Source organism: Rattus norvegicus, chromosome 3 (genome assembly GCF_036323735.1).
Source record: "Rattus norvegicus strain BN/NHsdMcwi chromosome 3, GRCr8, whole genome shotgun sequence".
In the NCBI taxonomy this organism is placed as follows: Eukaryota; Metazoa; Chordata; class Mammalia; order Rodentia; family Muridae; genus Rattus; species Rattus norvegicus.
The window spans coordinates 95,496,001-95,568,089 of NC_086021.1; the positions used below are offsets into that span (position 1 = coordinate 95,496,001).

At 35.4% G+C, this 72,089-nt stretch overlaps 4 protein-coding genes and 1 pseudogene across 4 annotated transcripts; 1 reads left to right on the forward strand and 4 right to left on the reverse strand.

Annotated features, from left to right (window-relative positions):
• Positions 1 to 9,386: 9,386 nt before the first annotated feature.
• Or4c115 (olfactory receptor family 4 subfamily C member 115) lies at positions 9,387 to 10,319 on the reverse strand. The gene has a single exon (NM_001001062.1). It carries the CDS (start codon positions 10,317 to 10,319, stop codon positions 9,387 to 9,389), a length of 933 nt encoding a protein of 310 aa, NP_001001062.1.
• Positions 10,320 to 19,963: 9,644 nt separating this feature from the next.
• Positions 19,964 to 20,899, reverse strand: Or4c116 (olfactory receptor family 4 subfamily C member 116). The gene has a single exon (NM_001000353.1). The coding sequence runs from the start codon at positions 20,897 to 20,899 to the stop codon at positions 19,964 to 19,966; it is 936 nt and encodes a 311-aa protein (NP_001000353.1).
• A 16,978-nt stretch (positions 20,900 to 37,877) lies between these two features.
• Positions 37,878 to 38,813, reverse strand: Or4c117 (olfactory receptor family 4 subfamily C member 117). Its single transcript, NM_001000354.1, has one exon. The coding sequence runs from the start codon at positions 38,811 to 38,813 to the stop codon at positions 37,878 to 37,880; it is 936 nt and encodes a 311-aa protein (NP_001000354.1).
• Or4c128-ps1 (olfactory receptor family 4 subfamily C member 128, pseudogene 1) lies at positions 48,957 to 49,808 on the forward strand (annotated as a pseudogene).
• Positions 54,545 to 55,480, reverse strand: Or4c117b (olfactory receptor family 4 subfamily C member 117B). The gene has a single exon (NM_001000631.1). The coding sequence runs from the start codon at positions 55,478 to 55,480 to the stop codon at positions 54,545 to 54,547; it is 936 nt and encodes a 311-aa protein (NP_001000631.1).
• Between the last annotated feature and the right edge of the window lie 16,609 nt (positions 55,481 to 72,089).

Genomic DNA, 72,089 nt, shown 5'->3' on the forward strand with positions numbered 1-72,089 from the left:
TCAGAGCCTGCCCCACATGTGGCCCATACATATACAGCCACCCAATTAGACAAGAGGGATGAAGCATAGGAGTACAGTCTGACAGGAACCGGATATAGATCTCTTCTGACAGACACAGCCAGATTACAGCAAATACCACTGAACTGAGAACCGGACCCCCATTGAAGCAATCTTAGAAAGGACTAAAAGAGCTTGAAGGGGCTTGAGACCCCAAATGAACAACAATGCCAACCTACCAGAGCTTCCAGGGTCTAATCCACTACCCAAAGTCTATAAATGGACTGACCCTGGGCTCCTACCTTATTTATAGGTAGCAATGTATAGCCTAGTAAGAGCACCAGTGGAAGGGGTAGCCCTTGGTCCTGCCAAGACTGAACCCCCAGTGAACATGATTGTTGGGGGGAGGGCGGTAATGGGGGGAGGATGGATGCGGGAACACCCATAGAGAAGAGGCAGGGGCGGGGTTAGGGGGATGTTGGCTTAGAAACTGGGAAAGGGAATAACAATTAAAATGTAAATAAGAAATACCCAACTTAATAAAGATGAAAAAAAAACAGGTACAAATATTATAAAATACCTTAGGGTGACTCTAACAAAACAAGTAAAATATCTGTGTGATGAGACTTTCAAGCTCTGAAGAAAGAAATTGAAGAAAATCTCACAACGTGGAAAGAGCTCCCATGCTTATGGATTTGCAGTATTAATATTGGAAAAATGGTCATCTAGCCGAAAACAATCTACATATTCAATATAATTACCATCAACATCCCAAGTCAATAACTCACAGAGTTAGAAAGAGCATTTGCAAATTCACTTGGAATAAGGAAAGGCCCAGGATAGTGAAAACTATTCTCAAAAATAAAAAAAAAATTGCTGGGAGAATCACCTTCCCTAACCTTCAGCTGTATTACAGAGCAATGGTGATAAAAGCTGTAGGTATTGGTACAGAGCCAGTCAGGTAGATCATTGGAATAGAATTGAAGACCCAAAAATGAACCAATACACTTATGGTCACTTGATCTTTGACAAAGGAGCTAAAACCATCCACTGGAAAAAAGATAGCATTTTCAACAAATGATGCTGGTTCAACTGGAGGTCAGCAAGTAGAAGAATGAAAACAAATCCATTCTTATTACACTGTACAAAGATTTAGTCCAAGTAGACCAAGAATATCCACCTAAAACCAGATACAACCAAACTAATAGAAGGGAAAGTAGGGAAGACCCTCAAACACGTGGGCACTGAGGAAAAGTTTCTGAACAAAACATCAATGACTTATACTCTAAGGTCAAGAATAGTCAAATAGGACATCATAAAATTGCAACGCTTTCTTATGGCAAAGGACATTTTCAATAGGACAAACTGGCAACCCACATATTGGGAAAAGGTCTTAACCAATTCTACAACATATAGACGGCTAATATCCAACATATACAAAGAAATTAAGAAGTTAAACTCCAGAGAATCAAATAATCCTTTTAAAAAATAGGCTAGAGAGCTAAACACAGAATTCTCAACTGAGGAATATTGAATGGCAGAGAAGTACCTAAAAAAAATGATTAATATTCTTAGTCATCAGGGAAATGGAAATCAAAACAACCCTGAGATTCCACCTTATACCAGTCAGAATGGCTAAGATCAAAAACATAGGTGACAGCTAATGCTGACAAGGATGTGGAAAAGAACACTCCTCCATTTTTGGTTGGATTGCAATCTGGTACAACTGCTCTGGAAGTCAGTCTGGTGGTTCCTCAAAAAACTGGACATACTACTACCTGAGGACCCAGATATACTACTCCTGGGCATATACCAGAAAGATCCTCCAACATTAAACAAGAACACATGCTCCACTCTGTTCATAGCAGCCTTATTTATAATAGCCAGAAGCTGGAAAAAATGAAGATGTCCATCGACAGAGAAATGGATACAGAAAATGTAGTACATTTATACAATGAAATACTACTCATTTACTAAAACAATCACTTCATGAAATTCATAGACAAATGGATGGAACTAGAAAATATCATCCTGAATGAAGTAACCCAATCACAAAAGAACACACATAATATGTACTCACCACAAGTGGATATTAGCTCAAAAGCTTGGAATATCCATGACATAATTCACAAAACACAGGAAGCTCAGGAAGAAGGAAGACCAAAATGTGGATACTTCAGAACATCTTAGAAGGAGGAAAAATATGCTGAGGAGGAAATATGGAGATCATATTGCGACTGAAGGAAAGGCCAGCCATAGACTGCTCCACCTGGGGGATCCACCTCATATACAGCTACCAATCCTAGACAATACTGCAGATGCCAAAAAGTTCATCCTGACAGGAGCCTGATAAAGTTTTCTCCTGAAAGACTCTGCCAGAGCCTGAGAAATACATAGGTAGATGCTGGCAGCTGACCATTGAACTGAGAACAGGGTCCCCAATGGAGAAGTTAGAAAAAAGACTGAAGTAGCTGAAGGGGTTTGCAGCCCCGTAAGAAAAACAACAGTATCAACTAAACTGACCAGCCAGAGCTCCCCGAGACTAAACCACCATCCCAAGAGTATACAGGGATAGATCTATGGCTCCAGATGCATATGTAGCAGAGGATAGCCCTTTGGGGTATCAATGGGAAGAGTGGTCCTTTGCCCTGTCAAGGCTTGATGCCTCAGTGTAGGGGAATGTCTGTGCAAAGAGTTAGAAATGGATATGGGGATAAGTGAGGGAGCACCCTCATAGAAGCCATGGCTTGGAGGATGGGATAGTGGGTTTCTGGAAGGGAAACAGGGAAAGGGAATAACATTCAAATGTAAATAAAAAATATCCATTAAAAAAAGGAAGAGAAAAAAAGAAAATTAATTTATAGTTAAATATTTCACCATGAAGAAAACTCCAGGCATAGATGCTTGACTAATTCTATCAAAGGTTATCACAAATGCAATGCTCGTTTAATTCAAGTCACTGTTAAAAGGACTGTGCATGGCAGGACCAGGACAATTGTTACCTAGAGCAAAGGCATCACAAGAAAACAAAACACATTCCATAATGCTTAGAAACAAGGATGAGATCACTTTACACAAATGATCAGCATGCTATGCCTAACTATATTAAAAATAGTATAAGTCATGAACACAGGGATTTTGTGTCAGGAATAAAGTTTCAAGAATGGTAAGTGGTACAATTTACCATATTGACAAACTTAAAAATGAAAGATCTGAGCTATTCAATCATTTTAAAGACAGAAAACACATTTGGCAAAATCCAACATCCATTCTTGATAAAAAACAAAAATGTTCATGAAATCAGGGATATAAAGAACCTTCCTTGTTTTGGTCAGTGATATCTCCATAAAGCTCTCAGCTGGCACACAGCCAGTCATAGAAACTGCAGTGCCTTCCTACATACACAGAAACAACACAGGCATCCACCTTTACCCACTCTATTTATTATATCATAAACTCACGTTGTTTTAAGCAATTTTAACATAATTTTACATTTCTACATAATTTATTCTCATTATGATCTTAAGATAATTTCCCTTTCAATGTTTACCTTGATTTTACATGAGTATTATTTTCTCTAACATTTAAAATAAACGTGTAAAACAAAAAAGAATGTATTTTCTGAAACACATTATTTATTTATTCATTTATTCATTTACTTATTTATTTATATTCCAATCACTGCCCAACTTCATGGTCCCCACTCACAATGTCCATCCCCTATCCTCCTTCTCCCCTGGATAGTCCTCTACCCTGGTACATCAAGTCACTGCATACATAGTTTCCCACTAGGGCCAGACAAAGCAGTCTTCTTAGGAAATGGATTCCACAAGGGACAGACCCCATTCCAGTTGTTGGGGGACTCAGATGGAAAATGAGTTATATTGTTGCTACATATGTGCCTGGGGCCTTGGTACAACTAGCATATGCTCTTTGCTTGGTCGCTTAGTCTCTGAAAGCACCCAGAGGTTCTACTGTTAATCTTCCTGTGGAGTTCCTATCCTCTTTGAGGCCTTCAATCCTTCCCACAACTCTTCCATAAGAGTCTCCAACCTTCATCCAATGTTTGGCTGTGTCTATCTGCTTCTGTTCCAGTCAGCTACAGAGTAGAGCGTCTCAGAGGTCAGTTATGCTAGGCTCCTTTCTGTGGCCATAAGAGAATATAGTTAATAGTGTCAGGGATTGATTGATTGGGTCTTACTTCAAAACCAATACTCCAAAAAACTGGGAAATCTAAAGTGGATGATTTTCTAGACAGATACCACTTAACAAAGTTAAATCAAAATCTAGTAAACTATCTAAGCAACCTCATAACCTGTAAGAAAATAGAAGCAGCCATCAGAAGTCTCTAAACCAGCTTGCAATCCCACCAACAATAGAGGAGTGTTCCTCTTTCTCCACACCTTTGCCAGCATCTGCTGACACCTGAGATTTATTTTCTTAATTTTCTTAGCCATTCTGGTCTGAGGTGGAATCTATGTTTTTTTTTTTTTTTTGGTTTGTTTGTTTGTTTGTTTTGTTTTGTTTTTTTTTTTTTTGATTTGCAGTCTAGAGGTTCCTCAGAAAATTGGACATTGTACTACCTACCCAGCTATACTATTCCTGGGCATATACCAAAATGGTGCTCCAACATACAACAAAGTCACATGCTCCACTATGTTCATAGCAGCCTTATTTATAATAGCCAGAAACTGGAAAGAACCCAGATGCCCTTCAACAGAGGAATGGATAGAGAAAATGTGGTACATTTACACAGTTATCAAAACCAATGACTTCATGAAATTCATAGGCAAATGAATGGAACTAGAAAATATCATCCTGAGTGAGGTAACCTAATCACAAAAAAAGCACACATGGTATGCACTCACTGATAAGTGGGTATAAGCTGAAAAGCTTGAATTACCCAATATACAATCCACAGACCATATGAAGCTCAAGAAGAAGGATGAACAAAGTGGGGATGTTTCAGTCCTTCTTAAAAGGGGGAACAAAAATATTCATGGGTGGGGATATGCAGACAAAGTTTGGAGTAGAGACTGAAGGAATGGTCATTCAGAGCCTGCCCCACCTGGGGATCCAGCCCAAATATATGTAGGTACCAAAATTAAACAATATTGATAAAGCCAAAGAGTACATGCTGACAGGAGCCTAGTATGGCTGTTTCCTGGGATGCTCAGCCAGAGTGTGACAAATACAGAGGCAGATGCTAGCTGCAAACCATTGTACTGAGAACAGTGTCTCTATTGGAGGAATTAGAGAAAGAATTGAAGGAGCTGAAAGGGCTTGTTGTCCCATATGAACAACAATACCAAGCAACCAGAACTCCCAGGGACTAAACCACTCCCCAAAAGTACACATGGACAGAACCATGGCTCCAGCTGTGTCTGTAGCAGAGGATGGCTTTGTTGGGCACCAATGTGAGGAGAAGCCCTTGGTCCTGCCTATCCTGGACCAGCCCAGTGTAGGGGAATGTCAGGGCGGTGAGGCGGGAAGTAGGGGGTGGTTGGGGAGGGGAATACCCTTATAGAAGAAGGCGAGGTGATGGAACAGGGGACTTATGGATGGAAAATCAGGAAAGGGAATAACATTTGCAATGTAAATAAAAAATATCCAATGCAAAATGGGGGGGGTCACCATACTTAATTTAAAAGTTAATTTGCAAGGATTGATTCAGTAAGTAGGAGTGCTTCCTAAACAGAATGAAGACCTGAGGTCAAATCCTTAGCATCCAGTGAAGATCTAGCATGGTCATGTGACTCTACTCCCCCATCCCACCTCCACCCCTCCTGGGCTGAAGTGGACAGAGATAGTGGGGTGCTCGTTTGGGTTTGCTCCTCTCAGTCTTACTACAGATTTCATGAGAGACTCCATTTCAAAAGATACGGCAGAGAGTGAAAGCGGGACACTTCACAACCTCTTCTAACTTCCACCGTCTGTTGGACACCTAAACGTGGTATGTACTATGTACTTCCACTACACATACACTTGTAAAATAAATGAATTAAAAAAACAAAATAAACTTATTCTGAAAAGAAAAAAGAAGTCTCTGAACCAAAAAAGAGTCAAGGGTCAAGCGGTTTTAGTGCAGACTTCTACTAGAGCTAATATCAATACTCCTTAAACAATTCTACAAAATAGAAACAGAAGGAACACTACCCAGATCGTTCTGAGGCCAGAGTCACCCTGATACCTAAACCACACAAAGACTTAATAAAGAGAAAACCTTCATACCAATTTCACTTATGAATATTGATGCAAAAATATATCAAATGAGAAACAAAACTACTAAATGGACACCGTGGCATATACAAATTGTTGTTTCACATCTGATCTCATATGATTTATTTGCACTGTTCCAATTTTGCTTTTTTACTCAAATTTTAATTCTTCAAACATTTTCCAATGATAAAATCAATACAGACTAACAAAGATTCTGCATGCTAGGAATCTTTGGCAAAATCACCCATTATTTAGTATTTTTGACCATAGAACTCAATTAACCTGCGGCGCTGTTAGTTATGAAAGGAAAAGTATATTATATAAAGTTAATTTCCTGCAAAACTACAATCAACAGTCTGAAATGAAATGGACTTTAACTGTCAAGATGTGCGGTAAAAATATAAAAGTAGCAGAACTGGTTTCCACTCTGGCAATTATGCTTAAATGTTACTTCTGACTCTGGCAGGCCATTTGAACTAGCACTAATTTATGTCAGATTAGTCTCTCTCCCTCTGGCTCTCTGCTAGCCACAAACTCTCTTGTTCCAGCTACTGGTTGGCGACAGAGGAGATGCCAGATGGTCTAGGTCGATTTTATCTTGTCTAGGTGGACATTTTCTCTCTTTATTAACTGGCAGTGAATTTATTCTGTAGATGTACTGTAGATTGAGAATTTAACATGTAAATCTGATTGTTGGGTTACAGTTTGTTGAGTCTTGATTTTAACTGGTGGCTGGAACCATCGAGTTCACAGGTAGCAGAGAGCCACCGGGAGAGATACTAATCCGAGATAAATTAGTGCTAGTTCAAGTGGCCAGCCAGAGCCAGAACTAGCATTTAAGTACAAGAGCCAGGGTAAGCATGGAAACCAGTTCCACCACTTTTCTATTTTTACCACAACATCAAGAGATATAAAATGAATAACTTTCAATTTTCTCTCTTGATAAATATTTGAATGCTAAGTACTTGAAGGTGGGCATACAAAGTTGATAATATTAAAATCATGAAATATTGAAATAAATTAATCTTAGAAAAATAATTTTATTTTTCTCCTATATTTTTTATTATTTAAAACAAATTTTAAATTGTAATCATATTCTTTCCAGCCTCGAATCTAAAATCCACCCCCTCTCCCTACTCAACCAACTTTGTGTTCTTTCTCAAAAAACAAAACAAAACAAAACCAAAAGAAAAAAAGCCTAAACAAACAACCAAAAAACGATAAGATATGCCCAACCAAGAAAAGAAAATAAACCACTACACAAATAAGCAAAACAAACAAAGAAAAAAATCAAACTGCAAACAAGTAAATGCACAGGCACACAAAAACTCTAGAGTTCTTTATGCATTCATCAGCTACTGCTGAACATGAGAGACCTGCAAAGAAGCTGTTGATATACACACGGTCACTCCATTGTGGATTCATTCTTCCTCCCCACAAGAGATAAATGATATTAGCTTTGCCCATAGAGGATTGGTTTTCATCTATCCATCCATCCATCCATCCATCCATCCTTCCATCCATCCATCCATTCATTCGTTCATTCACTTAATCTTAAGAAGCATAATAAAGTAGATTTAAAACCATCACTTCAAAGTTTGGACTGGGCAAATCAACAGAAGAAAAAGAGTCCAGGAGAGGGTTCAAGATTCAGAGATCATTTGTTAATACACTCACCAATCCCATAAAAGCACTAAACTGGAACTCATAATAAATGTAAACATGACCTGATGCAGGCCCTGTGTTTGCTTCTTTGCTTTCCATGAATTCATATGAGTGTTACTCGTTTTTAAAGGGCCTTGTTTTCTTGTTGTCTCCCATCTTCTCTGCTTCTACACTCTTTCCTCCTCCTCTTCTTCAGGATTTCCTGAGAACTAATAAGGATTTGAAAGGATCATCCCATTTAGAGTTTTGTGTTCCAAGAACTCTCATATCTCATTTAATGCTATGTGTTTCAAGGACTCTCTCTCTCTCTCTCTCTCTCTCTCTCTCTCTCTCTTTCTCTCCCAACCACCCACCACCCTACCATATGTATGGGGGGGTGCGGGGGGGGGGACTCTGTATGCTCCCATATGCTGAAGGAGGAAGCTTCTTAGATGATACCTGAATAAGGCCCCTGATCTATTAGAAGAACAGAATATCATTAAGAGTCATCTTATTCCTATTTTTAAATTTATTTATTGAAAACAGTGGCACTTGGTTTTACCCTAGGTCTTTAGGTTAAAAACTGTTGCCTCTGGATTATTTTCCCTCTGAAATGATAGGAAACATATGCTCAAGATATCACTTGTTTATACAGGGTATTGATGAAAAATAATGGCCAAATACCCCTTTCTTTGTTTTTGAACAGGGGATGCCATGGGTAACAGAGGACATTGAATTAGATGATTCAATGACATCTAGAGGTGAGATTTTGTTTTTGCTTCTCTCTCTGCATTTTAAGGATCTCACGTACCCATTTTCTCTTAGAAATATTTCTCTCTTCTTCTCATAATTTCAAATGTACTTTATTTTGTCAGGAAACTTTTTAAATGAAAATAGTGAGAATGTGAAGAATTCTACAAGTTCCAAATGTAAGATTCTTTTGGCTTCAGGGAAGTTTAAAATTAAACTGGCTTTAATTATCGCGTAAAAGTATTGAATAGCAAAATCAGTGTAAAAGCTTGAATAGAGAAAAACAGTTTTCTCAAATCAAAATTATTGTACAATATAAAAACTGATGTTTCATCTTCAGAATGACTTAATAAATGCCATACCTGTACAAATCAATATTGATATTTTGTTCAATATTGGTTTTCTAAGTATAAGTTTTTATGCGTGTCTATATATGTTTACATATCTATTATTTGGTGCGAGACATAATATATACATGTTTGTATATGAGGGGTAGACAGTATTTTTCCTATACAAATGAAGTTAGAGCCAAAACTTATTATGACTATCTATGACAACAAATCTCATTCCTTTGTGCCAAAGTCTTCACTAATTCTTGAATTTGTTGTTGTTCGGATAGATTAGCAGTTTGGTCTCAATTTCACAATAATTGGGTTAAATGTGGAGTGATATGGCTTGCTTCTAACATGGTTTCTGAGCACCCCAACTCGTATCATAATCAGCAACTGCTCTTATCCACTGGCCAATCTCATTAGCACTGTAAGTTTAATATTTTACTAATTGTCAGAAACCACTTTAGATCTTCTGCACATTTTCCTGATGGCATTCTTGATTTCCTTATTCCTGAATGTGTAAACCATAGGATTGAGCAGTGGTGTCAAGACATTGACAAATATAACCACATATTTCTCGTATGGGAATGGCGATGTAGTTCGTGCATATATTAATATGCATGGGACAAAGAACAAGACAACAACTGTAATGTGGGATCCACAGGTGGAGAGAGCTTTAAGTCGTCCTTCAGTACTGTGTGCTCTCAGAGAGAACAAGATGACACCATAGGAGACAAGCAGCAAGGAGAAGATAATGATGCAGATAGAACCACTATTTGCAAAGACTAAAATGACAAAAATGTGTGTATCAGTACACGCAAGCTTGAGTAATGGAAATAAGTCACAAATATAATTATCAATAACATTGGGTCCACAGAACGGTAGCTGCAATGTAAAGATAATTTGTGTAATAGAATGTAAGAATCCCCCTGCCCAGGCTACCCCCACCAAAACACCACAGAGTCTCCAGGTCATGATGGCCGAGTAGTGAAGGGGTTTGCAAATGGCCACATAGCGGTCATAGGCCATGGCTGCCAGGACAATGACCTCCACACCAGTGAAAAAGTGAAAAGCAAACAGTTGTGTCATGCAGCCTTTGAAGGAGATGGACTTCCTCTCATAGAAGAAATCTAAAATAAGCTTGGGTGTGACAACAGTCGAAGTGCAAGTATCCAGTAAGGACAGGAATATCAAGAAGAAGTACATGGGAGAACCAAGCAATGCAGGGCTGTAGATGATGGTTGCTATAATAACAATGTTGCCTCCAACTGTTGCTAAGTACACCAACAGAAATACAGCAAATAATATCTTCTCAATTCTGGGATTCTGAGAAAGGCCCAGGAGTATGAACTCATTGACAATGCTATGGTTTTCCATGAATCTCAAAAGAAAGCTGGAAGCAAAATATGTTCATGTAAATCTGTAATAATGATAAAATGTCATATAAGTTTGTGATATTTCAATCAACAATTATTGATTGATTTTATTATCATGCAAGCAGAATATTAAAAAATTAAAGATATAGTTTTGAGATAAGTAGGATTAAGATATAAAATTATTGATTACTAAAAGTTAATTACATTTTATATTAAGAATAAAAAAATCTAAAAGTATATCCTCTAACTTGCATTAGATAATAGAAATAGTTTACCTTTGAAGTTGCCATTTTTGTCATTTGCTGAGTTTTTGATATGAAATATTAAAAGATAACTTAAAACTATACTGTACATGTGAACAAAATACTATAACTTGTTAATTGTATCATACATTCAAATGAGATGATGCAGCAGTGTGGATCCTGCTGTGACTGATTGAAGCATTGCCTAATCAGCCAATAGGAAATAAAAGGCAATTTGCTATAAGGTGCTCTTAACATTATGTTCATATTTTAAATTTCTTTAAAAGTACAACATAGATTGGAACTTCAGATAAATTAATTTATTCTTTGTCATAATGAAATAGCTGTGGTGCTGGTGACTATCACAAATCAAGTTATACATATGTTAAAAGAGGTAAACATTTCCCTCTTAACTCATCATTTAAAAACATGATCAAAAGTTTATGAAGATTATGCTGTTGTCATGGGATCGGAGTGAGATTACTGAAAAAGTAAATGACTGCTGCTCAAGACTCAGCCTTATTGTCAATGTAAGAGGCAGGGTGGTAGTTACTTTTTCTGTAAAAGTTACAATAAATAATTAAGGCACAGGAAACAATTAAAACAATTCAGGAATTTAAGAGACAGAGGCCTCCATACTGACAGGTCTTCCTAGAATCAGAAAAGTATGAAGGTTTCTTCCCTTAGTGACAATTTTATTTCATCGTTGTCTATCTAGTCTACTTTCTATAAACATTAAGGCAACCTTTTATGTTGTCTGTGTTTGAATGGAGTATATTCATGAAGTGAAGAGAGTTAATGCTTATTCAGAAGATGATAGACCAGTCACATATGGAAATTTCTGGCAACACATATCTGAAGAGAAATAACTTATTCAGTATAATTTAGATTCTTAAGACTCAATTAATTGGCATTCACTTATACAGTGTTAACTTGTTTAAGAAAATATTATTCTATATGTCATGATTTAAATTTATATTAAGTTACCATAAAGGATGTTCATAAATACCTTATATGCTCATCTCTAAGTGTTTTGTAGAAGGTCAAATGAAAATGTTAAAATGTCATTCATAGAAAATTTCCTTATTAAGAGCAATTTATTAGTTTGAAAACTCAGCTGCCTTACCTATAGACAGCTGTTCCATAGACATTGCATAAGTACTACTAATAGAGGATGGTGAGTATGAACCCTGTATCCATCCACAAACTAAAGCCAAGGAAAGAACAGTATAAACATATTCTATGAGCAACTAAATCAGACAGTGATCAAAAACAATTGACAAAGAGGTTGATTTACATGTTATCATTCGGAGACAAAGCAAAAAGACAGAGATGTGCAATGAATAAGAAAAAGACAAGGCATGCTATGTATACATGCTTGAAAACATCATAATGAAACATGGCATTTCTTCCAATGATGATACCTGGAAATAAAAGGAGAAACTGCTCTGAACTTCTGATATTTATATTCAGATACAATTCCTTGCCATTTTTATACAATAGATCAGGTTATGTTATAAACCTAAAAATCTGTAAGCCTTAGGCTTCGACTACAAATGTTGATTGCAGCAATAGTGTTGTGGTTTGGTGTCTACAAATGGGATCCCTAGGTGGTAGAGTCTCTGGATAACTTTTCCTTCAGTCTCTGTTCCATCCAAGAAGTGCTTGCAGACAGAACTCTGATTTCATTATCCCCTGAGAGGCTCTGCCAGCACCTAATCAGAACAGATGCAGATACAGCTAACCCATAGCCCCGGAACCTCAGTGGAAGAATTAGGAGAAGGATTGAAGGAACTGAGGCAGATTGCAACCCATAGGAAGAACAATAGTATCAACTAACCTGACCTCCCAGAACTCCCAGAGACTAAACCACCAACCAAAGTGTACACAGGGCAGGACCCATGACTCTAGCTATATTTGTAGCAGGGGATTTCCTTATTTAACATCAATGAGAGGGGAAGCCCTTGGACCTGTGGAGACTTGATATCCCAGTGTAAAGGAATGCTAGAATGGTGAGGCAGGAATGTGGGCTGGAGATCATCCTCATAGAGGCAAAAGGAGAGGGGGAATTAAATGAGGGGTTTGCCGAAGGAAAACCAGGAAGGGGGACAAAATTTAAAATGTAAATAAATAAAATAACCAGTTTTTTAAAAGGTGATTTAATGGGAAGCTCTTTTGTAAAAATCACATAAAAATAATGATAACAGTTTCATGGTGGTGGCACATGCCTTTACTCCTAGCACTTAAGGAGGAAGAGGCACATAGATCTCTAAGAGTTTGAGATGAGCCTGGTCTACAGAGCAAGTTCTAGGACCGGCAAGAGTACATAGTGAAACCATGTCACAATCCCCTCCCCCAAATAATCAAACACTAAATGAAGAGAAATTATGTATTAAAAATAAGAAGCCTAATGAAATGACACAAGGCTTAGAGGATAATAATAGTTTCAACTCTTGTATTTGTATAGCAAAAGTTCATAAGTGATTTTATTTATACACACAATGTTTAATTTCATTGATTGTAGTAGGAAAAGATGTCTTCAATTCTCAATAGATTCTAACAATCTCAATAATCCATACCACAGTGCATTTGCTCCCATATCCAACCACAGGCATTTCTGTTAAGATTTTTAAATACCAAATTTTTAGTGAGTGCTTCTAATATATGAAGAGAAGTGAATATGCTTACTATAAATTATGTATATGTATGTAATTAACTTTTATGTTCTATTAAAGATGCTCAGTAGTTCTTAAATAATGATGTGATCATTTCTTTATTAAAGTGTTTCTAAAATGTAAGTTACGGCATCCAGAATGGAAGGTACTATGTATTCATATTTATGATCATAAAGTTTATGACATTATCATTTAGAAGTTAACTGGTTTAAAGTAATGAGTAAGCTGAATTGAGTTACACAACATATACAAGGATAATAGTTGAAATTCAGTCTAAACAAGTAAAATTTTCTGTGTTGAGGCAATTGTGTACCTGTATACTTCACTGTGTTTTCATATGCATACATGGCAAACAGTGTAACTATATGCAATGAAACTGAGGGAATGATATCTGAGAAACTTCTATACATTTTTGTATGTGCTATTCAAAATAGGACTACATAAAACTGTTAGAGACGTTTCTAAATATCTATTTTCTCTATGGGTGCTTCTAAGGGAAGGAGTAAATATGTTAACATAAATTGTGGACAAATGTGAAATTTTCTAAAAATGAGCTAAATATAATTTTATAGGTATTCCACAATTTGGCATGTAATAGCCATGTGCAATTGAGTCATCCATGAAACCTCAAAGAGTTTGGGCAAAGAATATCAAATGATTGTTCTATATTTTAGAAGAACTCACAAGGTCAGATATAGCACAGCCTGGAAACTAAGTCATCATGTAACTTCTCATGATATTGAACTACTGATCTTAAGCTTCACCTCCAAGTACTGAGATTACAAGCTCCTGCTGCCTCATGCAGACCAATCAATAATATTTGTAAGCATATTGTATCAAAAAGAACATGTGACTATTCATATCAGCATTTATTTAATCAGTGCCTATATATCCAAAGTGTAATGAAATATTAATCCATCAAAAGAAAAAGTCTTTTTATAATCAAATTTTAAAATGTATTCAATTACTGTGACACCACATCATTCATGTGGACATTTAGAACACATATGACAATAATTGGATCCCCTAAGCATGTTTTCAAATAGGATCCACACCCAAAATTATATTCTAAAATTTAGATGAGAAACTTTTACAATAGAACTTAATGTTTTCTAAAATACTGAAAGATGAAAAAAGGCCAACAATCAGAAGAGTTAAGATATGCAAATAAGACTATTACAGATTACTATCACATGAGTATAAATAAAACTAATTATAGGACAGTAAAGATGAAGAATTTTATAAGTTTAAGAGAGAAAATAAAATGAAAATGAAATGTTCATTTATAGATGCATGACATATATTCTATAAGATATATTTAAGGTACCATAAGTGGTAGATTTTACATGTAGTAAATATTTTAATCAAAATATTTAAAATTAAACATTACGGTTTCACCCATAAAATTAAACTACAATTTGAAGCTTGAAGATTACTCACAAGATTCATCAAAAGAGGACCAAATGAGCTAACTAACAGACTATCTTGTAATAACCATTTTATTCTATTGTCACCTCCCCATGAATGACCATACTATGGATTAATACTTTCCCACTTATAACAGTCTTTGATATCAAATCCATACTGTCATGTAGGGATCAATTTATTTTCTGCATAATTCTCATATACTTCAGGACTTTCTTTCCTCTAAGAGTCCTGCACTTTAGGATTCTCTATTTCTGATCTGGTTCAGAGGTTCATCACAGCAGAAACTCCAGCCATCAAGCCATTTCCTGAGAAGTGAACAGGGGGGAGTGTGTCTCCCTGGTTCTACCACTCATGTCATGTCCTATTTCCTTTCCATTCAAAGTTATAGAACCAATTTATCCCCATATAGTAGAGTGCCTTTGCTGTCTATATAGTACATTTATCATACAAAATCATCAGAGGAATGAGAAAGGTTATCATTAGAAAATGTTAATTTAAAATGTATGCTAACAGAATACTGTTATTAAGAATGAAGAAATCCCATATCAAATTGTCCCATATCTTTAATTCTGTGAATACATCTTAATTCTTATCTGAGAGGGTTATCATTCAGTAAATGATGCATTTCCTGTGTGTGTTTGTGGCTAAGCAAATTATTTTCTATGACTCTCTAGGAAAGCTGTTCTCTTCACATTCCTTATCATTTTGGTTTCTTCTCAATAGTGCTTTTTAATTTCCTTAAATGTATAAATTTACTTCCCTTACTAGTGCTGAAGTGTAAGGGAACGTATTTTTCACATTTCTCTTAATGTATTTCTGAAGCTGTCTTTGATGTCTTGGTGAGGCATTTCATTTTAAGAGCAAGATGAAGCCACAAGTACCAGCACTGAAGCAGTTCATAACTTTAACTATTTAGATTTCCTGATCAGCTCTGAGGTTAAACCTAATGCTTATGAGAAATTAAGTGGAAATAGTTAAACCAGAAGCCTTCATTGTGGGACTTTTCACAATCTCTATTAGTGGCATCCCCTGTAACATGTTAGGTGCATTTATGGAAATAGAATACTTTGAATTTACTATCAGCACATCTGTGAGACAGGAGGGCACTTCAGTTCATCACACCCCTGTGCCACACATTTATCACACAAGTTCAAAGCTTCAATCCAATCATTAAATGCAGTTATCTCAGCTCCATGGGCAGCCGATCAGTTATCTGATGTGAAGGATCCTTCTTACATTTCCTCATGTATTATCTATTAACTTATACCATTGATCACAGGATCATTATTAAGGAAAGAATCTAAGTACTTAAGTTTATGTTTCTTTCTCAAAAACAAATAGTTATGGTGCAAATAGACCCTGATTTTATTTAGTACACCTCACTGCCCACAATGCCCAATTATTAAACCATTATATCACAAATTAAAGTTCATTTCCGAAAATTTATAATATACCTGCTGTACTTCACCAAGTATCTATCACTTCTGTGAAAAATTTGAGGATATCATATTTTCTGGTCAGTCTTGACAAAGATTCTCTGCTTGTTTCCATCCATTCCTTTCACATTTGAGGGAAATTGGAGGGCAGCTCTGGCAGTAAGGGTGGAGGATGTCATCTCTCCTTCTCAAGTGCTCAGTTCATCATGGTTGTTGAATAAAACATAAACTCCTCCCTTACTGCATCAGAAATTTAAAGAAGTTTCCCTGAGACATCCTGAACCTATGAGATGAACTTTTAGTCTTCTAAGATTTGTAAAATGCCCCCTCCCACACGAATTACCAAGATACAGTTCTATGCATTTTTTAACTTTCTTACATCTATGTTTGTAGAGGGCAAAACAAGCCATGATTTAGTGAAATCTTGAAGGCATGTGTATTTTTTGACATAGATATGACCATACAGAGTACTCTAAGGCATACTATCTGTGGTATTCTGGCAAAGCTTTCCCACAAAAGTACAGTCTAAGACTGTTCATCTACAGAGAACTCCTACAGAGATTAGCTAAGTCACCTTCACCTTGCACTGTATATAATAAACGCTCTGAGGGTCGAGGTTGTGGTGTTAGTACGTTCAGCTTCATCAGAGTTCACATCCCACCTGGCCTTAGCTTTGCTGGATGTACATGCAGTTCTGTCTTTTCTTTATTCCTTTGCTGTCCTTCAGTTCTAGACAGGGTTCTAGAACTGAAGCCACATGTGATATGTGCATCAAAATTATGTTATTTATTCTCTATGAGCATATTTTATTTGTTAATATATTCTTATATCATTAGTTTGAAAGATGGTAAACTATTTGACATTGCAAGAAATTCAATTTTCTATGATAAATTAGTACAGGCTGCTTTTGTCAGAAATTATATACCAATTAATCTGTAAGGGAAATACACATCATTTATGAAACACTGTGGAAAGGCTATTCATTAAAGAAGTAGGTTATATATAAATATATGTGGTATATGTTAATAGGATTGCCAATTTTCTCTAAGAATATTTTTACATTTTACTTAGTTTATAATTTTATGTTTTTGTATAATGTATTATGATCACATTATCTACTCATTTTCTTCTCCTTGTAATCTTCAGGGTCTTAGTATTATTAGCACTTGTCTTTCTACTATATGCCTGTCTTTTTATTGACCACTGAACTTAAAGGCAGTTGCTTGCATAAGCACAGAAAAGGGGGGATTTTCCTGGACTACAGGCAACTTACCTTTACCCAGACTTATCTCCAATAGGTAAAGATTCGCAAAGGAAAAATTAGTTTTCTCCAGTGGAGTTTCATTAGTAGATAACCCATACTTAAGTACAGGATGCTGTCCCAGCAGTATGTGTCCAACGCAAATGAACTGAAAGGTGTTTTGGAGGTTCTATTTATAGGATTGATGGTTATTCAAACATGTGCCTGTGTGTGTGTGTGTGTGTGTGTGTGTGTGTGTGTGTGTGTGTGTATCTGTGTCTATATGAGTTTCTTGAGCATTTTCGTTGGCTCTTTTTATCTTTTTGCTTATTTGATTTGTCCTATTCTGTTTTGCTTTTATAATATTATTTTCTTATTCATTAATTTTAGGATGCCTTACTAATGAAAGAATATGATAGGGATGTTGCGTAAGTGGGAAGGTGAAGAGGATCTTGAAGAAGTTAGGGCAGGAGAAAGAATGATCAAAATATATTGGTGAAAAAGGTTTATTTTTAATATAAAAAATGAGCTAAAGCAGTAATTGTTAGGAGAATATTATGACATTCTAATCTTTAAACTATTATAAACGAAAATAAGCAGAGACCACTCAGTGTTATTTTGTGTCTATAATTTGTATTTATTTTCTCCTGGCATATTCTTAACAGAGTCCACAATTGGATATTGGATATAAATTGAATAATCAAGATAATGTTTGAAGGGGCTGGGGATTTAGCTCAGTGGTAGAGCGCTTACCTAGGAAGCGCAAGGCCCTGGGTTCGGTCCCCAGCTCCGGAAAAAAATAAGAACCAAAAAAAGATAATGCTTGAAATTGACATATAAAATATCTGTTTTGCTTATTAGATTATGATTGGAATAGTTTATTTCATATTTTCAATTAAAATCACAATCAAAATGTCATAAAGCAATTGAACAAACCAAGAAAATATCTGCATTTTCTAAACCAATGCATAACAAATATATGATTTAACACTAAGGACCTCTATGTTTTCAGTGAGGACATTAAGTAGTCACATCTAACATGAGTCAGACACACGACAGTAACAGAGATTAGGTGAGCAAATCATCTGAACATATACATGCTTTTGTTATTCATTTGGTCTCTTCAATACACTTTATTCAGTTATTGTTCTACCAAAACCTTAATTCTTAAAACATTCTAAAATGGGAAATCAATACAATATCACACATCCTCTACAAGATCTTGTATTTTGACTCCGGTAAATAAAGGGAAAAAAGAAACAAGAGTTTTGAGTTATCTTGAACATAAAATTCTACTGGCCTGTTAGTGCTTTTGGTTATAAAGGAAATTATGCTATTAAATTAGTTTTCTGAACATTCTAATTGACAGTTTGGCTTTGAAGTAATGAAGTAACATAGCACATGTGTTAATTTTAGTAATCTCTATTGAAAGTTATTTGAATGTAATGATTTTCATATGTATACATAAAGTAAAAATCCTAAAATCATCAAATTCAATTTATTAATCTTTTTAATACTAATTTTAAATATAGGTCTTCTGGATTCTGTTCCTTATGTAAATAATAAAGAAGAATTGTGCTCACTAAGTGAGAATGTTAGTCTTAGTCCAACAGTAAATGGAGCCCAACACATCCCTCTATTTGACCTAGAAGACAGGGTGCCTTGCAGGTATTTCTATATGAAACAGGTGATTAAATTTATTAGCACAGGACAGTGACACCATAGAAGAAAAAAAAGTACTCATGATTTCTACTAGACAGAAAGTACCCAACTTAAAAATCAAGCCAAATGATGCCAGAAGACCTAAACTTATGACTCTGCTTTTGCTCCATTCTCTGCATTTCAAGGTTATCAGTTCTCAAAATATCACTAAGAAACCCACTAAGAAAGTTTTGGGGTAGTTTTGTGTGTTGCTTTCCTAGTTTCAGGTACACTAATACTTCTTTTCAGCCATTTTTATATAAAATATATGATAATGATACACATTGTAATTGTTAATTTTCTTCAAATATTCTTTGACATGGAAGATAAGATGAAATAGAACTTTTTTACGGAATAATACTAGGTAGTCAATTGACAGAGAACATGTCATCTCTGAAAGAGCTTTCTCAACTACAATATTGATGTGCTTTCTACTGAATGATGTCAAGATGTCATGCTTTTATCTATGTGTAAGTTGTGGAATGGTTTTGTGAATGAACACTGACTACTTTCTTCTTTACATTAACTGTTCTAAGTGTAGTTACAGTATTTTTGTCTCCTTGTACATGGTGGCTGTTGTGTTTACGTATACATATTTTTACACATGATGGGAAGGAGATGGTATTTGTGCCTCTGCATGTGAACGTAGAGATCTGAAAGGACAATATATATGTCCATCCATTGTTCTCTATTTTCTTGAGTCAAAGACTGGACTGACCATTGAACTTGCCATTTTTCAGATAAAATATCTGCTTAGCAAGCCTGTAGGATTCACTTATCTCTACCTCAACACTGTTGGTTTAAACATGAGTTACCACATCCAACGTTTTGCATGTGTGCTTGCACTGAGCTCAGGTCCTCTTGGCTGCACCCCAAATGCTCATACTTACTGGTTCATCTCTCCAGCACTGTAAAAGTATTCTTTACTGCTTATCTGAAACGACTATCAATCTCTTCCACATTTTCCTGATTGCGTTCTTCATTTCCTTATTCCTGAATGTGTAAACCATAGGATTGAGCAATGGTGTCAGGATATTGGCAAATATAAGTGTGTTTTTTTCAAAGGAGAATGCAGATGAAGGCCGTGCATATATTAATATGCATGGAACAAAGAATAGAACAACAACTGTAATATGGGATCCACAGGTGGAGAGAGCTTTATGTCGACCTTCAGAACTGTGGGTTCTCAAAGAGAACAAGATGACCCCATAGGAGACAAGCAGCAAGGAGAAGATAATGATGCAGATAGAACCACTGTTGGCAAACACTAAAATAACAAAAATGTGTGTGTCAGTGCAGGCAAGCTTCAATAATGGGAACAAGTCACACATATAGTGATCAATAACATTGGGTCCACAGAAAGGTAACTGCAAGGTAAATATGATTTGTATGATAGAATGCAATAATCCCCCAAACCATGCTATGCCTACCAAAACACCACAGAGCCTCCTGCTCATAATGGAAGAGTAGTGCAAGGGCTTGCAAATGGCCACATAGCGGTCATAGGCCATGGCTGACAGGACAATCACCTCGACTGCAGTAAAGAAGTGTATGGCAAACAGTTGGGTCATGCAGCCTTCAAAGGAGATGGTCTTCATTTCATAGAAGAAGCCTATGATCATCTTCGGTGTTACAACAGTAGAAGTGCATGCATCCAGTAAGGACAAGAATACCAAAAAGAAGTACATGGGGGAACCAAGCAATGCAGGGCTGTAGATGATGGTCGCCACAATTATCATATTGCCACCAATAGTTGCAAGGTAGATCAACAAAAATAGAAGAAACAATATTTTCTCAACTTTTGTGTTCTGAGAAAGACCCAGGAGTATGAACTCACTGACAAGGCTTTGATTTTGCATGATTCTCAGGAAGTTGAAAGCAAAATATGTTCAAGTAAATCTGCAATAATAAGGGGGAAATGTGTCATATTATTTAAAAAATTACCATCTGAACTGAGAATAGGTCCCCTATTGAAGGAATCAGAGAAAGAACTGGAAGAGCTTGAAGGGGCTCGAGACCCCAAAAGTACAACAATGCCAAGCAACCAGAGCTTCCAGGGACTAAGCCACTACCTAAAGAGTATACATGGACTGACCCTGGACTCTGACCCCATAGGTAGCAATGAATATCCTAGTAAGAGCACCAGTGGAAGGGGAAGCCCTGGGTCCTGCTAAGACTGAACTCCCAGTGAACTAGACTATGGTGGGAGGGCGGCAATGTGGGGAGGGTTGGGAGGGGAACACCCATAAGGAAGGGGAGGGGGGAGGGGGATGTTTGCCTGGAAACCGGGAAAGGGAATAACACTCGAAATGTATATAAGAAATACTCAAGTTAATAAAAAAAGAAAAGAAAAAAAAAATAGGGACAAGAGAAAAAAAAATTACCATCGAGTTGTTTTATCTTTATGCTGTTATAATAATTGACTTTGTTACCATTGACAATAAGATATTAGAAATAATCAAATGAATCAAATCAATGATACAATTTTGATTTGTATCGTTGTATAGAATGTTAAATGGAAATTGAGACAAATTATGTAATATTTTAAAACAGTCACATTTTATTTTTGAAAGGTCAGCTTTTATCAACTTCTAGAAGTAAAAGATTAGCATGTCTTTTGACATTAAACCTAGATATGAGCAAAACAACAGAATTCATGAAGTATGCCTTCCATCACCATAGGGCGGAGCAGCCTTCAGTGAGTGGCCGGCAATGGCCCTGCCTCTTCTGTTATTACTAGAAAAGACAAAAGTCCTGTAAGGACATGTAAAACCATTGCTACATCTTCAATGTGTTGACAAGCAAAACATGTATTTAAATCTCAAATAAATTAATCTTTTTTAAATAGGAAATTTGGTGGAGGAAGTGTTTAGCTCTGTACATGGTACATGTGATGGGTCTTATGTGTTCAAATTTCACTGCTAAGTGATCAACTGAAAACATCAGTAGAAATTTATTAAAATCATGCTGATATCAGGTGATAAAACACAATACTTCCAAAAAAAACCCTACTTTCCATTTTTCGAGGTTCCATTCACTAGTACATTGCAGGGGTTATTGTTGATATTTTTATATAAAGGAAAGGAGCTTAAACTGAATTCCCCAAGATGTAAAAACAGAAATGGTGGGATTTTTTTATCTGAAGAACTTTAGTGTGTGGGCTATCTTTCTGTGTCCTACTTTTGGACATCAAAGCATCTTACATTGTTACTGCTTGAATGACATATCTTGAAAAGGGCAACAAAGTAAAAGGCTGATGGTTTAGAGACCATGGACCAATCAGCTATGTTATTTTGTGAAAATGGGAAGCTAAAGAAGGGAAACAACTCATTGAATAAAGATGCCAGTCTTGACACTTCTTTATTTGCTGCTTATTATACAGTGTTAACATATACAATGCTAAAAGAAAATTAATTCTACAAAATGTACTATCTGAAATTTATATTAATTAATAAAACTATAAAAATATATTTGTAAACAGTTTACCCACTCATCTACAAGAATTCTAGGAGAGTCCATTTGAAAATATCCAAATGTTATTAGTGTTAAGGAAACCTTAAAACTCTAGAAGTATGTCATTTACTTGTAAATGGAAGATGCTCACAGGGACATTTGACTCAGACACCTTTCATTTACAAAGAAAACCAAACAGAGGGAGAAGTTTCAAGGGAAACAAGACCCAATGTTAATTTTAAAATTGAGTAAATCTTAGCTTTATTCTCTATATTCTACTTCAGATGCTCAGTACTGCCAAAAACATTGGCACTGCCATATCTCCATTAAAACAGTATCTTAATATTTTGCTTAGATATTTACAATGGATAGTAGGGTAATTGTGGTTTATGATTACAAGGATGATGATCTTTTTTAAAAGATGATTGAACCAAATACAAGGTATAGTCTAAATTGAGCCCTATATCATAAAAAAGAGCAACAGTTGAAATTTAGGGTAAATATCAGTAAACATTGTTATTTCGATAAGGCAAATATATCCATGTTTTCTTCATAATCTTGGTACATGGATGCACAATAAAAAAGTCTGGCAGTATCAAACAAGCTTCTTCTGTGTGATTTCCTGGAGTCTTCTCTCCTCTGTAATCTATGCTAATCTAAAATTATAGGACAAGGTGCTGAGAGTAAAACAGCAAACGGATAGTCATACATGATGTATATTTGTCAATTTTCTTTACAACACACACATATACACACACACATATATGTACATCCATGTGAATACATACATATACATACTTGTGTGCACACACACACACACACACACACACACACATGCACAAACAATCCAAAATAGAAAAATAGTGAAAAGATCTTTACATGTAGTAGGAGCTAGCAGACTTCAAGGCTTTGGTCCCTAAAGATCAAATTAATTATTCGTCATTTTTGTGGAGGCCTAACCAGTTCTGATATAGTTCAGGTTAGACTCACACTCATTGTTTAGCCTTGGAAAAATTTAAAGTCCAAATCTCATTTTCTCCACCTCCAAACTTGTGTCTCTATACCTGGCCAAATCTAAAATTTATTTCAAGATATGCCGCATAACCAACAAAAGAAGGATACATATATTAATGTCAGTATTTTTAAAATAGCATCTACACAAACATTAATGTAAAAATAATTACGAAATATTTTAAAGTCTTATTTGAAAATTAATACATGCTTTAATTGTATTATTTAAAACTTACTAGAAAATAATCTCCAAATATAGGCACATTTAAATTCTTGTACTGATCTCAGGGTTCAGATTATATTCTAAAAATAAAATAAAGTTTTATATTAGAAGGTTATGTAGTTCAGAGTATTGAAAAATGCTCTAAGACATTCATAGTATGTATGATTTGTAAATGAAACTCTTAACAAATTACAATCACATGATACTATAATTTAAACACTAACAGAAAGACCTGAACCATGATGCAGGTTTCCAGTGTGTTAAGTGACAAATTGATAGGAAAATTAAGTCCTCATTAATATCATACCTATAACATTATATAAAATAGAAGATAGCACATGACCAAAAGTGAGAATTAGCTGGGTATAGTGGCACACATCTTTAATCCTAACACTCAGGAGGTGGATCTTTGTGATTTTGAAGATAGTCTGGTCTACAGAGTATGTTCAAGGACAGCTAGGGCTATAAACATAGTTACATGGTGATATTCTGTCTAAAAATTTAGAATTTATTTGCAATATGTGCTATAACTATGATCAAAATATTTAAAATCAAACATCAAAATAAAACTCACAAAATGAGATTAACTTTAAAGGTCTAGTAAAGTTTGTGAAGCTGTCAATCATTCATTAGGATAGTAAGTCAGATACCAACAGCATAATAACTTCCTTCAACATTTTTTCACTAATTGCTATGTAGTAAAGATCTGACCCTCATTTGACCATCACCTTGAGGACTTGGGATGTATATTGCCTTGTGTCCAACTATTCCTATTTCCCATTATTTTCCATCAATCTTAGCAATAAAACTAATTGTAACACTGTGTAAACTGTGTGTAACATTTAAAACAATCAGGGATGAACAGAGGGGTTGACATTCTAAGCAATTAATTTTAAATTAATTTCAAATAAATATTTAAATATTATTGCAATGAGAATCATCGGTTATAAATCTTATTTGAAACTGTCTTTATGTTAAATTTAATAGGTCTATCATATTTTATTTAAGATTATTACCTACCAATGAAATATTATTGCATTGCAATGAAAATCCCTTTCCATTACTCTATAAGAAATGCATTCCCCTCAGATTATTAATCCTTTGTCTCTCTGTATGTTCTCTTGAGTCCTTTAATATCTCAAATTTACCCATATTCCTATTTTGAAATGTATGGAAGAGGACTTTCTTCTTGTGTAATTCTCTTTACATGTCTTGATGATTCAGCTCATTTTAAGAAAGAAATAAGACAAGATATAAAATTAGCTGAACTGGAGCAGTTCAAAGCTTCAATTTAGTTTTTTTCTGAAGAATTCAGAGGCAGAAATCTAATGCTTAGGGAAATAGAGGTGGATATGAATCAGCACAATTCACTTTGTAAATTAAGTCACTCAGAAAACAAAGTGTTTCTTCTGTGTACTATGAGTTAGGGTGGAAATAGACCATTTTATAATAGTCATTATTAATACTATATAGTTTGGCAACATTTTAATATACTGTGACCCTACAACAGCCTCAAGGTTATGCAAGCATAAGAATATTTTGGATACTAGTATGTAAATTACAATGTTTTAGAGAACATAAACCAAAATAAACATATTATTTGAGGGATAATAGAAGAAAAAAGCTTATGGCTTTAATGATTTGCTTTAGGTATAAAGTTGAAAATATGTTTATTTTAATTAAAGAAAAGAAACAAATAACCAGAGGGAAGGAAGAGAACTAAAGAAAGAGATCATTGGAATAAAAGGGAGTAAAGAAGAAAGGAAGGAAAGAAGGAAGGAAAGAAGGAAATAGAAAAGGGGAGCATTTACATTCCAACAATTGTTATTTATTGGACTTAAACAGTTCTGACTTTGAGGTTCTATTTCTGGACTCCTTGAGTATCTTATTATTCACTGCTCTTTGCCCTGTTTTTGCCCAAAAAATTCCCACTGAAAGCACCAGACTTTAAATAACAGCATACAGCAGTAAAATGAAAACTAAGTATTTGTATGAAATGTAATAAAATGACCACAAACCCAAAATTTGAGGAACTTCATCACAATGTAAAAATCATTTCTGAAAATATAATATATGACTTAGAAAACTCACCACGTGTCAGTGTGTTTATAATCTGAGAAAAGCCATCTCTTGTACTCTAGAGACCAGTTCATTAAATGTTATCCAAAATGATATGATTGTAGTCAATTCTTCATTCTACATTTAAAAGAGAAAAATCCCTGGCAGTGAAAGTAGAAGATTTTAAAGTATTAAAGGGTAAAGTGTTTCTCTTGTGCTGTCTTCAAGATTGAGAATAAAGGAAAAGTAAAGGAGCCAAAATTCTTTTGTAATCACAAGTGGAATTTAATATAGGTTAGGCCATCTACCTATGAGACTTATTCTTAGCTCCCCAAAGGTTTGGGCAATTTTTGGCCCCAGGAGTTTCAAAGACATAAGTTTGTGTGCTTTTGCAATCGCCAGAGTGTTTGTAATACTTCAACCCAAAGTTAATTCTCAAATTGGGTAATAAAAACTAGAAACTTCCCTGTAGCTACTTGCCTAAAGAAAATGATACCTCTTTCAAGTAAACCTTATTTTGTCAAAATCTCTTCAGTGAAACAGTGGTACTCCCCCATCCATAAAGCAAGGTTGTGTCTCCCCCATCCATAAAGCAAGGTTGAAAGGAAAGGTTTTATATCATTGCTGTGCAATTATCTCCTATTGCTGTTTGTTCATAATCACAATGGCTTGGTCAGATACAAAAGACAACACTTCATAACATTCCTTCCCATACCCCAACTCCGACAGTTTTTCTGCTCTCTCTTTCACAGTATTCCCTCAATTAAGAGGGAATAATATAGCTGTTCCGTTTAGAAATGAACATTTAAGGGGTTGGGGATTTAGCTCAGTGGTAGAGCGCTTGCCTAGCAAGTGCAAGGCCCTGGGTTCAGTCCCCAGCTCCAAACAAAAACAAAAACAAAAAAAAAAGAGAGCATTTAATGCATTTAATGGGTACTTAAGTTCAGAATGTCAGAGTTGTAAGCCCCTACCCACTGTGAAAAGAAGCTACTTCAACAATATGTAAGAAGTACACTGGACAATGGGTACACACAATTTTTAGTCAAAATGTCCTTTTAGAAAAACTACAGTGGGTGCTCTTCAAGGACTTGTAATCCTTTCCATAGACCTATGACCAAATTTACAGTACCAGCTAAGTAATACCCTTTATTGAATACATCTAAAATCTATTCTGAAACATTTTGGTTAACCTCAAAATATCCATGCTACCATTGTACCAGTGAATATATCTTCCATTTTGGGTCAGTATTCTAGTATGCCATATCCACAGCTGGTAAGACCATTAATTTTTCTCCCAAAGCAAATTGTATAACATGTTTTGGAACTCTGAAAACTGCCCTGGATGGTAGAATGATCTCAACAGGTTCTTATTTGTGAGTGAACTCATATGGAACAATAAGTAGTTTATCTACTTCCTACATAAAATTCCACACAGTAACTATTTCTACTTCATTAAAAAAAAAAAGGTATGGAATCCTACTAAGTGATAACAAAACAGAAGCAAGAACAACAGATCCAACTCCAAAGTCTTCAACTTCCTACACTGTGGCATTTGAGACTTAGAATCATTTGAGATATAAAAGCACAAGAAAGCTCTTCCAGTTTAGCTCTTCTGCCTATCATATAAGCATCCTCTCTCCTCAGTTGTTTATACTCCTGCTTGGAAACTACTTCTGTCCATGTCCCATGCCCTGGCGCCATAAGAACCCTGATGTCTCCTTTGTACCTTAGGTTTCACATTATTTGGTTACTCAGTGTCCTTTCAGAAGCTGCTGGAAGAATGTCAAAAGCCCTCTATATATTGCAAACCTTCAGTATCTTTATAAAACAATTGATCAAGATCACATGACCCTCAATTCTTACATTTTTCCAAGCCCACAAGGCTAGTACCAATGTGCAATATTCTAAGACTGCATAATATGGAAATGCCCACCACTGTTCAGCAGCAATGTGAGCTTCTGTACACTGACAGTGTAGTCCAGAGAAGTCACTTTCTTTGGCAGTTGTTTCAAGAGAATTGGACTTAACGCAACTCCATTTTTATATCAAGCTTTCTACTTTCAAATGTATTTGTTTTTCTATAAGTTGGAAACAGTAATGGATGAGACATGGTTAAATAGCGTGTTTCCTATCATTCTAGTGAATGGTAAGAGGAATGTCTTTGTAGCTTAAAACCTCTTTTCAGAGACATGTAGTCTGTCAAAATTAATTTGTTTGAATTATTTCTTTTCCAATAAGTCCCACACTTAAAAATATATTGGTCTATCTCTCTCCCATTTTTCTCTGCATACTTGAGTATGTGCTACAGCCTAAATGTTCTTTCTGCTTAAAATTTATCTACCAAATAAACTACATCATTATTTTTAAAATCACTTTTACCCACACACTCAGGACATAAGCAGAATACAGCCAGATTCTTGGCTCAAAAATTACAGTTTCTAATAGAGTCTTTGAATCACTCTGAGACTTACTGAGTTGGGCCTCTAATGTTTATATTCCAGTATTTTGCCATCCAAACTTCCAACAAAATGGTCTAGGACTCTCTGTATTCTTTATACTAGAGATTTTGTAGCTCAGTGGAACAAACTTACATTCATTGAAGCCACAAAACTGTTAAAAGCATAAAAATAATGTATTTCTTTTTATAAGAGAAGCAATTCATAAAACCAGAAATTTAAAATGTCAGGATTTTAGTTTTTCATACAGTCTATTATGGTGTGGTGGTTTAAATAGGTTTAGCACAAGGTCTGACACTATTAGGAGATAGGACCTTGTGGGAGGAAATGTGTCACTGTAGGGATGGGCTTGGAGACCTGAATACAGTGGTCTTCTGGCTTCCTTTTGATGAAAATATAGAACTATTGGCTCCTCTGGCAACTTGCATGCCTAGACACTGTCATGCTCCTGCCATGATAATGGGATAGGCCTCTGAACCTGTAAGCAAGTTCCAATTAAATGCTGTCCTTTATAAGAGTTGCCTTGGTCATGGTGTCTTCTCTTAGCAATGGATATTCTAACTAAGACAGATGGTGGAGGAATTATTGCCACAGTAGATTGAAGCAAATGTTATATGGTATCAACTATAAAAAGCGAGTTATGACCATCTGTGCTCATGTATCATTTTCATGGGATCTGAAAAAATTGTGTGTGAGATGTTTAATACTATAGAATACAGTCATGAGACTAGGACATAAGCAAAATCATTGAAGTTGATTTTTCTACCATACTTCAAAAACTTCACCTAATATTTTGTTGTATTATACAATTAAAAACATTCATCCTAACGCATTTTAGAACCTATGAATTTTGATAACCAGAAATGCCATGACTTTTAAAGATAATAAATTCAAGATACAAGGATCATTTTTATTTTATATGGAAATTTACTCTTTGTCCCAACACAGGAAAAATCCCTAACATGAATTATATCTTATATAAATTGAGTTGACATTTGTTAAATAATTGTCACAGTTTGATCCTCACAATATCTCTATCCCTAACCCTCACATTCAAGTATTCTGAATATATTTATATTCATTGCACTGCTTTCTTTAATTATATATTAATACTATCTTTAGAATTATAGTGAAATAACATAATTAATATTATGAAAATGCATTGTGATACATATTATGAGGAATATATGTTATGAATGAATTTTATTGTAAATAATGTAATCATATAATATATTCTAATCGTGATTTCTCATCCTCTGATTCTTACCATCCCTTCCCACCTCCCAACCCATAATTCCCTCACATCTTCCTTCTTTCTCTTTAGAAAACAAACAGATGAACAATAAATGCAAACAAACCATAATTTAAAGATAGTAAACAAAATGCACAAGAAAAACACACAAACACAAACACACACACACACACACAGAGAGAGAGAGAGAGGGAGAGAGAGAGAGAGAGAGAGAGAGAGAGAGAGAAAGTGCAACTGAAAGAATTCACAGAAAACAGAAATCATAATACATAATACATAAGCAATAGAACAGTAATGTAGAGGTTTGATCTGTTGCTATGTATTATAATGCTAAGGGCATGCCCCCGAGGCCTGGTTGCCCCAGAGATGAGTTTGGAAGATTCAAGTGAGGTTATGTGAACTTGTCCCCAAGTTATTTGTGATTGTTGAACAAAGATGTTTACAGCATACAGCTGGACAGAATTGAGGTAGGCAGGGCTTGGTGTTCCCTGACTTGGGTTTGGAAAACACTATGCAAAGAGAAAGAAGAAGCTGGGAAGAGGAGAGAAGCCCTGTGGGTTAAGAGTCACAGTAATGAGGGCTGATCAACTGGAGTTAAGAACATCCTAGATAAAACATGATAAGTTATTACTTGGAGATATGAATAGAAAATAGATTTTAGCAGCATAGAGGGTACATATCTGTCTAGCTTTAGAGCTGAGGTATATCGTAAATAATAAAGTTGTGTATCTTGAAAGGTCAAAAGCAGGGTAGAAACCTTGTGTTGGGTAAATATTTTTTTTCAACACAGTAAAACAAAAAATTACCAAAGCAATATAAGGATTCAATGCAATCCCCATCAAAATTCCAATTCAATTTTTCTTAGCATTAGAAAAAGCAAATTGCAAATTCGTTTAGAATAGCAAAAAACCCAGGATAGTGAAAACTATCCTGAACAATAAAAGAACTTCTCGGGAAATCACCATCCCTGAACTCAAGCTGTATTGCAGAGCAATAGGGATAAAAACTGTATGGTATTGGTACAGAGACTGGCAGGTAAATCAGTGGGATAGAATTGGAGACCCAGAAATGGTCCCACACACCTATACTCACTTGATCTTTGATGGAAGGAGCTTAAACTATCCCTTGGAAAAAGAGAGCATTTTCAATAAATGATGCCTGTTAAACTGGAGGTCAGCATGTAGAAGAACAAAAATCGATTCATTCTCATCATCCTGTATAAACTTCAAGTCCAAGTGGGTAAAGGACCTCCACATAAAACCAGATAAACTCAAACTAGAAGAAGAAAAATTGGGGAAGAATCTCAATCACATTGGCACTGGAGAAAATTTTCTAAACATAACAGCAATGGCTTATGCTCTAAGATCAAGAATTGACAACAGTGACCTCATAAAATTGCAAAGCTTCTACAAGGCAAGGACACTGTCATTTGGACAAAATGGCAACCAACAGATCTGGAAAAGATTTTACATCCTGTAGAGGGCTAATATCCAAAATATAGAAAGAGAACCCAAGAAGTTAGACTCCAGAGAATCAAATAACCCTGTTAAAAATGGGCTACAGAGCTAAACAAAGAATTCTCAACTGAGGAATATTGAATGACCAATAAGCACCTAAAAAATTATTAACATCATCAGGAAAATGGAAATCAAAACAACCCTGAGATTCCACCTCACACCAGTCATAATGGCTAAGATCAAACTCAGGTGACAAAAAATACTGGCCGGGATATGAGAAAGAAGAATACTCCTCCATTTTTCGTGGGATTGCAAGGTAGTACAGCCTCTCTGGGAATCAGTCTGGAGGTTCCTCAGAAAACTGGAGATAGTACTTCCTGAGGACCCAGCTATAACACTCCTGGGCATGTGTCCATAAGATGCACCGACAGATGACAAGGGCACATGCTCCATTATGTTCACAGCAGCCTCATTTATAATAGCCAGAGGCTGAAAAGAACTCAGATGTCCTTAAACAGAGGAATGGATACAGAAAATGTGGTACATTTACCCAGTGGAGTACTACTCAGCTATCAAAAACAGTGAATTCATGATATTCATAAGCAAATCGATGGAACTAGAAAATATCATCTTGAGTGAGGTAACCCAACCACAAAATAACACATGTGGTATGAACACACTGATAAGTGGATATTCCCCCAAAACTCTGATTACCCAAGATACAATTCACAGACCACATGAAGTTCAAGAAGTACGACCAAAGTGCAGATGCTTCAGTCTTTCTTAGAAGGGGGAACAAAGATATTCATAGAAGGAAATACAGAAACAAAGTCTGGAGCAGAGACTGAAGGGAAGGTCATTCAGAGGCTGCCACAGCTGGGGATCCAGTCCATATACGTATAGTCACCAAACCCAGACAATATATAGTGATGCCAAGAAAAGCATGCTGACAGGAGCCTAATATAACCGTCTCCTAGAGATTCTACCAGAGCAAATACAGAGACGAATGCACACAGCCAACCATTGAACTGAGAAGGGTGTCCCCATTGGAGGAGTTAGAAAAAGGATTAAAGGAGCTGAATGGGTTTGCAACCCCATCAGTACAATAATACCAACCAACCAGAGCTCCAAGGGACTAAACCACCATTCAAAGAGTACACAAGGAGACTATACTGCTCCAGTTGCATATGTCACAGAGGATGGCTTTGTCGGGCAACAATGTGAGAAGACCTTGGTCCTGCCAAGACTAAACCCCACAGTGTAGGGGAACGTCAGGGCAGGGAGGCAAGAAACGGTGGGTGGTTGGGTGAAGGAACACCCTCATAGAAACAGGGGTATGGGTAGGGGAATGCAGTTTATGGATGGAAAACCAGGAAAGGGGATAACATTTGAAATATAATTTTAAAAAATCCAATAAAAGTAAAATAAGGAATTCCCATGAGTTCCTTTTTTATTTTTCTCTTTTCTGTTATTTATTTATTTATTTATTTATTTATTTATTTATTTATTTTTCCATCTTTATTAACTTGGGTATTTCTTATTTACATTTCAATTGTTACTCCCTTTCCCGGTTTCCGGGCCAACATCCCCATAACCCCCCTCCCCTTCTATATGGGTGTTCCCATCCCCATCCTCCACCATTACCGCCCTCTCCCCAACAATCACATTCATTGGGGGTTCAGTCTTGGCAAGACCAAGGGCTTCCCCTTCCACTGGTGCTCTTAATAGGCTATTCATTGCTACCTATGAGGTTGTTACCCAGGGTCAGTCCATGTATAATCTTTGGGTAGTTGCTTAGTCCCTGGAAACTCTGGTTGGTTGGCATTGTTGTTCATATGGGGTCTCGAGCCCCTTCAAGCACTTTCAGTCCTTTCTCTGATTCCTTCAACGGGAGTCCCGTTCTCAGTTCAGTGGTTTGCTGCTGGCATTCACCTATGTATTTGCTGTATTCTGACTGTGTCTCTGTATATGGCTTTTACTATGTTTAGGTATGGGCCTTGAATTCCTATTCTTTCCAGGACTTTTATCATGAAGGGGTGTTGAATTTTGTCAAATGCTTTCTCAGCGTCTAATGAAATGATCATATGGTTTTGTTCTTTCAGTTTGTTAACATAATGGATCACGTTGATGGTTTTCCGTATATTAAACCATCCCTGCATGCCTGGGATGAAGCCTACATGATCAAGGTGGATGAATGTTTTGATGTGCTCTTGGATTCGGTTTGCCAGAATTTTATTGAGTATTTTTGCATCGATATTCATAAGGGAAATTGGTCTGAAGTTCTCTTTCTTACTTTGGTCCTTGTGTGGTTTAAGTATAAGAGTAATTGTGGCTTTATAGAAGGAATTCGGTCATGCTCCATCTGTTTCAATTTTGTGGAATAGTTTGGATAGTATTGGTATGAGGTCTTCTATGAAGGTCTGATAGAATTCTGCACTAAACCCATCTGAACCTGGGCTCTTTTTGGTTGGGAGACCTTTAATGACTGCTTCTATGTCGTTAGGAGTTATGGGGTTGTTTGAATCGTTTATTTGTTCCTGATTTAAGTTCAGTAACTGTTATTTGTCTAGGAAATTGTCCATTTCCTCCAGATTTTCAAGATTTGTTGTATTTAGTAGAATCTGCGTTTTTAGTAGAATCTGATGATTTTTTTAATTTCCTCTGGCTCTGTTGTTATGTCTCCCTTTTCATTTCTGATTTTGTTAGTTTGGACACACTCTCTGTGTCCTCTCGTTAGTCTAGCTAAGGGTTTATCTATCTTGTTGATTTTCTCAAACAACCAACTTTTGCTTCTGTTGATTCTTTGTATAGACCTTTTTGTTTCTACTTGGTTTATTTCAGCTCTGAGTTTGATTGTTTCCTGTTTTCTACTCCTCCTGGCTGTGTTTGCTTCTTTTTGTTCTAGAGCTTTTAGGTATGCTGTCAAGCTGCTGATACATGCTCTCCCCTGATTCTTTCTGCAGACACTCAGAGCTATGAGTGGAATAATTTCCATCTTCTAATTGAAAAATAATTCTCTATTACCTGCTTCCAGGTATGAAAATACACTTTCTTTATTTCCTTTACTACTAACAATATTTTTACAAAAATTATTCAAATATGGCCAGTTATGATGAGGAATATGTTCAGTCTCTACAATGCAGAGGCCAAGCCTGGCAGATATCTGAGTCAAAGGCCAGCTAGATAGTCAGACCCTCTGTCAAAGTATTAAACTACAAAAAGCTAACTAAAACAAATAAATTGTATTTAAATTTTACAGTAGCTAAAATAAGTCAACAAAGTATTAATATAGTTTACAGTGCCTCAAAACTAAAATATTTTGATGAATTTTAACTTGCCTAAACAAAATCAACACAGAAAACAGAACAAAAAGATGAGCAACATCTGTTAAGACAACCTCAGCGAATTCTTAAAGTTAGTGTGAATAAAAGTGTCTTCATTTGGTACATCTACACAATGGAGTACTACTCAGCTATCAAAAACAATGACTTCATGAAATTCATAGGGAGATGGGATGAACTAGGAAATATCATCCGGAGTGAGGTTACTCGGTCACAGAAAAATACACTTGGTATGTACTCATTGATAAGTGGATATTAGCCAAAAAGCTCAAATTACCGAAGATGAATTCTACAGACCACAGGAAGCTCAAGAAGAAGGATGACCAAAATGCAGATGCTTCCACTCCTTCTTAAAAAGGGGGAAATATTCATAGGAGGGGATATGGAAGCAAAGTTTAGAGCAGCAACTCAAGGAATGGCCATTCAGAGCCTGACACACATGTGCCCCATATATATACAGCCACCAAAACTAGATAAGATTGACGAAGCTAAAAAATGCGTGCGTAAAGGGACTGGATATAGATCTCTCCTGAAAGACACATCAAGAGCATGTCTAATACAGAGGTCAATGCTAGCAGCAAACCCCCTGACCTGAGAACAGGACCCCCTTGAGGGGAATTAGAGGAAGTATTGAAAGAGTTGAAGGAGCTTGGAACCCCATAAGAACAACAATTCCAACCAACCAGAGCTTCTAGTGACTAAACCACTACTGAAAGACTATTCATGGACTGACCCAGGGCTCCAACAGCATATGTAGCAGAGAATAGCCTTGTTGGGGCACCAGTGGAAGGGAAAGCCTTTGGTCTTGCCAAGGTTGTACCCCCAGTAAAGGGGAATATGGGGGAGAGCAGTAAGGGAGATATATAGGTGGAATACCCGTATGGGGGAGGGGAAGGGGAGGGAATGGGGGCTTATGGACAGGAAACCGGGAAGGGGAATAACCTTCGAAATGTAAGTAAAGAAATATATAATAAAAAAATTTAAAAAAAAAAGAAAGAAAACAATACGCCAGCCAGGATAGGTGAGTGGAAACACAGCATGCTTGACAAGCTGAGCTCAGTTTTCAAGACCAACATGACAAAAAGAGAAAAAACCCATCAGTTGTTCTCTCCCCTCCACATGGGAGCTGAGGAATGTGCCTTTATGCACAGATATACATACAGTCACACAATACACAAATATAAATAAACCATATCTCTTGCTGTGGTTGAAGCCAAAGAGTCAGAGTTGTGGCAACAAATGTTACAAAGAACATGGTAAATGTTACAAAGAACAGATCACACTGACCAGTAAGTTTTCTCAATGGTTGATTGAAGATACGATGTCCAAAGTTAGTTTGCATTGCAGCCCTATCTAAAATCAGAACCAGCCTTCCTTAATTAGGATCTTCAAAGAATTGTGCCAGTAAATTCCCAGGGAACTCTTAGATGCCTTAAACCTCACTTTTTAACTCCCTACAGTGTCTATTTCGATAAAACTTTCATCCTGGGGCTGGAGAGATGGCTCAGTGGTTCAGAGCACTGGCTACTCCTCCAAAAGTTCAATTCCCAGCAACCACAGGGTGGTTCACAACCATCTGTAGTGGGATCTGATGCCCTTTTCTGGTGGGTCAAGGACAGTGATGGACATATACATAAGATAAATAAATTTAAAAAAAACAAGAAAAAAAAGAAAGAAAATTGAATTTTATTTTCCTACTGTTACCTCACCTGTAAAGTTCCCAATTGGTCATTGGGTATTAAAGTAATATAAATTATATTTGAATTAAATGTAATGAAACAAAAATAAGTCTATTTTGGTTATGACATTGTAGTCAGAATAACATTTTATTAAATGACTTCTTCTGAAACACCAGATTCACAGCTTGATAAAGCTATTGATAGAACAAAGTGTGTTAGAGCTCCATGTTTTCAGCTAATTCCTGGGGGGCAAAAGAACAACTCAGCATCAGAAACTTCTGTGTATAGGGAAGGGTCATCAAGAAATCAGGACAGGCACAGAGAAGTGGACAAATATCCTTAGCACATCTATGCTTTAGACAGGTTGTCCAGATACTGTGGTAAACCCTGTCCTAATTCTTCATTCACTTTCCAATGGGAAATAATACAATCTCATGTATCTTTTGTAGGCTCCTGTACATTTGCTCTGTCAGCTAAAATTAAGGAGTAACAAACATAGTTATGCTTGCAGACTGGAGCCTAGCAGAACTGTCTGCTGAAGGTTTTATCTAGCAGTTAACTAAAACAGATGCAGAGACTCAACCAAACATTGGGAGGAGCTCAGAGAGTCCTGTGTCAATATTTTAGTCCTACTCATATCACCAGGACTAATTCTATTAGCACATGCCTAATACCTGTCATTGGTGTTGCTGTGTCAGAAAGTGCTTATGAGTATTTTCCTATTGAACTGGGTCACAGGGCTCATTAGATTGCGGTAGTCAATTTACCTCCCAAAAAATCTGGCTCATCTTGTAATACTTTGTCATCAAATTTAAGAACAAACTCAAAATTTCTCCCAGAAATGAGTGAACCCACATTATAGTAATATAACACAGGCATAAAGTTTAGGTTCTATTTGTCAAAATATTTCTGCATTTACAGCATTTAATGTCTCACAATTTCCCTTAGAAATCTTTATTCCTTAAAATTATTTCAGTAGTTTTCTAAAGTCAAATGCACATTTATAATTGCCAACTATTTTTAAAGTATGTGTGGCTGTTTTACTTGCACGTGCATTTGTATACCACAGGGGTGACTGCAGCCTTTGGGAGCCAGAAAAGAATGGTAGATCCCCTGAAACTGGAGTACAAACATTTAAAAACCATCATGTGGGTAAAGAAAATTGAATCAACGTCCTATAGAATACCAAAAATTCCTTTTAATTTCCAAGCCTTCTCTCCCACTCCTTCAAAATTTTAGAAATAAAACATAGAGTAAAGGAAGGGCAAGCATTTTAAAGCTTGAGCCTATTCTAATATACCATTACATTTACATGAACATAAAATGCACAATCTTTAATTTTCTTATGACAATATTTATTGGTCAATTGAAATATGTTATATTAAATGGTATCATTCTTTTCTGTAAATGAATAATCACAATGTTTATTTAAAAATAATGACTGCTTAATTTTTACATTATTTTCCAACTGTACTTTTCTGTTCATTTGTGATTGTGTCTCTGTGTCTAGGTGTGGATAGTATAAATATGAATGTACGCAGATTAGGAAGAAGGTTTTATGCCTGTGTACATGAATATAGAGAAAGGAAAGGGCTTTACACTATAAAGGGTATACACTATACCTAAATTCTTTGGGACCAGTTATCACTGGACCTTGAACACTGTTTCTCTACTAGATGAGCAATCCTTTGAGCCTTTGTAATGCACCTGTTTCTTCTTCATTAGCACTGTGTTAAAGCTACTCTGCTGTACCTGGATTCACATATGGTTTCAGGACCTCCTGTTTATATAGTAAGTAATCTTCATACCACCTGGCTTCTGACATGGGATCTGGAACTAAGGACCTAATGCTTGTATAGAGAGTTCTCTTCCACACTGATCCTTAATCCAGCATGGAAAGAAATATTTTAAAATGTATTAGAAACCACTATTAATTTCCTACTCATTTTCCTGATGGCATTCTTCATTTCTTTATTTCTGAAAGTGTAAACCATAGGATTGAGCAATGGTGTCAGGACAGAGGCAAATATAAGTGTGTTTTTCTCAAAGGAAAAGGCAGATGAAGGCCGTGCATATATTAGCATGCATGGGACAAAGAACAAAATCATAACAGTAATGTGGGATCCACAGGTTGAGAGAGCTTTCCTTCGTCCTTCTGAGCTGTGACCTCTTAGAGAGAAGAGGATGACGCCATAGGAGATAATCAACAAAGAGAAGATAATGATGCAGAAAGAGCCACTGTTAGCAAACACCAAAATGACAAAAATGTGTGTGTCAGTGCAGGCAAGCTGCAGTAATGGGAACAAGTCACATATGAAATGATCAATAAAATTGGGTCCACAGAATGGTAGCTGCAACGTAAAGATAACTTGTGTGATAGAATGTAAGAATCCTCCTGTCCAGGCCACCCCTACAAGAGTGCCACAGAGCCTCCGGGTCATGATTGAAGAATAGTGAAGAGGCTTGCAGATAGCCACATAGCGGTCATAAGCCATAGATGTCAAGATAATCACCTCAACTCCTGCAAAGAAGTGGCTGGTAAACAATTGTGTGATGCAACATTCAAAGGAGATGGTCTTCCTCTCATAGAAGAAGTCTACAATCATCTTGGGGGTGACAGTAGAAGAAGTACATGCATCCAGTAAGGACAAGAATATCAAGAAGAAATACATGGGGGAGCCCAGCAGTGCAGGGCTGTAGATGATGGTCACCACAATCATTATATTGCCCCCAATAGTTGCAATATAGACCAATAAAAATACAACAAATAGTATTTTCTCAACTTTTGGGTTCTGAGAAAGCCCCAAGAGTATGAACTCATTGACAAAACTCTGATTCTGCATGGTTCTCAAAAAGAATATAAATTTAAAATATGTTCATGAAAATCTGCAGTAATGAGAAAAAAGACTATTACAATTGAGAACAGAATGTTATAAATTCTAGAAAATGTAGAATTATGTTAAAAGTAGAAACGTTTTTAAACAGCTACAGTTTGAACATTGGTGATTTAAACAACTCTGTATGATAGAAGAGAAATGTTTTATTATAAATGTATTGAGAATTTTTGGATTGAAACATTAAAGTTCATTTTGAAACCATAATCTAGATATTATGAAAAAGTCAGGATTACCAGTCATGTGTGCCAACTCTATTGTAAGGAGTTTGTGATAACTAATTCACACACTACCTCTATCTAAAGAGGCAAAAGGTACTTGGTGTGCATTTGAAAATCTTGGCTACAAGATAAAATTGTTTAAGTCACCAAATCATAATGGCACTTATTCATCCTGGAACAGGGAACTCTGTGAGAAATACTCAGCACTTTTCAAGACACATCAGTTGAAAGTGTTGAAAATTAACATTTAATTCAGCATTTTAAATGAGAGTAGAATTTCTAAATGATTCCATGCAAACTAAATGAAATTAGTGTAAAAAATAGCAATAATAGTAAGCAAAAATAAGTACTCTAATGGCTCAGTTTTCTAGTCAACACTATGAGGCAAAGTCATTGATTTGATTTTATTATACTAAAATTATAACTAAACAGGTTGAGGTTTAAAAAAAGACAACCTTGGGTTTAAAAAAAAGACAATCTTGTGTTTTTTTGTTTTGTTTTTTGTTTTTTTTTTTCGGAGATACTGGACTGAATGCACATGAGATCTCCTACGAGGGTCTCATCAGTATGGGATTGGAATTTTTTTACTCAGTGAGAACTTCAGAATAGTTGCTATCTCCCACTCTTCTTAAAGTTTAAAGAATCTTATCAAGTGGTTCATGAATTAATGACTCATTTTATAAAGAGAAGAGAGAAAATGATCAAGAATCAGAAGCAGTGATGATAAAACTAGTAGCACCACATAACTGATGATGAAAAATTATTTGTTGAACATAATTTAGACTCTTGAGACTCAATTATTTGCCATTTGTTTATACAATACAACTGTTCTCAGAAAACATAATTCTTTGAAATGTATGGTTTGCAATTCACATAAACTTTCTATAAAACATGTTTATAAACAGCTTACTTGCCAATTCTCCAATAAGATTAAACTTGAACATACCGAAATATTACTCATGGTAATTGTCAGTACAAATATCGGGAGAAAATGGTTCATTTTTAAAGCCAGATGTTTTACCCACAGAAATCTTCATGAACCATCTGGGTAAATATTCCAGCTCTCAAATTAATTTTCTCCACATAATGTCAGCCTCATGGCATATCTATAGTTTTCTGCAAAGGTCTTTGTCTATAACAGGAAGACATTTCTCTGATGAGTGATAATACTTAATTATGGATATAAGGAAAAATAATAAGAATGTAGTTAGGAGAGTGCTGGTTGTGGATTTTCCTCCAAGATCCATTACTTTACTAGTCCTAAATAGTTGGTTTGTTTCTGGTATCTGGCATGACTTCTCTCTTTCTGAGTAGGCCTAAGGGGACAAAAAATTTTAAGATTTTATAGAACTGTAGTTTTCTGTCAAATTTATGTCCAAGTAAGATCACAGAAGCTACACCCAAGACATCTCAGTGGCATGGCTGCCAGAACAAGACCTGAACAAGGATTACACTAATGGACATGCCAATGGAGAAGGAAAAAATATCATGGGCCTCAACCCAAGACAAAACTATAAACAAATAAGCAATGCTGAGAATGGGAAAAATATTTGTCCCCAGGGAAAGAGCCTCCAATTGGTTTTCTAATATCAAGTGAATAAGCTTGAAACCATAAACATAAAAATAACATTGTATGGGCTGATCAAGGTGTATTTATATATTTAGGAAAGTGTGTGTTTGTGTATGAAACAAAAATTAAATAAATAGAAACAATAAATTTAAGAAAGAACTAAGGGCTATATGGAAGAACCTGAAGTGAGAAAAGGGAAAGGGAAGATTATATATCTATATTTTCATTCAAAAATAATTTAAAAGATTTCTGTTGTATCATGTATTAACAGCACAAAAGTATAATAAAATTTTATGCATGAATATTTACTTTCATACACATATACACTGATACACACATACACACACATGAACACATGTACATGTATACAAATATACTTATGCATGTATATATACATATGCATGAATACGTATATGTAATGGTTGCAGAGAGGGAAGTGACATTTTCTTCAGTGGTATAACCACTGCTAAGGTGTTCATGCTCCTGTAAAAAAGCCAAATGAAACTCACTGGGTTGGGGCTAGGACTGTAACTTAGTTGGTAGGGACTGCCAGACTCTAGCATTCATTTCATGAATGTATATTATGAATATATCCATATGTATATGTATCTAGCAGTGTATGTATACATATATTGTTATATTACATGTATGTATGTGAAAATATTTATACACATATATTGTAATAATTGTATGTAATGCATGCATGAAGCATCAGAATGAAGCCTGGTATTTCTTATATTGCTGAAAATAGAAAATAGAGTCAAACTATTTCCGAATCTTGACATAGCACTCAGACCAAAACCCACACAGTTATCGATAGCATGACTCAAGCTACTTTTTAATTCTTAACAATTCTATAAGCCTTGGGTTTCATTTGTGCAAATGATATACTAGGGAGGATTTTCAAAATTCTTTTGTTAAAAATAATATAAAAATTATCAAGAAAACTGGAATGTAGAAGGAGATGTCAAATATTAATAATAGTTTGTCTCAAAGAATCAATGACACAGAGCAGAAAAGTTAATTTTAGATTTTATCCTTACTTTTATATAGTACATTGCTAAGTCCTTTTCATTACATTTATTTACAAAGTAATATACTTTATTTTATAGGCTGTATTAAGACATGATTTCTTCAGTACATAGTGTATCCTAATGTTCTTAACAATCAATGTTAATGTATTAAGGCCTTCAAAAACACTAACAGTTCTGTTTCAGATAACCTTGTTGGCCAAAGAAAAACAATATGAGTGCGTGGATCCAAGGAAACCAAACTCTATGTATACTCTTTTTCTATAGTCCAGTTACACCAAACAAAGCAATATAATCATTTTTATAGCAAGGTAAATTCTAAAATTTGTGTTAAAATATCAATAATTGGGACTACATTCTAATAATTTTTGATTAGAAGGTTATGATTTTATATAATGTAGAAGATAACTGACCAAAACATAAGCAGTAACCTAAATTGAATTATTAAACAAGGATAACATTGGAAAATTAATCTGCAAATTTTGGAACTAAAAAAATATATTTATATATAATAAATGTCTACAAATGTTCTTAATTATTTTGAAACTAAAATCATGTATATGATTTTATATATGTTCTTTATTATCTTGTCAAATGCATTCTCAGTGAATCAGTGTGGTATTACCAAGTCAATCTATGCCAGTGATATTCAGGAATATCTGCTTCCATTTTGTTTTTCTTAATCTAATTTTAGAGTAAATAATTATTAAACAGAAAATGTTTTCTTATTTTTTTCTGCTAGGAGAGACTTGTGGAAGAGGGTAAGAGGGTAGATATGCTGATAAAATATTGTTTAAGAGAATTAAATTTTCAAAAATAAATAAAAATACATTGTACAGTGCGTAACAAAACACATTTATGTAAAATATTGATTTTATAATAGAATGGACTAACATACCTCAGGCCATCGGGTCCATGAAAAGCAAGTGGTTGATTTTATTTTAGTGTGAGTTGACAAAATTTAATGTAGCTTAGAATAGATTCATACTCACCATATAGGATAGCATGACATTGAACTCTTGGTATTTCTGCCTTTACCTCCATATTCTGGAATTTTAAACTTATGCTAGTACATTCAGCCAAATCCATAGTTTCTATCATCATATTCTGTAAACAATATTTCAAAAGGAACTGTTGAATAGTGAGGCCCATGTTATTTGAACAATGTCTGCACATCTAAACCGTGATAATAAGTAGAATAAGTCAAAAGAAAAAATCCTTTATGATTACATTTTAAAATGTTTCAATTAAAATGAAACTTCTTCAGTCATGCAATGCATTCAGAGCACAGTTTAAACAATCATTGCAGAAGTCTAAGTATGTTAAATGTATTGAGGTAGCACTCTAGCTCCAAAACGTATCCTAAAAATAAAATAAGATGACGGAAATTTACAACAGAATATAATATAGAATCTAAAATATTGAAAAATGAGAAATATCTAACTCATTCATAAAGGGTATGATATATATATATATGACCATTACAACTTACTATCATATGACACTTATATAAATAAAGCTAATAATATGAATATATCAGCAGTGAAATACTTTAACTTTCTGTTAAGCAGAAAGAAGGTAAAGGTTCATTTATAATGTTTGAAATATATTTTATAGCATACAAATAAACATATAAATTATTTGTAACTGACGTGTTTTTATTTTGGCAAGTTACTTAAAATTAAACACTGAGATAAAAACCCACAGAATCAAATTGCATTTAAATTTCTGAAAACAGCATGTGACTTGCAGATCATTCACCTGGTTACCAAAAGGTGGAAGCAACAAGCCCACTTAACATAGCACCTCATGTGAACTATTTTGATTCGTTATCATCTTTTCATGAATGGTCTTCTGATGAGTTCAACTCATTCCTATTCTTAGTGCCTTTGATTTAAAGGCTGTTTTCTCATATAGGAATCAGTTCAGTGTCTCTATATTTCTCTTTAAATATTCTTTGATCAAACACCCATGAATTTAAAAATTATAGAACTATTCCTTATCCGGCTCAGAGTTCTCACAGAAAAAACTGTGTGCACTGAAACATCTCCTGAGCAGTGACCTTGAGTCATGCATAACCTTGGGAAGATGCTCCCATTACCATGTGCATTGTCCACTAACTCTTTACTTTACTAAAAAGTTATTTATAGCAATAATTTACCTGCAAATAGGATGCCTTTGTTAACTGTGATATAATACTCGAAGTTGTCAGAGGGCAGAGTAGCATGGTATCAATATAAGCAATTGCTTTAAAGTACATTGCATACAAGTAAATAATGTCTTACAAATAACAGGAAATTATAATCTCACTTAAAATTGTTCTATACATTAAACTCCAAAAGACCATCATAGTTTTAATTTAACAGTCCTATTTTCAGTATTTATGGCTATGAAAACTCCTTTCTAAGATTCTGTGGAAAAGACTTCTTCAAATTAGTTTCTTTTTCCCTCTCCCAACTGTTGTTCTCCAGATTTCCCAAAATGTCTCAATTTGTCTTGTCATAGAGTTTCTGAAATGAGAACAAAAGGATTCTCTTCTTTTTTTTAAATGTCTTATTTAATGGATGACAACTTGGTGATGGAGTTTACATTCAAAGAGAAAGATACTAGCACTGAAGCAGTTCAGAGTTTCAAGCACGTTTCTTCAACCTGTCTGAATTGGAAACTAAAGATTAGGAGAAATAAAGTAGACCAGATTAAATCAAAAGAAATCACTCTGTGATGTAAGTCACACTTTTTGAGCATTAGTGTCCTCTTCTGTGTTACATGTTAGGTCTGTATTTGTGAAAACAGCCTGTTTATTTGCTATCGATAACTATAAAATATATAAAAGCATTTTTATTTTAATTACCATGTGTCAATACCTGAATTCTTTAAACAACCTCAAATTATACCAGCTTTAAATATAAATGTAATATTTTTGAGTCTATGAAGACATAAATCAAAATTATTTAGAAAAACAAAAGTTTTGAACAGATAAAAGTAAAACTTGTATCATATTTCTGAGTTGTTTGGTTCCAACTTGAAGACGAAACATTTAAAGTATATTCTTGGACAGGAGGAAAGAGGAAAGAGTAAAATAATAGAAGGAAGGGAGGGAATTTGTACTAGGATAACCATTATTTGAGCCCTGTGATCACTTTAGCAAGTATTCATTGTGAAGTACTTTTCTATAATCTCCCTGTGTGTCATTTTAGTCTCCTCAGAAACACTGACATTGGTCATACAATCTAGGTAAAAAAAGTAATATGAGCACCAGGATTTTTGCTACTCTCAAGAATATGTAATGAATAGATCATGATTATATTAAATGTTAAAGCTTTACCACAATTTGAACATCATCTCTGAAAGTGAAATAATGTGCTTTATAAGCCTCACCATGTATCAATTTTGGGAAAAATTTGAAGATAGACATCCTTTGTTATCTGTAGTCAAATAAATATCCACTCAGTGGTAGTCAAGATTATCAGTTTGTTTCCAGGAGAGCAGCTCCTGCAGTGAGGAGAAGGATGCTGTCTCCATTACTCGAGTGCTCTATTCATCATCGTGGCAAACCAAACAAAACTGAAGAATCCAAAATTCCTTTTAGACTGCTTCTGCAATTTAAAGAGGTTTCTGCAGACATCATGAGTCTGTGAAACAAAATATTATTTCCCTCAGGATTTATAAAATTTCTGGTCCCAATAGAATCCTACACACCATTTGTATATCTGTTCACTTAATTGTTTATTTATAGTTCTTTGTCTACACAAAATCATGCTGTGTTTTTATTTAATTTGGGGAGGGTTCAAATGCTTTCATATGGCATCATCTTAATAAATAAATACACTATTTTACAGTAGAGGGCATGCAGTGCATGTGTAGAATTTAGACAAAATGTTTCTGTAAATTACATCTATTAATGAATATATAAGAAAAATATAGATAGATTTGGAAAATATTATCAGCATTTGTTTGCTTAGAAAAAGCATTATATGTATAACTAGCTGAGATATGCACATTCATAGATCATCATTTTATCTATGAATATTTTATCATTTACATGATTTTGACAATTTTATGAATACATACAGTGTACTATAATCATGCTGACTAATTATAATAATTTCTTCTCCTCATCCTCATTAACCAGAAACCCTTTTTATCACTCCCTTTCTTATATTCATGTCATTTGTTTAGCTACTGAATTTAATTAGAGTTGCCTATATGAGCACAGGTATGTGGTTAATTGATAAACCATGAAAAACTCAACTACATCTACAAATCTGAAGAAAATACTACCCTCTCTACATTTAAATGTCAATAGCTCCTTAGTAAGAAGTAAGGCTGCTCACAGCTCCATGCTCCCAAATCCTGTGGTAGAGAGAGCTGAATACCCTGAAGTGCAGGCAATCCTGAGACTGCAGGGCAGGACAGACTGTCACTTCCGCCCACATTTGCCCACATCCCTGGCCCAAGAGGAAACTGCATAGTGCCTCTGAACACAGGAATGTAGGCGCAGTCAAGCTGCAGGAGCTGCAAATCTGTGGCCAGGTCTGAACTGAACTGATCAAACAGCTCCCTGCACCCAATTTCCGTGGGGGTGGGGGGAGAGCTAGACCCTCAGAAGTGTGGATATTCCTGTATTTTTTCCTTTGTGAATCTTTACTTATTGGAGATAAGACTGGGAAAATGTAAGTTTCTAGATATAAGAAATTAAAAAAAATTGCATAGAACTGTATCTTGGTATTTCACGTGGGAGGGGGTATTTTACAAACCTTAGGAGACTAAAAATTCATCTCTTAGGTTCAGGATGTCTCAGGGAAACTTCTTCAAATTTCTGGTGCAGTGAGGGGGGAGTTTATGTTTCATTGAACAACCATGATGAACTGAGCCCTTGAGAAGCAGAGATGACATCCTCCACCCTCACTGTCAGAGCTGCCCTCCGATCTCCTCAAATGTGGAAGGAATGGATGGAAACAAGGAGAGAATCTTTGTCAAGACTGACCAGAAAGGATGGATATCTTCAAATATTTCACAGAAGTGATATTTGGTGAGGTACAGCAGGTATATTATAAATTTTCAGAAATGAGTTTTAATTTGTGATATAATGATTTAATTTTTTTCTTTTTCTTTTTTTCGGAGCTGGGGACCAAACGCAAGGCCTTGAGCTTGCTAGGCAAGCACTCTACCACTGAGCTAAATCCCCAACCCCTGATATAATGATTTAATAATTGGGCATTGTGGACAGTGAGGTGAACTGAATACAATCAGGGTGTATTTGCACCATAACTATTTGTTTTTGAAAAAGAAACTTAAACTCATGTACATAGATTCTTTCCTTAATAATGATCCTGTGATCAATGGTATAAGTTAATAGATAGTACATGAGGAAATGTAAGAAGGATCCTTCACATCAGATAACTGATCAGCTGCCCATGGAGCTGAGATAACTGCATTTGATGATTGGATTGAAAGCTTTGAACTTGTGTGATAAATGTGTGGCACAGGGGTGTGATGAACCGAAGTGCCCTCCTGTCTCACAGATGTACTGATAGTAAATTCAAAGTGTTCTATTTCCATAAATGCACCTAACATGTTACAGGGGATGCCACTAATAGAGATTGTGAAAAGTCCCACAATGAAGTCTTCTGGTTTAACTATTTCCACTTAATTTCTTATAAGCATTAGGTTTAACCTCAGAGCTGATCAGGAAATCTAAATAGTTAAAGTTATGAACTGCTTCAGTGCTGGTACTTGTGGCTTCATCTTGCTCTTAAAATGAAATGCATCACCAAGACATCAAAGACAGCTTGAGAAATACATTAAGAGAAATGTGAAAAATATTTTCCTTACACTGTAGAACTAGTAAAGGAAGTAAAGTATATACATTTAGGGAAATTAAAAAGCACTGTTGAGAAGAAATCAAAATGATAAAGAATGTGAAAAGAACAGCCTTCCTAGAGAGTCATAGAAAGGAACTTGCTTAGTCACACACACACACACACACACACACACACACACACACACCACACAGGAATATTATTTACTGAAAGATAACCCTCTCAGGTAAGAATTAAGATGTATTCACAGAATTAAAGACATGGACATTTTGAAATAGGATTTCTTCATTCATAATAACAGTATTCTTTTGGCATACATTTATACATTTTAAATCAGCATTTTCTAGTGATAAATATTCTCATTCCTCTGATGATTTTATATGATAGCAAAGATACTCTACTAAATGTGGATAAATTGGGTCTATAACTGTGAATGGAAAGGAAATAGGACATGATATGAATGGTAGAGCCAGGGAGTTCTACCACACTGGTCATTGCTCTTGTAATGGATTGGTGATCATAGTCTCTGCTGTGATGGACCTCTGAATTAGATCAGAAACAGATCTAGAATCCTGAAGTGCAGTACTCTCAGAGAAAGGTAAGTCAAAAAATACATGAGAATTATGGAGAAAATGAATTGGCCCCTACTTGACAGTATGGACTTTATATCAAAGTGTGTTACAAGTGGGAAAGTATGAATCCATGGTATAGTCATTCATGACAAGGTGACAATACAATAAAAATGATTATTATAAGATGGACTGTTAGCTCATTGGATCTACTTTTGGTGAATCTTGTGACTAATCTTCAAGCTTCAAATTGTAGTTTGATTTTATGGGTGTAATAATGTTCGATTTTAAGTATTTTGATTAAAATAATTACTACAAATAAAATCTACCATTTTATGGTACCTTAAATATATCTTATAGAATATATTTAATGCATCTATGAATAAACATTTCATTTTCATTTTATTTTTTCTCTTCAACTTATTAAATTCTTCATCTTTGCTGTCCTATAATCAGTTTTATTTTTAAAATCTTTTGTGGTAATGAAATTATTACACACCCTCAAGTGAGCAGAAAAGTTCATAAGGTTATGTCTGGGATACTCTTGGAGTCAGATATTGTCCACACCCCTGGAAACTAAGAGTAAATCTCACAGGTAGATGACCTCTCAGGGAACACCCATTAAACTTCAGTTGTAGTTAGGGAGTGATATTTGGCTCCTTCCTTTTCCTTTTATTCTTAAATAAGGTTGAGTATGGCATGAAGGAAGAAACACTTGTGAATCCTCCACCTTCACTGCCAGAACTGGTCTTCTTGTTTGTGTTCTGAAGGAAGAGTTGACGTTGGCAGTTCATCTCATGGTACATATGTGACAACACATACAGCATTTTTCAAACTATTTTCATGAGCACATTTTCTTTGCATGATTTTTGAAGAAGCATGCAAAACCATAGCTTTCTCACTGAGTTCATACTGCTGGGACTTTCACAGAACCCAAGAGTTGAAAAAATACTATTTGTTTTTTTCTGTTTGTTTGTTTGGTTTTTTTTTTTTTTTTTTGGTTGATCTACCTTGCAACTGTTGTGGGCTACACAGTAACTGTGGTAAAATTCTATGTAGTCCTGCACTTTTTGGCTCCCCCATGTACTTCTTTTTGTCTTTCCTATCCTTACTGGATGCCTGTGTTTCTTCTGTAATCACACCCAAAAAGATTAAAGACTTCTTCTATGACAGGAAGACCATTTCCTTTGACTGTTGCATCATACAACTGTTTGCTGTCCACTTTTTCATAGAGGTGGAAGTGATTGTCCTGTCAGCCATGGCCTATGACTGCTATATGGCTATTGGCAAGCCCTTGCACTACTCTTCCAACATGACTCAGAGGCTCTGTGTTATCCTAATGGGAGTAGCATCCTGCAGGAGGTCTCTTGCATTCTATCATACACATTATCTTCATTTTCCAGCTGCCCTTCTGTGGACCCAATGTTATTGATCATTTTGTATTTGACTTGTTTCCATTACTGAAGCTGGCCTGCACCAACACACAACATTTTTGTCATTTTAGCGTTTGCCAACAGTGGTTCTATCTGCATCATAATCTTCTCTATTTTGCTTGTTTCCTATGGTGTTATCTTGTTCTCTCTGAGAGCACAGAGTTCTGAAGGGCGGCATAAAACACTCTCTACCTGTAGATCCAACATTACAGTTGTGCTTCTGTTCTTTGTCCCTTGCATATTAATATATGCATGACATAATTGTGAATTCTCATAAGCATTAAAGTATTTAATTTATGGAGCCAGGGAAATGGCTAAATTTGTAATAAATCTTGCTATACCTGCATGAGAGCCTAAGCTTGGATCTTGATATGCATTTCCATCTCGAGGGACATTTCTGATTCCAGTACAACGAAGTAAAGTTTAGATATCATTATAATAGCAATAGTCTATGCTTTTAAGCTGCTTAAGATAACCTTTCTCATACCATCAGCTAGACTCACTCTTACTAACCCATACCCAGATTATATTGGAATTACTCTGTTGCCCATTAGTTAGGCACTGCTCCTTCCATATGTATTCTATACCCTTCAGTGTCTGACCCACTGTGTAAGCATATCTTTGCATCAACACGTAGGCATCGTGGCTTTTCCTGGATCTCGTTGTAGCATTGCCATATTGTCCCGCTGCCTCCAGAGCACACATAGCCTTCCTATTCCTAAATAATCTTACTTCCTAGACCTTCCTGATAAGTGCTGCACCTATAGAATCCAGAGGTTACCTCATAAACACCCAGAATCCCAATAAATTCTGTTTCCATAGGTAGGATAGAGAAATTGTTAGTGTCTGATGGATGGTTCACATTTATTTACTGAATGTCAAAAGTTACGGTGTATAGTTATATCAGGCAATATTTCTGTCCAGACAAAAATGTAAAATTTATGTAGAAGTAATATATCTTTTGTATTTTGAATTTGTAGACTATTGAAATTATGGTGCTTTTGTGTCCTATCATTCCTCATACTTTCAAGAATCATTTAAAATTTTCATGTCCTATGATTTCGAATCGATACAAAATGAATATCAATAAATATTTAAAAATATAAAGAACAGAATAGTTTGATCTGTTCTCTTCTGGAAGGGTTTAATGTGCGATTTCATGTTTTCTGTCAAGACCTGGACGGACTAAGTGCTTAGTTGTCTTGTATAAACATGTTTTAAATCATTGTGCGAATAAATGGAAGAAATTAACATCCTTTGACATTTGCAGTATATATTTTCAGTTGTTATATTATGATTCAAACTACATAGACTCTTCTTCTTTAATTCAACTATCTGATAGGCTTTTGTGGAAAGATTGCTGCAAGTTTCAGGCACACTTGGGCTTCTGAGAGTGAAAGTTACCAAAAGGATTAGAGGACTTACGAATTCTTAAGATGTATTTTCTTAAAGAGGAGAAAAATTTAACACCCACAGTAAAATCAAGAATAATTGATTGGTACACACTTTTATCACTCTTATTCAATAACGTGCTTCATGACTTAGTTAAGCCAATGCAACACAACAAATAAATATGGTGAACTTGGTGACACATAGTTCTGATAGTCATCCTCACATGATCAACAAATGCCTAGTAGACTAGCCTTCAGGCACAAATGAGAAGAATTTTCCTGATTAGGCTAGCCACTAGAAACATCTGTGAGGGCTCTGTGGAATAATTTCATTATGTGGGAAGATCCACCAGATAAATGGGAGTATTCTCTTGGTTTATATCATGAATTCTATACAAAATGAGAAAGGTAGCAAAGCATAGATATTCATTGATCTGCTTCCATATTATTAATGTGATGTCATAAAATGCCTCACCCTCCTGATGTCATATTTACCAATCATCATGGACTGCCCTATGGAACTGTGTAAGCCAACATACTTTTCCTTCATTAGATTGCTGTGTTGGCAATTCTGTTGGAGCAATGAATATCATGACTGATAAAAAATTAGTATGAGGAGTGAGGTTTTTGTTGTAATAAACATAATCATAGATTTCTGATTTGTGGCCTTTAAAACTGATTTGTGGCTTTAATTCAAAGATCTTGGCATGTTAAGCTAAAAACGCTCTAGCATGCCAGAGATAGTGTTTCATGTACCACTCTGGTATGAGCTTAGAACATAAGAATATGGAAAAAAATAGACAATGAAAGGTTTTATCATGAGATTTCAGAGTCAACACAGGAATCTAAAAGAAAATATACAAGAAGCCACTTAGATGGTATTTGGCTGAAGAGTGTCATTTTGTCTCTGAACCAACCTGAGAACCTGGCTGAAGTGGAAGAAAACAGTTTAATTATTTGGTGAGAAGACACTTCAGGACAACAGAATATTCAGTGTATGAATTAGCCCTTTTATTACTTTTTAAATTGCACTTGGCCAGGTCTACAATGAAAGTGAGCAAAAATATGGGTACTTATACACATACACAATGAATGAAGTACTTTTTATGGGGGAAAAATTTTAGAAACATAATCTCAGAAGACAAGGTATGTGTTGAAAAAGATGTCTATCACAAAGAGAAGCACTTTAAGGTGCACTATAATAATAATAGAAAATATGATCCCAGGACCACAGCCAACCTCTCTAAGAATCCAACTTGTGAAATGTGACCTTATCCAAAAGGATAAAACAGTCTCTGAGAATAACGCAGGAGAAGCAGAGAAAATTTATCTCCTTGGAAGAAACTTCTAGAAAATGGATTCCCTGGGGTTAATACATAGAAGACAAGACTGTAATCAGAGTGTCAGGCTATATTGCCATCCTCAGCTAGAGGAAGAATTTGCAGTACTGTCTTTGTGGTGTTGGTCTTGTAGGAATGAAAGATTTAAGATGGTGGGAGAGGGTTTGAAGAGCTGTTGCTTAGTTTTGGTGAGGAGTTTAAATTAAACCAAGTATGTCATGGCTGAAGCTCCTATGAGGACTCACAGAAGGAGACTACTTGAAGCTGCAAAGGAGATATCTAGGATATAGTGGAAACCTGAGGTATTATAAATGTCAAAATCATAGGACATTTTCTACCTATCTGCTTTCAGAGACTGGAGCCTATTGGCTACAGATGTGAAGAGGAAGGGAATAGATGATACACCTCATGCTCCAGATGCTACAATATAGTTTACTCTGTTGAGTTCTTATTCTTAAATACTGCTGGCACTTGGTAGAACCAGGTAATAGTGGCAGGTGATGAAGTAAGCTGTTTCTACGTCCCTGGGATGGGACTAGCAGAATTACCTGCAACCTACCACTTGTAATGTGAAAAATTAAACCAAGATTTAATGAATATCAGAAAAAAGGTGCTGTGGTATTATGTGTAACATCAGTGCAAAGCCACTGTTATTCAGGCTCTAAGTCATTCAGTCCTATTGAACCAAAATATTCCACCTAACTGAAGGCCATGAAAACAAGATCTGAAACCCGGAAATGTTTTCTTTGGCAAAATCTAAAATTTGAAGGTATAACAAGAAGTTATAAGGTTTTATTAATATTAATTTTATTATTTCAGACAAACTGTCTTGGATGTTTGTTTCACTTTCCAGGTTTTTCAAAGTTTTTCAAAGTATGAAAGTGCTGGTATCCTTACAAAGAATCCATAATAAGCCACTGCTTAAAAATTTGCAAGTAAAGACATAGCTATAACAGAGACACCAGGGAGCTAAATTTGTCAGACCATGGGAAATGAGAGAAAAATAAATATCCATGTAAGGGGTACAAACAAATTAGGAGAACAGGTGTTGTGAAATAGACAGTAGAACTAGAGACGTGGAGCTACAAAGAAACCCCAGATCACTGTCTCACAAATGCTTATAAGTCATAGATGGCAGAGTTCAGAGAAATATAGGATTTGTAGTTTATGCTACTTGGTTTTTCTATTACTTTCATTTTTTTCAGTATGTTCTATTGATTTCTCTCCGTTGACTAGTTTTCATAGTCCAAAAAGGTACTTTGATTCAGTGTATGGATAGAGAAAAATTATCAAAGGTCTTAGTCACCTATGAATGTGGCACACACACACACACACACACACACACACACACACACACACTCATATATATATATATATATATATATATATATATATATATATATATATATATATATGACTATTTTACTTCCATGTATGTTTGTGCAGCATATGGCTGACTGCTGCATTTAGAAGTCAGAAAAGAATGGTAGATCCCTGAAATCAGAGTGTACAAACAGTTAAAACCTACCTTGTGGGTGTAGAAAATTGAATCAAGGTTCTATGGAATAATAAGTGATTTTAATTTCCACGTGCTCTCTCCTACCCCTTCAACAATTTAAAAAATAAAACATAGAGTTAAGGAAGGGTTGCCATTTTAATACTTGAGCCTATTCTAATATACCATTACATTTACATGAACATAAAAGCAAACAGGCTTTAATTTTCATATGATGATATTTATTAGTCAATTAATATACGTTATATTAAATAATGTCATTCTTTTCTGTATAGTGAATAATCACAGTGTTTATTTAACAAAATGATGACTGCTTAATTTTTACATTATTTTCCAAGTGAACTTTTCTATTTGTTCTGGTTTGTGTCTATGTATGGATAGTATAAATATATGTGTATACATCTTTGGTAGAAGGTTTTATGCCTGTGTACATGAATATAGAGAAAGGAAAAGGCTTTACACTATAAAGGGTATATACTATAACTAAATTCTTTGGGAAAAGTTATCACTGGACCTTGAACACTGTTTCTCTACCAAATGAGCAATCCCTTGAGCCTTTGTAATGCACCAACTTCCTCTTCATTAGCACTGTGTTAAAGCTACTCTGCTGTACCTGGATTCAGATATGGTTCCAGGCATGGGTGCTGGCACATAGGACATCCTATTTATATAGTAAGTAAACTTCCTACCACCTGGCTTCTGACATGGGATCTGGAACTAAGGACCTAATGCTTGTATAGAGTTCTCTTCCACACTGCTCCTTCTCCCCAGCATGGAAAGTAATATTTTAAAATGTATTAGAAACCACGATCAATTTCCTACACATTTTCCTGATGGCATTCTTCATTTCTTTATTTCTGAAAGTGTAAACCATAGGATTGAGCAATGGTGTCAGGACAGAGGCAAATATAAGTGTGTTTTTCTCAAAGGAAAAGGCAGATGAAGGCCGTGCATATATTAGCATGCATGGGACAAAGAACAAAATCATAACAGTAATGTGGGATCCACAGGTTGAGAGAGCTTTCCTTCGTCCTTCTGAGCTGTGACCTCTTAGAGAGAAGAGGATGACACCATAGGAGACAATCAACAAAGAGAAGATAATGATGCAGAAAGAGCCACTGTTAGCAAACACCAAAATGACAAAAATGTGTGTGTCAGTGCAGGCAAGCTGCAGTAATGGGAACAAGTCACATGAGAAATGATCAATAAAATTGGGTCCACAGAATGGTAGCTGCAACGTAAAGATAACTTGTGTGATAGAATGTAAGAATCCTCCTGTCCAGGCCACCCCTACGAGAGTGCCACAGAGCCTCCGGGTCATGATTGAAGAGTAGTGAAGAGGCTTGCAAATGGCCACATAGCGGTCATAGGCCATAGATGTCAAGATAATCACCTCAACTCCTGCAAAGAAGTGGCTGGTAAACAATTGTGTGATGCAACATTCAAAGGAGATGGTCTTCCTCTCATAGAAGAAGTCTACAATCATCTTGGGGGTGACAGTAGAAGAAGTACATGCATCCAGTAAGGACAAGAATATCAAGAAGAAATACATAGGGGAGCCCAGCAGTGCAGGGTTGTAGATGATGGTCACCAGAATTATTATGTTGCCCACGATAGTTGCAATATAGACCAATAAAAAAACAACAAATAGTATTTTCTCAACTTTTGGGTTCTGAGAAAGCCCCAACAGTATGAACTCATTGACAAAGCTCTGATTCTGCATGGTTCTCAAAAAGAAGGTAAATGAAAAATATGTTCAAGAAAATCTGCATTAATGAGAAAAAAGACTATTATAATTGACAACAGAATTATTATAACTTTAACCAGCTACATTTTTAATATTGGAGATTTAAACAACTCCGTATGATAGAAGAGAAACACTGTTTTCTTAGCAATCTATAGAGAATTTTAGGGTTGAAACAGCAAAGAGCATTTTCAAACCATATTCTAGATATTATCAAAAAGTCAAGATTACCAGTCATGTTTGCCAACTTTGTTATAAGTAGTTTGCGATAACTAATTCACACACTATCTCTATCTAAAGAGGCAAAAGGTACTTTGTGTGCATTTGAAAATCCTGGCTACAAGATAAAATTGTTTAGGTCTTCAAACCATAATAGCACTTATTCATCCTGGAACAGGGAACTCTGTGAGAAATACTGAGCACTTTTCAAGACATATGGGTTGTAACTGTTGAAAATTCACATTTAATTCAGCATTTTTAAAATGAGCAGAATTTTTAAATTATGTTTCCATGACAATTAAATAAAATTAGTGTAAAAATTATCAATACAAGTTAACAAAGATAAGTATTATTAGGACTCAGTTTTCTAGTCAACGATATGAGACAATGTAATTAATTTTATTTTATTATACTAAAGTTACAACTAAACAGGTTGAGGTTTAAAAAAAGACAATTAGCCTTGGGATTTTTTTTTTGAGATAATGGCTTGAATGCATATAAATTCTCCAAAGAGGGCATCAGAAACATGGAATTGGAGATTTTTTTTCTCAATGAGAACTTCAGAATAGTTGCTATCTCCCACTCTCCAAAAAGCTTAGAGAATCTTATCATGTGGTTCGTGTATTAATGACTTATCTTGATAAAGACAAGAGAGAAAATGATCAAGAATCAGAAGCAGTGATGAGAAAACTAATAGCAACATATAGCTGATGAAGAAACAATATTTGTTGAATATAATTTAGACTCTTGAGACTCAATTATTTGCCAGATGTTTATACAATACAACCTTTCTCAGAAAATGTAATCCTTTGAAATGTATGGTTTATAATTCACATAAGCTTTCTATAAAACATGTTTATAAACAGCTTACTTGCCAATTCTCCAATAACATTAAACTTCAACATACCAAAATATTACTTATGGTAATTATCAGTATAAATATTGGGAAGAAATGGTTCATTTTTAATGACAGATATTTTACCCACAGAAATCTCCATGAACCATCTGGGTAAATATTCCAGCTCTCAGTTAGTTTTCACTGGATAATGTCAGCCTCACGGTATATCTATGGTTTTCTGCAAAGGTCTTTGTCTATTGCAGGAAGACATTTCTATACTCAATTATGGATAGCAGGAAAAATATTAAGAATGTAGTTAGGAGAGTGCTGGTTGTGGATTCTCCTCCAAGATTAATTACTTCACTAGCCCTATATAGTTGGTTTGTTTCTGGTATCTGTCATGACTTCTCTCTTTTTGAGTAGGCCTAAGGGGACAAAAAATTTTAAGATATGATAGAAGTGAAGTTTTCTGTCAAATTTATATCCAAATAAAATCAGAGAAGCTACACCCGAGATGTCTCATTGACATGGCTACTGAAACAAGATCTGAACAAGGATTACACTAATGGACATGCTAATGGAGAAGGAAAAAATATCATGGGCCTCAACCCAAGACAAAACTATAAACAAATAAGCAATGCTGAGAATGGGAAAAATATTCGTCCCCAGGGAAAGTTGGTTTTCTAATATCAAGTGAATAAGCTTGAAACCATGTACATAGAAATAACATTGTATGGACTGATCAAGGTGCATTTATATATTTAGGAAAGTGTGTGTGTGTATGTGTGTGTGTGTTTATGTGTGCGCGCGCACGGGCGTGCGTGTATGTGTATGTTTGTGAAAGAAAAATTAAATAAATAGAAGCAATGAACTTAAGAAAGAACTAAGGGTTATATGGAAAGACCTAAAGTGAGAAAAGGGAAAGGAGGGATTATACAACTATATTTACATTTAAATATAATTTAAAAGTTTTCTGTTCTCTCATTTATTAACAGCATAAAAGTTTAATAAAAATGTTATGGATATTTACCTGTATACACACATACACATATACACTGATACACACACACACACACACACACACACACACACTCACATGTACCCATGTACATATATGCATTCATGCATATATGCATATATGGAATGGTTGCTGAGAGGGAAGTGAAATTTTCTTCAGTGGTTTAACCACTGCTAACGTGTTCATACTCCTATTAAATAGCCAAATGAAACCATTTGGGGCTAGGACAGTAGCTCAGTTGGTAGGAACTGACAGATTCTAGCATTCATTCCATAAATACATATTATGTATATGTGTATATGTACATATATTGTTATATGTACACATATAGGTATGTGTATATATACATATATTGTTATAATTTTGTTATAAATTGTTATTTTTATTTGTATAAATGCATAATTAAGAATGACTTATTTGTACTGAGAGGAAAACTATGATTATTTAAATGACTGTCATGTAATAAGAATAAAAACTTTGACTTGCTAATAAATATTATTATAACATCGCATATTTAGTTTAAAACAAACATTTTCATGACAGTCTCAGGGGAGTTTCTCATTAGCATCGAAGATATGAAGTCTTCATCTTCTTAGAAGCTAGACCCCAGGAAACATTAATAATAACAAACAATATAGATCAGGCAGACCATTTAAGATAGACTAATACAGTCACTACATAATTTACCAGCTGACACTCAAGACCCAGTGAAGATGGATGAAGAATTGCAATAAATAAGGAGATCACAAGTCTTAGTGCATAAATGAAGCATCAGCATTTCTTACATTGCTGAAAATAGAAAACAGAGGCAAACTATTTCCAAATCAATGGCACGACTCAAGCTCCTTTCCTAACAATTCTATAAGACTTATGTTTCATTTGTTCAAATGATATACTAGGAAGGATTTTCAAATTTCTTTTGTTAAAATAATATAAAAATTATCATGAAAATTGGAATGTAGGAGGAGATGTCAAATATTAAAAACAGTTTTTCTCAAAGAATCAATGACACAGAGTAGAAAAGTTCCTTTTAGATTTTATCCCTACTTTTATGTAGCTACACTGCTAAGTCCTTTTCTTTACATTTATTTACAAAGTAATATACTTTATTTTATAGGCTGTAATAAGACAAGATTTCTTCAGTTCACAGTGCTTCCTAATGTTCTTAATAACCAATATTAGTGTATTAAGGCCTTCAAAACACTAATAGTTCTGTTTCAGATAACCTCGTTTGCCAAAGAAAACCAACATTAGTGAGAGAATCCAAAGAAAACCAAACCATATGCAAAGTAAATATTAACATTTTCTATGTTCTAGTTCTGTGGCCCAGTTACACAAAACAAAACAATATAATCATTTTTACAGTAAAGCAAATTCCAAAATTTGTGTTAAAATATACATAATGCAGACTGCATTCTAATCATTTATAATTAGAATTGTTATTATTTTATATAATGTAAAAAAGTGACCCAAATACAAGCAGTGACCTAAATTGAATTATTTATACAAGAATAATATTGGAAAATTAATCTAGATATTTTGAAACTAAAATCATATATATGCAGATATACATATATATGATAAATGTCTACAAATGTTCTTTATTATCTTGTCAAATGCATTCTCAGTGAATCAGTGTGGTATTATCAAGTCAATCTATGCCAGTGATATTCAGGAATATCCTCTTCTATTTTGTTTTTCTTAGTCTAATTTTAGAGTAAATAAGTATTAAATAAAAAATATTTTCTTATTTTATTTTCTGTTGTGAGAGAGTTGTGGAAGAGGGTAAGAGGGTAGATATGCTGATATAACATTGTTTAAATATATTAAATTTTCAAAAGTAAATAAAAATACATTTTACAGTAGGTACCAAAACACATTTATGTATAATACTGATTTTAGAATTGAATGGAATAACACACCTCAGGCCATACAGTCCATGAAAGGCAAGCAATTGGTTCTTATTTTAGTGTGAGTTGACAAGATTTAATGTAGCCTAGGATGCATTCAAACTCACCACATAGGATAGCATGACTTTGAACTCCTGATGTTTCTGCCTTTACCTCCAAATTCTGGAGTTATAAACTTAGGCTAGTACATTCAGCCAAATCCATAGCTTTTAATCATCATATTCTGCAAACAATATTTCAAAAGGTACTTGTGAATAGTGAGGTTCATATTATTTAAACAATGTCTGCCATCTAAACTGAGATAAAGAGTAGAATAAATCAAAAGGAAAAATCTTTTTATGATCACAATTTCAAATGTTTTAAATCAAAATGCCATTTCTTCAGTTGTTCAATGCTTTCAGAGCACAGTTTAGACAATCATTGCAGAACCCTAAATATGTTAAATGTATTGAGGTAGCACTCTAGCTCCAAAACTTATCCTAAAAATAAAATAAGATGAGGGAAATTTACAACAGAATATAATATAGTATCTAAAATTTGAAAAATGAGAAATATCTAAATCATTCAAAAGGGTGTGATATATAAATAAGACCCTTACAAATTACTATCATATGACAATATAAATAAGCTAATAATATGAATATATCAGCAGTGAAATGCTTTAACTTTCTGTTGAGCAGAAGAAAGGAAAAGGTTCATTTATAATGTTTGAAATATATTCTATAACATAAAAATAAACATAAAAATTACTTGTAATTAACATGTTGTTATTTTAACAAATTACTTAAAATTAAACACCAAGATTAAAACACATAGAATCAAATTGCCTTTAAATTTATGAAAACAGCTTGAAGCTTGCAGACCATTCACTGGGCTACCAAAAGGTAGAAGCAATGCGGTCAGATAACACAGCGCCACACTTGGACTATTTTGATCATCTTTGCGTGAATGGTCTTCTGATGAGCTTAACCCATTCCCACTTCTAGTGCTCTTTGATGTAAAGGCTGTGCTCTCATATAGGAACCAGGTCGGTATCTCTAGGTTTCTCCTTAAATATTCTATGACCTTCTTTGATCAAGCATCCATGAATTAAAAAATGATACAGCTAAAACTCTTCCTTATCCAGCTCAGGGTGTTCTATAAATAAATAAATAAATAAATAAATAAATAAATAAATAAATAAACAAACAAACCAACCAACCTGTGTGCATTGAAACATCTCCTGAGCAGTAACTTTGAGTCATGACTAGCCTTGGAAAGATGCTCGCTTTACCGTGTGCATTGCGCTTATTTTACCAAAATGTTATTTATATGCTATTTATAGCAATAATTTACCTGCAGATAGGATGTCTTTGTTAACTGTGATATAACAAAGATGTCAGAGGGCAGAGTGGCATTACATTAATATAAGCAATTGCTTTAAAATATATTGCATACAAGTAAATAATGTCTTACAAGTAACAGGAAATTATAATCTCACTGAAAATTGTTCTATACATTAAACTCCATAAGACCATCTTATTTTTACCCTAACATTCCTATTTTCGGTATTTATGGCTAAGAAAACTCCTTTCTAAGATACTGTGGAAAAGACAACCTCTTCAGATTAGTTTCTTTTTCCCTCTTCCAATTGGTGTTCTCCAGATTTCCCAAAATGTCTCAATTTGTCTTGCCATAGAGTTTTTAAAATGAGAACAAAAGGATTCTACTCTTTTTTTTTAATGTCCTATTTAATGGATGACATCTTGGTGATGGAGTTTACATTCAAAGAGAAAGATACTAGCACTGAAGCAGTTCAGAGTTTCAAGCACGTTTGTTTCTTCAACCTGTCTGAATTGGAAACTAAAGATTAGGAGAAATAAAGTTGACAAGATTAAATCAGAAGAAATCACTCTGTGATGTAAGTCACACTTTTTGAGCATTAGTGTTGACTACTGTGATACGTGTTAAGTCTGCATTTGTGAAAACAGCCTGTTTATTTGGTATCCATAACTATAAAATATATAAAAGCATTTTAATTACCATGTTTCAATACCTGAATTCTTTAAACAACCTCAAATTAAACAAGCTTTAAACGTAAATGTAATATTTATGAGTCAATGAACATATAAATCAATATTATTATTAAAAGAAAGGCTTTGAACAGATAAAATTAAGACTTGTATCATATTTCTGAGTTGTTTGGTTCCAACTTGAAGATGACACATTTAAACTATGTTTAATATTATAAAACTTGAGAAATAAAATCAGAATGAAATAGACAGCATGTTCTTGGACAGGAGGAAAGAAGAAAGAGTAAAATAATAGGAGGAAGGGAACGAGTTTCTACTATGATAACCATTATTTGAGCCCTGTGATCACTTTAGCAAGTATTCATTGTGAAGTGCTTTTCTATAATCTCCCTGTGTGTCATTTTACTCACTTCAGAACCACTGACATTGGTCATACCATCTATGCAAAGAAAGTAATATGAGCACCAGGATTTTTGCTACTCTCAAGAATATGTAATGAATAGATGATGATTATATTAAATGTTACAGTTTTACCACAATTTAAAAATCATCTCTGAAAGTGAAATAATGAGCTTTATAAACATTACCATGTGTCAATTGTGGGAAAAATTTGAAGATAAACATCCTTTGTTATCTGTAGTCAAATATCCACTCAGTGGTAGTCAAGGTTATCAGTTTGTTTCCAGGAGAGCAGCTCCTGCAGTGAGGAGAAGGATGCTGTCTCCGTTACTCGAGTGCTCTATTCATCATCGTGGCAAACCAAACAAAACTGAAGAATCCAAAATTCGTTATAGACTGCTTCTGCAATTTAAAGAAGTTTCTGCAGACATCAGGAGTCTGTGAAACGAAATATTTCCCTCAGGATTTGTAAAATTTCTGGTCTCATGAGAATCTGACATACCATTTGCATATCTTTTCACATAATTGTTTATAGTTCTTTGTCTATCCAAAATCATGTTGCATTTTTATCTAATTTGGGGAGGGTTCTATATGCTTTCATATGGCATCATCTTAATAAATAAGTACACTATTTTACAATAGAAGGAATGCAGTACCTGTGCAGAATTTAGACAAAATGTTTCTGTAAATGACATCTATTAACGAATATATAAGAAAAATATACATTAGTTTGGAAAATATTATCATTTCTTTGCTTAAAAAGCATTATATGTATAAATAGCTGAGATATGCACATTCATAGATCATTATTCTATGTAAGAATATTTTATCATTTACTTGATTTTGACAATTTTATGAATATATACAATGTACTGACTAATTAATCATAGTGACTAATCACAATGATTCTTTTCCTCTTCCTCATTATCCAGAAACCCTTTTAATCAACCACTCCCTTCCTTATATTCATGTCATTTGTTTAGCTACTGCATTTAATTAGAGTTGCCTATATATGCACAGGTATGTGGTTAATTGCTAAACCATGAAGAACTCACCTACATCTACACACCTGAGGAAAATAGGACCTTCCTTACCTTTAACTGTCAATAGCTTCTTAGTAAGAAGTAAGGCCACATGATACAATGTTGAAGGTCCTGGTCATATCCTACGTTTTGGGTTTTTGTTAGTTTTGTTTTGTTTTTGTTTTCAGATATCCATACATGATGTTTTTTCTTGGCTCAATGACCATTAAATATCTACCATACAATGTATCATAACTCACTTTGATATTCCCCAAGTTTTACATTATCTTTTGTCTTCTATTTTGAGATATTTCCTGGTATTGGAAGGGGCTATTTTAGCTGTCCCATAGAGGGATGAGCAGCATTCATCATTACTTATTCTCAATATTTACAAAAGCTAAGGGTCTGCACATTAACCTCTGCCAAATTCTAAAAGAAGCTGAAAGTTTAAATAGTTTATGATGAAAAAAAATGTTTATTTAAGAGGCAATTGGACATCTTGTCGTCAACTTAGCAACAAAAATAAAACAAAAACAAACAATTAAAAAAGAAGAAGAAATCAAACCAGCCAAACAAACAAAACAGTCTCCCTAAAGTCTGTGACCTCACTAGCCACAGACTTTAAGCAAAGGTTATAATATCAGGTATATGTGTTTGGCAATGTTTCTAGTCAGATCTGAAAGTGACTGGTTATACCACAAACTGCCGTGAAAATATTGCTTTAGTGGGCATGTTGTATCAGACAGGCACATTTTAACAGGGAATGACCTAAGATAAGTATAACATTTGATGTTTTTCTCCTCCAGAAGCAGATATGCCACCTTGGTGACTATAGACAGTATGAACAGCCAATAGAAAGGAATGCTCAAAGGAATCTTACTTTGTGATTCTATGAAATTAAAATGCACTTACAAATTTCACACACAAAGTGAGGTAGAGTAAACATTTCCATTCTACAAGGTTTGTCTGATGTAAAACATAGGAATGACAGGACTAAACAATGAGAGCTCAGCGGAACAAAATAAGTGATCTAGCCTTTGGAGCATGTAATGTATCATCTCTTTCCCACTCTTCACATCTGTTGTCAATAACAAACAACCTGCCCCATGAGTTGGCTCCAGTCTCTGAAGCCAGAGAATGTCCTATGAGTTTGGCCTTTACCGTCCCCCTAGGTCTCTACTACATCTTGGACATCCCCTTTACAGCTTCAAGTAGTCACCTCTGTGAATCATTATAGTACTCCAGCCATGACATACATGGCTTAACTTCAGCGTCTTTGCAAAAGGATGCAGCAGCTCTATGACCCTCTCCTACAATCTTATATCTTTCATTCCTACAAAACCAACCCCACAAATACAATGCTGCCAAATCTTTCTCCAGCTGGAGCTGACAGCATAACTCCTGACATGCTGACTATAACCTTGTCTTCTGTATAATAATCCCAAGGGATTCACTTTCTACCAGTTGCTTCCAGGGGGATAAACTTCTGTTTTACCTTCTGCTTCACTCGTAGTTAACATTTTTATCCATTTGAATAACATCACATCTCACAAGTTGGATTCTTTGATTGGTCTTGTCATTGGATCATACTTGCTATTATTACAATGCAGCATAAAGTTTTTCTTGTTTTGTTGTTGTTTTGATAAACAGACAGGGTTTATGTTTTGTTTTGTTGTGTTTCAAGCAAATACATTGACTACTAAACTTAAATTGCTAGAATCCTTTCCACAATAACAAGTCACTTGCTTTTTGTTTTGTTTTGTTTTGTTTTGTTTTTGCTTTTATAGTTGTTAGGTTTTTTAATTTTTCTTATCTTATTGTTATTATTTTTGTATTTATTTACAATCAGCCATTGTCTCATCTCCCAGTCACCACTTACACAGTTCCACATCCCATTCCTTCTTCCCATGTCTCAAAGAAGGTGCACTCCCCCCCTTGCTCCACCTGGGGCCCCCAGACCTAGGGACTCATGTCTCTACAGGACTAGCCACATCTCCTCCCACTAAGGTTAGCTCAGGAAGTTTTCTGCTATACATTTGTCCAGGGGCCTCAGACTACCTGTAGATGTTGCCTGGGTGGTGGTCCCATCTGTGGGAGCTCCCAGCGAACCACGTCAGTTGAGACTGCCACTCTTACTATCCTGTCACCATACTCTTCAGTATCTTCCATGCATCCCCTAATTCAACCATAGAATTCTCAGACTTCAGTCCTGTGGTTGGGTGTAAGTATCTGTATCTCTCTCAGTCAGCTGCTGATTGGGCTGCTCAGAGGACAGCTATACTAGACTCCTGTCTATGAACACAGCAGGGCATCAGTAATAGTCTCAGACCTTTGTGCCTCTCCATAAGATGGATCCCAAGTTTGGCAGGTTACTGGACTGTCATTCCCTCAGTCTCTTCTCCATTTTTGTCCCTGCAGTTCTTTTACACAGGAATAAATCTGGGTCAGAAATTTTGACTGTAATTTGGCAACCCTATCTGTCCACTTGAGGCTCTGCATATTAGTGGACTCTGAGTTCCTTCTTCCCAGTGTTGGACATTTCATCTAAGGTCACTTCCATTGAGTCCTGAGAGTCTCTTACCTCCAAGGTCTGTGGAACCTTCTAGACTGACACCCTCCCCATCTCGAGGCTCTATATTTCCATTCATTCTGCTGGCCCTCTGGTCTTCTCTCCTGCTCCCCACCCCAACCTGATCCTGTTCCCTTTTTCCTCTCCTACTCAACTCTCTTACCCAAGTACCTCCCTCCCCCTCTCTCCCATTATTTTCTTCCCCCTTCTAAGTGGGATAGAAGCAGCCTCACTTGGGCCTTTCTATTTGTTAAACTTCTTAAGTTCTGTAGGATGTATGCTAAGTATTCTGTACATTTTGGCTAATATCCATTTACTAGTGAGTACATACTATGCATGGCATTTTGGGTCTGGGATACCTCACTCAGGATGACATTTCCTAGTTTCTGTCCATTTGACTACCAAATTCATGATGCTCTCATTCATAAAATCTGAATAGTATCTCATTGTGGAAAAGAACCATATTTTCTGTATCAATTCTTCCATTGGGGGACTTTCTGGGTTGTTTCCAGTTTCTGTTCATTCCAAATAAGGACACCATGAACATAGTGGAGCACTTGATCTTTGGCGTGGTGGGACGTCTTTTGGGTATATGTCCAAGAGTGGTATGGCTCGGTCTTCAGGTAGATCTATTTCCAATTTTCCAAGGAAGCACCAGATTGATTTCCAGAGGTGTTATACCAGTTTATGATCCCACCAACAATGGAGGAGTGTTCCTCTATCTCCACATCTTCACCAAGAGTTTCTGATTGTAACCATTCTCATTGGTGTGAGGTGGAATCTTAGGGTCATTTTGATTTTCATTTCCCTGATGACTAAGGACTTTGAACATTTAAGTCCTCAGCCATTCAAGATTCTTTTTTAATTGGCATTTTGTTGTGGTTTACCCTAGAGTTGTCTGTATTTTGATGCTAATTCTGCTGCCCCAAGGACTGTTGACTAGTCAGATACTCAGGACTTCAGAAACTTCATCAGAAACTTCTGCCCATTTTAATTTGTAAAATAAAGGCGAAAGTCAGTGATTGGGCAGGGGAAGGCAAGGTGGAGCAGAAGAAAGAGGGGGTCAAAGAGAGAGGAGGAAGGGAAGATGGAGCTGAAGTACATGAAGGAATTTCACAGCTGGGGAACAGAGTAGTGTAGTGGTCAATCTGTTCAATCTAAGTGCCAGCTTATATTCATATTAATCAAGTTGTGTTTTCTTTGCACGGGTTTATTTGGGTTAGAGAGGTTACTGCACTGTGGTGGGTGAGAATCCACTAGTAATCCTAAGAGTTTTATTTTTCTAAGTAAGAGGAGGCCAGCACCAGGTAGAATCATGTGATGTCTATTAAACAAAGAAACAGAAATACCCTGGGCTGGCAGGCTGTAGGTCCCCTGCTGGGTGATAAGTAGTATCAGCTCAGAGAGTTAGAGATTAAAAGCTGCTTTTTTATAAACTTGTTTAGAAAGTCTTTCAGGATACTCATATTCCTTCTAACATGGGCTCCACAAGGATTTTGGGTTAAAATCCTAGTTATACAAGCTACTTCTTAATGACAGGTATTATTAGAAGGTGATTAAGTTTGTTTTTAAGAAGAGAGTCCAGAGATTACCCGAATCATGTAGGAATTTTCACCCATGGTTCAGAATTTAGGGAGAAATAGTCACTGACTCCAAGTGGAGAATTATGATATTTACAAGTTATTAAGGTTAAATAAAAATAAAAATAAAAATTTTTTATTTAAAAAAATTTAAATAAAATTAAGGTTAAATAAAATAAAAATTAAGGTTAAATAAATAAATAAAATTAAATAAAAATGAGGCTATGGGTAGAGAGCTTGACAGATAGATTTTGGGTTTAAGTTCTAGTTTGATATGTTGCTTATTGATATTAGAATCTATAGAAGGTGTTTAATTTGTTTTATGAATTACCCTGCTAAAGGCCATATGGCTCTTTGATGCCCGGTAGTGAGGTTTTGTGGTTATTTCTGATATTTTCCACAACAGGAAGCTCAGATTCTCTTAACCTGGACTCCACAGAAATTTTGGTTTAATTTCCCAATATGACAAATTAAAAAAGCCTCACAGGCGCATTTTTAACAGTATTGTTTAGATTACTTCCTTCTTTAAAAATTTTTAATCTTCATAATGGATGTGATTTTGAGTTTTACAATTATATTATTCTGGGAGAGAGTACAAGATATAAGCTTTTCTGGTTACAGGCTAAGGAACACAATACTTTGGGAGAAAGGTTTTGTCTTTGTGTTTTTAAAAAGTGTGATGAGGCTCTGGAAACCTCACAGAGTCATATTGATCAGATTTGAGAAAGGGAGACTGCCTGAATAACTAGATTCAAAAAATCAAACAAAAGGATATCTTTACTGTAAACTTTTGTCCTGAGAATTATATTTTGCAGAATGTACCTACTTGGATTCCTGATCTCAAGGACTTTCAGCTGGGTCCACTTAAGGTTACAACATTTGCTCTATTTTCCTACTCCTTACCCCTCAAGGATAACTCAACGCACATGTACAGGTAGAAGAAGTTATAGAAGAGTCATCGTCCCAATTTCCTGGACTTTTGGGGGAGCAAAAGTGGTTATTTTAAGGTTGTTTTTATGAGGAACAGGGAGGAATTAGCTAGATTGAGTTGTACAGCCTTAATCTCATTTGGTAACTAAGCTAAAATTGTATCTTTGCTTTAGTATAGAATTTATTTGTTAAAAGAGTTGAAAAGTACAAGGTTTAGAACCAGTCCTTCTATTGATGTCATTACAAACTTCTGAATTGATTACACATGTGAGTTTAGGGCCAAATAGCAAATTCATGGCTCTAAGTTTGTTAGAATACTTTCAGGATAATAAGATAATTAACAGACAACCGTCCAGATTACCATATATAGATAGATGGTTTTCAAAAATATCAGAAATCCACAAAATATGAGATGTAAAGTTATTTATCTTTTCTTGAGACATATCTGTTCCTAACAAGTTCCCCTTTGGTGAACTTAATGAAGAAATTCAGCATCTCTATATCCAGGTGAAGTAATACTTTGTGGCTAGGCAGCCATGGGCAAAAACTGCCTGTTTCATCTGCAGACTGATACTGTCCAAAATGGGACACTTTATGAAGAATAGTTGTTAACTGATAATTTCTACTGAGCCAGAATTATCTGCCCTTCAAGGTTTCTGCATTTCAAGAGTCTGTCAGTTGATTTTGGGCCAGAAGGCTGAAGACTTGCGCTTACATGTTGCTAACAGAGGACTATGCTAGTGGAGATTTGCCTCTATAACCTCTCAGTTCTGGAAGCTGTGTTAGGCTTCCTATGTTTATAGATAATTGGTCATTCTCAGATTTCTGACGGGGTTGAAGACTGATTATTAATTTAAGATTATACTCTCATGGCCTAACAGGCTGTTTAACTCTGAAAATACATATTTTATTAGGTAATTATCAGATAGAATACCAGCTAGCCAGAATATAACAGATTTTAAGCCTTTCTTAACCTGGAATGGATAACTAAATGTTCTGTTTAACTGATAAAGAGTTGGACTGGGTGTTAATATTTTATACTTTTAATATTACAAAATGATAATAGTTGTGCTCAGCTTAAATTTGAGAGAAAATTTTTCTTTTTTAATTATAACAAAATGGGTGAAATGTAGGATGATGTTATCACTCAGGTGTAGGCAGTTACAAGATAGAATGAGGTCTGTCATTGGATGAGAAGGAAGGATGGGTGGGAGAAAAAAGTTCAGGAGGAGGAGACACAGCGGAGAGAACATGAAGGCTGATGTTAAGATTCCTCACTGCACATTTACAGGTTATTATGAATATTCTTAAGGGATGGGTGTGTACAGGGCTTTGTGTGTTTAGGTGGGCAACTATATCTTACCAATTGGATCAGAGGTTAATGTGTTGTGTGTTCTTTCATGTGGCAATTTAAGTTTAAGGGACTATGTAGAGGCTGGAGATACTAAGCCACCACAGAATAGGGAATGTATATTTCTGGCATGGTGGCAACCTCCCTTGGTCACTAGATGGGTAGAGAGATTGCTGCCAGACTCAGAGAAAAGCCATCAGCAGTGTGATATGGGATGGAGCTGAGCAGGTTAGAGGCTTTGCTGACTGAGATGAAGATATCTACCAGATATCTTGGGGCACTGCGGTGCCAAATCTAGTGCGGGGTAAATTTACAGCAAGAGCATTTCTAAATTCTGAAAGCTTATTTCTTAATTTTGCAACTGTAACTTAAAACCCACCATGAAAATTTTTAATTCAGTTATTTGGTTTCTAGGAAGTTAGGGGTTTTTTGTTTGTTTGTTTGTTTGTTTGTTTTGTTTTTTGTTTGTTTTTAGTTCTTTTTATATTTTGAATATTAGCTTGCTATCAGATGTAGAGTTAGTTAAGACTTTGTTCCTAATCTGTAGGTTGCCAGTTTGTCCCATTGAATATGTCTTTTCTTTGCAGAAGCTTTTGAGTTTCATGAGGTCCCATTTATCAATTGTGGATATTAGAGCCTGAGTCAGTACATTTTTGTTTAGGAAACTGCCTCCTGTGCTAATGAGTTCAGGGCTATTTCCCATTCTCCCTTCTATTAAATTCAGTATATCTAGTTTTAGGTTGAGGCCCTTGGTAAACTTGAACTTGAGCTTTGTGCAAAGTGATAAATATGGATCTATTTTCACTTTTCTACATACAGACTGTCAATTAGAACACCATCACATATTCTAGATGGTTTCATTTTTTTCATTGTATATTTTTGGCCTCTTTGTAAAAGATCAAGTGTTCATATGTGTGTGGGTTTATTTCTTTGTCTTCAATTGATCGACCTGTTTGTTCCTGTACCAATATCATGCAGTTTTTATCACTATTGTACAGCTTAATGTCAGTAATGGTAATACTCCCAGAAGTTCTTCTTCTTTTTTTTTAAATTAGATATTTTAATTACTTACAATTCAAATATTATCTATTTCATTCCTAGTTTTCCCTCCTAAACCCCCAACCCATACCACTCCCCCTGATTCTATAAATGTTCTCCCCCACCCACCCACATACTCCATCCTCACTACACTGGCATTCTCCTACACTGGGGCATTGAGCACTCACAGGACCAAGAACCTCCCCTCCCATTGGTGACAGATAAGTCCATCCTCTGCTACATATGCAGCTGGAGCTGTGGGTCCCTCCATGTGTACTCTATAGTTAGTGGTTTATTCCCGGGAGCTTGGAGGGGATGTGGTTGGTTGATATTGTTATTCTTCCTATGGGGATGTATAACCCTTCATTTCCTTCAGACCTTCCTCTGACTCCTCCACTAGGGAACGCATGCTCAGTCCTATGGTTGGCTGTGAGCATCCACATATGTAGAGCCTCTCAGGAGACAGCTATAACAGGCTCCTGCCAAACAAACACTTCTTGGCATCCTCAATAGTGTCTGGGTTTGGTCTGGGTTTGGTATCTGTATAAGCAATGGATCCAGAGGTAGGGCAGTCTCTGGATGTTTTTTTCCTTCATTCTCTGCTCCACACTTTGTTTTTGGATTTCCTTTAGAGAGGTAAAATTCTGGGTTAAAAATTTGGAGATGAGTAGGTAGCCCATCCCTCAACTTGGGATTTTGCCTAACTTCTTGATATGCTCCTTACAGGTACTCTTTCAGCTTTGTTGGCCATTTCAGCTAATTTCATTCACTTTGGGTGATAAGAATAGGTCAGGTTACATTTTTCTACATGCTGACCACCAGTTGAACCGGCACTATTTAGTGAAAATGCTGACTTTTTTCTACTGGATTGTTTTAGCTCCTTTTTTTTTTTCTTTTTGGTTCTTTTTTTTCCGGAGCTGGGGACCGAACCCAGGGCCTTGCGCTTCCTAGGTAAGCGCTCTACCACTGAGCTAAATTACCAGCCCCTGTTTTAGCTCTTTTTGACAGCATCAAGTGACCATAGGAGTGTGGGTTCATTTGTGGGTCCTATTCCACTGACTACCTGCCTGTCTCTGTACCAATATCATACAGTGTTTTATCACTGTTGCTCTGTAATACTGCTAGAGATCAGGGATGTGACTCCCCCAGAAGTTATCATATTTTCAAGAATAGTTTTGACTATCCTGGGTTTTGGTTGTTCCATATGAATTTGAGAACTGTTCTTTCTATCTCTGTGAAGAATTGATTTTGAATTTTTTATGGAGATTGCATTGAATCTACAGATTGCTTTTGGTAAGATGGTCATTATTAGTATATTAATCCTGCCAGTCCAGGAGCATGGAAAATCTTTTCATCTTCTGAGATCTTCTTTGATTTCTTTCTTCAGAGACTTGAAGTTCTTATACAAATCTTTGACTTGCTTGGTTAGACTCACACCAAGATAGTTTACATTATTTGTGACTATTGTGAAGGGTGTTGTTTCCCTAACTTCTTTCTTAGCCTGTTTATCTTTTGAGTAGAGGAAGGCTACTGATTTGTTTGAGTTTGATTTTAGTGGGATTGCTTCAAGTTTCTATTTAGTTTAATGTTTGCTACTGGTTTTCTGTATATTGCCTCTACTAGGTTTAGGTATGGGCCTTGAATTCGTGATCTTTCTAATACTTTTAATATGAAAGGTGTTGAATTGTGTCAAATGCTTTCT

Excerpts from the sequence above, each read along its gene's own strand:
- Or4c117 (NM_001000354.1), bottom strand. The coding sequence starts at position 38,813 with ATGCAGAATCAGAGTTTTGTCAATGAGTTCATACTCTTGGGGCTTTCT.
- Or4c115 (NM_001001062.1), bottom strand. The coding sequence starts at position 10,319 with ATGGAAAACCATAGCATTGTCAATGAGTTCATACTCCTGGGCCTTTCT.
- Or4c117b (NM_001000631.1), bottom strand. The coding sequence starts at position 55,480 with ATGCAGAATCAGAGCTTTGTCAATGAGTTCATACTGTTGGGGCTTTCT.
- Or4c116 (NM_001000353.1), bottom strand. The coding sequence starts at position 20,899 with ATGCAAAATCAAAGCCTTGTCAGTGAGTTCATACTCCTGGGTCTTTCT.